This window comes from Pagrus pagrus (assembly GCF_965226575.1).
Source record: "Pagrus pagrus genome assembly, chromosome: 7".
NCBI classification, from domain to species: domain Eukaryota; kingdom Metazoa; phylum Chordata; class Actinopteri; order Spariformes; family Sparidae; genus Pagrus; species Pagrus pagrus.
In genome coordinates, this window is record NC_140191.1 from 25,992,714 (window position 1) to 26,064,802 (window position 72,089).

The 72,089-nt window shown below is 41.8% G+C and overlaps 3 protein-coding genes across 3 annotated transcripts; 1 reads left to right on the plus strand and 2 right to left on the minus strand.

Moving 5' to 3' along the window:
- Positions 1 to 6,511: 6,511 nt before the first annotated feature.
- On the minus strand, positions 6,512 to 11,512 carry tent5aa (terminal nucleotidyltransferase 5Aa). Its single transcript, XM_084358692.1, has 2 exons — positions 10,359 to 11,512; positions 6,512 to 9,898 (listed from the first exon to the last, which is right to left on the minus strand). The coding sequence occupies exons 1-2, from the start codon at positions 10,782 to 10,784 to the stop codon at positions 9,119 to 9,121; spliced, it is 1,206 nt and encodes a 401-aa protein (XP_084214818.1). The 5' UTR covers positions 10,785 to 11,512; the 3' UTR covers positions 6,512 to 9,118.
- A 9,475-nt stretch (positions 11,513 to 20,987) lies between these two features.
- ibtk (inhibitor of Bruton agammaglobulinemia tyrosine kinase) lies at positions 20,988 to 44,946 on the minus strand. The gene is made up of 29 exons (XM_084358230.1): positions 44,798 to 44,946; positions 43,094 to 43,960; positions 42,841 to 42,937; positions 41,405 to 41,529; positions 39,819 to 39,929; positions 37,896 to 38,066; positions 37,480 to 37,597; positions 36,619 to 36,799; positions 35,819 to 35,942; positions 35,326 to 35,503; positions 35,067 to 35,220; positions 33,678 to 34,062; positions 33,314 to 33,570; positions 33,139 to 33,225; positions 32,972 to 33,054; positions 32,815 to 32,852; positions 32,584 to 32,680; positions 32,365 to 32,466; positions 31,494 to 31,611; positions 31,101 to 31,161; positions 29,477 to 29,604; positions 29,174 to 29,286; positions 28,923 to 29,068; positions 28,574 to 28,692; positions 28,175 to 28,273; positions 27,764 to 27,919; positions 26,215 to 26,415; positions 22,662 to 22,797; positions 20,988 to 22,214 (listed from the first exon to the last, which is right to left on the minus strand). Exons 2-29 carry the CDS (start codon positions 43,415 to 43,417, stop codon positions 22,089 to 22,091), a joined length of 4,035 nt encoding a protein of 1,344 aa, XP_084214356.1. The 5' UTR covers positions 43,418 to 43,960; positions 44,798 to 44,946; the 3' UTR covers positions 20,988 to 22,088.
- Positions 44,947 to 47,370: 2,424 nt separating this feature from the next.
- tpbg (trophoblast glycoprotein) lies at positions 47,371 to 49,610 on the plus strand. Its single transcript, XM_084356282.1, has one exon. It carries the CDS (start codon positions 47,893 to 47,895, stop codon positions 49,030 to 49,032), a length of 1,140 nt encoding a protein of 379 aa, XP_084212408.1. The 5' UTR covers positions 47,371 to 47,892; the 3' UTR covers positions 49,033 to 49,610.
- The last annotated feature ends 22,479 nt before the right edge of the window (positions 49,611 to 72,089 follow it).

Here is a 72,089-nt window from a genome sequence, read left to right on the forward strand (position 1 = left end):
TAGAGTTCGACTTGCTGAACTGCTACCTGACCTAACTAGCTAACCTGCAGCCACAGTTAGCTGCAGTTAGCGGCTAATCTGTTGACATACTGCCACCTATTTGTTTGGAGTATGAGTTCAACAGATGGCCACTTCTACCATATTGCACCTTTAAGGTAACAATAAGTCTCTGTGTATTTACAATATTTACATGTTTAGTGTGTTCATGTTTGATACTGTTTGATGCAATAAATGTATGTCATATTGAATGGTTTGGTTGCATGGAGCTGAAACAAGTGGCATTGGGGAGTTTAATTTAATAATTGAAATATTTATCAGGCGAAACCTATCATGAAATTATTTTCTCATATCTGATCCTCAGTTTCCCAGACGTGACGCTGTCAGATCCAATTTGCATACGAACAGCATTTTCTGAGAAAAACAATTGCCGCTGAGGTGTGAGAATCCACAGCCATGAGGTATGAATAAATGTATTTGTCTAATGTATACAAATCATTTTTAGCCCACATGGTTTATTAAGGTGGACTCTATCTCTCTGTGCCACAGTTGCCGAGAGGACGCTCATCCGTCCTGCAGGTTCTTATATAAGATAAACCTGCTCACTTCAATGACACTAATCTGTGAGAGAGGATCACCTTCCCTCCCTGCACTCTCTCACCTTTCTGTCTCTCTTTTCATACATACATACACCTCTTCTATGATCCACCACTCTTTGTGCTTTTACTAAACTCCAGTTCTTTTCCTTTTCTATCACCGGTCCTCCCACCCCACCTACAACCTCATCCAGGATCCATGAATCACTCAGCTCCAGTCAGCCGTTTCAACTCACTATTTCCTCTCTGCTGATACTGTCCGCTGAGGTGTACTTTTATAGGAGTCGATAAATCTTCAAACATCAGCAGCAGTAGCCATCAGCTCCCTGTCAGTCCCACTGACACCTGCTGTTGACCTCTTTTTTTTCCCTCTGTGTCGATTCCAGTGTCTGGTTTCCTTGTTGTTTCCCATACGTAGCTGACTACAGGTCACTAAACCAATGTCACGCTGAGACAACAAGAGTTGTCTCGTGTTACCATTTTTTCAACTCCACATCTTTTGTCACAAAATCGTTCCCAGCTTATTTGCCCTATATCTTTGGGAAAACATGTTGTCAAGACCTGTCACCACAACCAATATGAAAAATTACAGCAGAGCACATGTTTGCAGATAATCTGATCCAAGTTATTGTTCCCTGCTTTTAAGTAACTTAACATTCATCTTGGAGCTGTAGTCAAGCTTCTTTTTATTGCGGCCTTCTTATGACCTTTTGAATATTTTAAAAGGAATGAATATTACCGTTGCTCCGATAAGTTATATTGTCAGTCATATTGATACAAAGCACAACTCTCTAAAAGCGATGGAAACTCTGCGTCCGAAAAGATGTTTGCAGCGAGCCTTCAGTGTGCACTCTGTTTGTAAGTTTCCAATTCAACACAACTTTATTCATCCCTGTAGGGGCAATTGAGTCAAGAATAAAATCATTTTAAAACTCAAGTTTTACACTTAAAATAAATTCTGAATGAACAAAATATCGACATATCACCTTATAAAGATGCTATGACTAACGTGTGGCAAATATCAAATGTGCATATCCAGTCTACACAGAGGAACATTAGCATTCATCTGGATTCATGTTTCTAGCCATCTGACAAATGTGGCAACATCCAATATTCATTCTCCTTTTAGCATTCTTTTTGCCGACGCCTGAGAAAACGATTGGGCTATTTAGCTGCTAAATGCTCTACTGTGTTCACCAGCTAGCTGCTACCTTTGCTATCTTTGGTGCTGGACAGGCAGTGTACCAACCAAAAACAGCAAAGCCATGGTCCAAAGACAAAACAATAAGCTGAAAAATGCTGGTCTGGCTCAGCGAATGCAGACTTTTCGTATAGGTCTGCCATTTGCCCACTATTTCAGTCGGCATTCTTCTTCCAATTTGCAATCAGCATGTCGGCGTTTTCAAAAAAATCCTCATGTCTACCTCATTGGGGCGGCTGTAGCTCAGGAGGTAGAGCGGGTCGTCTAGTAATCGGAAGGTCACTGGTTCGAATCCCGGCTCCCCCTAGTTACATGCTGAAGTATCCCTGAGCAAGATACTGAACCCCAAATTGCTCCTGATGAGCAGCTGGCGCCTTGCATGGCAGCCTCCGGCATCAGCGTATGAATGTGTGTGTGAATGGGTGAATGTGGCATGTGTTGTAAAGCACTTTGAGCTGTCCGAGAGGACTGGAAAAGCGCTATATAAATGCAGACCATTTACCATTTACATGAAACAATAACCAGGAGCTAACAACCTAAACAGTGAAAATGGCAAATTAGCCTCACAGCAACTCGGTCGCTAACTGTAGAACTGTAAACAAGTTAGCAGCTGTTACCGTTTCCTTTGTAAAGATTTCGCTATTTTAACGCCAGGGCTCGCCTCCCAACATAGAGAAATAAAAAGCCACAGCATTTTTTCCCCCAATAGAGTGCTAAAGCAATGGCGTATTTTTGTATTTGCTAACCCGAAAGTTGGCAACGCCCTGGTTCCCTCATCAAAAAGCCAATGGGATTTTTGAATTGGATTTTGGAATATCGCCAATAATAAACTCTGTGGCAAACACAAGTTTATGATACTTACACATTTTGTTCAGCACAGATTGTTTCACCACTTTTGTGATTTTGTGACACTTTTTATGTCAGTAGTTTGCAACTAAAGTCAGCCTGTAAGGACAGACTTGTGAGTAGATGCATGTTTAATGTCCCTGACAACTTGTGTAGTCTCGTTTAGCCACTTGTTGGCAACCACCATTTCTAAGAAACATAGCGCTTTATAATTCAATTGTGGGACATTTAATGATGTATTTTATGTCGTAGAACAAAACGTGTAAATATCTTTAGCCTGCGGTAACCACTGACCGTCCTTCAGGCCTTTAACTGAAAGCAAATTTAAAAATCTCATTCTGTATACTCTGAGACAAGGGAGCCAGATGTCCAAAAGTGCTAACCGATTTCTGGATTTTAGGACTACAAACTACTCCGCTCTATATAATGGGTGCAGCCACAGGTCTGGCTGCTTTAGGCCAGAAAGACGCTAAAAAGCTCTGATTATCTGTGGGTTAGTCATTAATAATGGCACCTTTTACATTACACATGTTAACATAAAAACATTATATATTTAGGTTTATCAGGACATCATAGACATTGGTTGTAGCTGTTTGATTTCCTGGGCGAACCTCACAGTCTACCGATACCCACACATATTCACACAGCCTGGTATAGAGCACGACATATTATTGTTAATACAGGCCAAATATCTCCCAGCCAGTCATTCAGACAAATACATCAGCCTGAAGAGCCTGAGAGGAATGTGATGGATCTGCTGATGAAAGTGAGTTAAGTGTTTGAGCCAGGTTGTTGTTTTGAGGTGTGATGAGAGCGGGGGGCCCAGGCCGGTTCAGAACCATGTTGTTTGACTAAGAACAGTAGTGTGTTGTAGGTCCAGCTGTCTGTGACCTGCAGCTGACTCTTAATCTTCCTCATGGCTGTTAACATGCATGATGAATGTTTCCTTACTGTTTGTACAAACTCACCCCTCTGGAATTTGTTTACAAGCCCAGCTTGATGTTGGAGGGAGGTGGAGGGGGGGCTCTGCTCTCATGCAGCCTGCTCACTGTTATCCCACACTCTTAAAAATCAAATGTTGAAATGTTCTAGTTGCTGCGATTTGGAGACAAAGCCACATTGTAAATCAAAACATGAGTTAGCTTGGCCACGGTCGCCGCTCCTCACCAGCAGGACTGGACTCCAAACCGAGCCGATGCGGCAGTCAGTTCGGCGAAGCCGCTCTCCAAATGGTTCCCGCTTATTCCATAAAAACTTTCATCTGGAAAAAATTCCTCACAGCAATAGAGAGGAAAAAAGGAGAGAGATCCCATGAAGCCGGCCATTCTCCAATCCTTGTGGTGGAAAAGCCATTAGAGCGCAGCTGAGGGACGGGGAACTGGAGGATGACTGACAAGTGTCTTAACCTTTATTCAAAAGGTAAACAGGTTAGTTTAGAGACATCCTCTGGTACATTATTGTATGAATTCACTCTGAAACTGACTTAAGCTATCACCCTCTGCCTGCGAGCGGCTGCGGTGAGAGTCTTTCACAACTCACTCGTTAAACTTTAAATCAAAGCTCCCCTAAATTAAAAGGGTTATTTCATTTGATGCTGCATCTCAAATTAAGGACCTGAGATTTAAGGCCCTTTGGCGCCGTTGTTACATCAATCTGACTTCTTTAGAGCAAACCACAACTGAGAAGGGTTCTTCACAAGGGATTAAGTCAAATCATTCTTGAAATTAAGACAGACTAGAAGCACCAGCAAGTATGAGACAATGATGGTACGCAGATAAGTATTCCCGCTCGCTGCTGGTGAAGGTGATGGGCTGATGTTGCAACATCTTTTATGTTAGTTTTAGGCTATATATCGATGACATCTAGCGCCTGGCTCCCATACACAAATGCCAAGGTCTAGCACTGATGATCGTTCCACTAAATACTGTATGGAGGTTGCACATGGGTACCAGAGAAGCGCTCATTCTGACTTTTAAACTCACCACCACACCACACCAGTGTAAGTTATAATCACAGAAATGACTTGATAAAATTAAAATTACGTATTTTAGCAAACAGTTGCAACTTGGGCATTGTATTTTTAGCCACCTGATGAATGTCAGTCCAATATTCACTCTACTTCTAGCTCTGTTTTTGGTCTCAACCAGCTGTTTTGCCGAGAACAGCCACCTTCTGACGACTGAACCAAAACAGAAAAGTTGAGGGCCTCGAGAGCAACTGCCCAGATGTAGACTGTTTCAGTCGGCATTCTTCTCCCCTTCTGCTGTCTGCATGAAAGCGTTTTCAAGTCGTTTCTACGTAAAACAACAGCTACCTCCGAGCAACCAACCTAAACACTGACAATGACAAGTTAGCCTAACGCTAGCTTGCTGTTGCCTTTTCAGCTGCCAGTTGATGAGACCAGTGAGACTGAGCTACAATAGTAAAGTTGGGCATCCGAAAACCAAACAATGAGCTGTAAGAGGCTAAAAACACCTTGTTCAGCTGAGGAAAACTGTAGAGCCACACAATGACTATTTGTGTGTTCATCATGCCGAGCGACATCCTTCACATTAAACGTGGTAATTTGAGCCACCATGATATCAAAATATTGATTACTGCAGCTTTAAAGTGTAAACCTGAAGAACTGAACAAAAGCAACTTACAGTGATTCAGTCTTTCTTGATTGCTTTCTAGTTTGCTCAGTGATGCAGGCACTAATGGCTGGAAGTTACTGTATAATGTGATAATAATGATGACGCAGAAGGCTTTTTTATTTTTTATGAGAAAATGTACTCATCATGATGTGAGATAATAAAGAAACAAATGTGTCTTTAAATGCCAGAAATGGGTGTCATTCCTGCATCTGGGCGGTGCTGAAGGTAAAAGTTCAGTCATCATGTGATGAGTTGACAGGATAGGTTCACATTTGTCATGACGCAGTGCTCATGACGAAACCCACAGCTCTTATTCTGTGCAAAAACACATTTGAAAGTTCAGCTGAGGATAATATGGGGCTTCAGATCAAGTCAACCAAACGTCCTAACTTTCACTGCACATACAGGCTCGCTCGTATTGTTTCAAAGTAACTGTGAACCTATCCTTTATGTTTAGACACTGAGTTTGAGCCTAACCAATAGAACTGTTTCTGCTTGTATGTGTCTGACTGCTCAGCCTCGACCTGTCAGTCATTCCTCCACTGGCTCAGATTAATGAGCTGCAAATGCGCTTAAGTGAAGGAGATAATATCCTTATCATGTCTGCTATTTATAGTGTAGGTATCGTGAGTCATCTCTTATTCATTGTGTGTTTTCTTCTCCATATCCCTCTGTATCTAGGACAGTCTGTCATGTGACCGGTGTCACAGTCAGCTCTGTTGTGGGGAGTTTTATTTCAGCCTGACAACCATGAGACAGTTGGACTCTGGTCTCTGTGGGCCTTAGCGCTGATCGTCATTGCATTGCTGTCGGTGTATGGGGGGGCTGTTAACAGCGAGAATTTGATGAGCAGGCAAAGATATTCATTCTACAAAAGCGTCGAAGTCTCTTTTTTGGGTGGATGCAAATCCCCTCACATTCAACAACAGCTCTTTCTGGCAGCAGCGGGCCAGTTCTGGACGGGTTTCTGGCTGGGCCTGTTGGGCCCGGCAGGCCATGGCAGGGATTTGCCTCTGTGAGTGAGCGAGCGAGCAGGGAACCCATGTGAAAGCCACTGAATGGCTAACGTCAGTGAAAAGAGACGCTCTAACTCTCCTCTGAAAAAAAAGAAATCTGAAGTTAATCGACGAATGAGCCATTTCTCATGTCTGGCAGTTGGACACCGTCTGGACTCAAACAGGGCTCTAAACTTGATTTAGACTCACATTAAAAAAAAACGAAAGAAATCACAAATCTGGTTTTCAGATATTTTTATTGATGAAAACATCTTCAACCTTTTGACCCATTGGACACATAACATAATATAGCAAAAAAGCTATTGAGAACATATCCTCTGAAGCCCGATCACAGATTCAAAAGCACTGCAGCACTGGCAGTGTGTGATACATTTATAAAAATAACAATCATAAAAAATATACATACAAGACGAGGATCTTTTTCTTTCTTTTCCAAAGTGTGATTTTGTAAAAGACTGCATGGACAGAAACAGATATTTGAGACGACGCGTACGAGACAATGCAGTAACCCACAATCTCTAACCGATAGGCACGATCACTAACTGACAGGCAGACTGGAGCTAGCTAGCTAGTCAGCTGTTAGGACTTCACTGAGTATAAAAGGACAATACATTGCCTGCACAATCCAAAGGATACCATCGACATGGACAGTCACTGAGAAGAAGAAGCAAGAGCGAGATCGAGGTTAAGAAAAAAGCTGATGAAGTAAAAGTTGATGCTGGTCTTCTGGGCCTAACCTACCATTTTATTCTGCTTAAAATCATTTCCTTTGTCTATCTGCCATCAGGAAAGGCTGCGGTGTCGTTAGCGAGGAGTAAGTGAGTTGGCAAAGCTGAAGCATGTTATCATACATATTACACAGTTCTTAAAAAAAAAAAAAAATGGTGCGGAATGAAGCGTAAAAACCTTTAATAAAGCATCAACGAGCAACCTCACGAACGAAACAATAAACTTAAAGTCTCCTGAGGCTGGTGTGAATGCATGCAGGGTTTCTTCAGCTTCCACTCGTTTGAGCAACAATCAGGTGATTAAAACAGAAGCGCGAATGCTGATATCAGAATGTTTTAGTCCCCCTGAAAAAGTGGGGAGAGCCGCAGCACTGTCCTTTAAGTTTTAGTCTGACCTTAACAGAGACAGATTGTACAGTAAAGTATGGCAGCCCTGGAGAGATAAACCCCATCACCAGCTGCACCCATCTCTCCAGGACGACTCACTCTCCCTCATGCCTTCTTTTTTTTTTTTTTTTTTTAAAAGCACTAGATTTTCCTTTCTCTCCCTTTTTTTCCCTCCTCCCCTATCAGCGCAGCACCTTTTTTTTTTCTTTTCTTTTCTTTTCTTTTTCTTTTTTTTACCTACGTCAACACATCGCCTCAATCAAACTTCAGGGCTATCAGAGGAGCCACCAAAATGTTTGGCACAACATCGTCTGAGCCCTGAACAGAGCGTCTGCAGCCCCAACCCCAGCTAAGTTCAAGCTCTTCAGCAGCAGCTGAGGAATTCCCTGCCAGGGTGCTACAGCAAATAGTGTCTCATCATCTGAGGTGTCTCGGTAAATACCCTTCCACTGTAGGAGGAAGCACACACCGGCTCTGTGTCGGGCCTCTCTCTCTCTCTGAATGCACCCTCTCCCCTCTCTGCCTCTTATCTACTTCTTGTTTTATGTTTTTTTTTTCCTCTCAGATGAGAGAAATGAAGCACCACTGTACAAAATATACAGTAAATTTTGTGTGTGTGACCGTTTTTTTTTTCTCTGTTGCTGATGATCTAAAGATGCTTGTCCTCCTTTCTCCTCACAAATAATCAATACCAGTATTCATTTGGAACAAAAGATCAAATGTGTTGGCTCCAAATACCAAAAATGTGAATCTTGCAGCAAATCGTCAATCACACATTCGACCGCTACTTGGCTGCAAAATCCACACAAGGGCTCTTTTTCGTCCAAACAAACACAGACTGTGCATGGTTTTCGTGTATACATTCACAAGCCTCTGGGGTGCTGTTGTCGTGTGTATAAACAGAGTGGGGCTGATTCACAAAAAAACGTACATCCTGCTCGTTCTTGTCTCTGCCCGCTGAGAGGCAATAGGCACTTTAAAACACACATTATGTTCACATATACAAATAGACATAGCTTCATATGTTGTTTATTTTTTTTTTTTTTTAACCCCATCAAAATTGGGTTTTAATGTTAGAAACAATCAAAAAAAACAAATCTTTGGTCTGTAAACAACCATAATTATATCCAAATGCACGGCGGAGATGCCAGTTTGTTATCCAAACTAGTTTCACCTCACCTCAGTTCAGCTGATGTAAGAACAGAGCGTAGGCACACACCTCTGATTTCACCTAGAGTGTGCGTGTGTGTGAGTGTGTGTGTGTGAGTGTGTGTGTGGAGTAGCTGTCAACTTCAACCGATGCAGCTGTTTGGTCTGCAGCTGAAACGTGCTGGCTAATCAGTTCTCTACAGATTCAGTCGGTCTGGATGACAGTTCTGCTGCTTGCATTCAAGGCCGTGACACATTTGCATTTAGCCTTTATTTCCAAGCTACCCAAATTAGTCTTTTTTCCAAACCTGGCTGGCCTGGGCAGGATCAGAAGACGTTGGCATTTTAACAACATGTGAGATATTTCACATCGACACACATACTTGAAGTGAAAGCCAACCGTTCATACTCTCGGCGTATGAACAAAAACACAAGCTTTTAAAAAGAAGCCTCCTTTTTCCGTCAGCTGTCAAACACTGGGCAGGCTTGAGGCGGCCAATGCGCCGCTCACTCCTGTTTAAACAAAGCAGACTCTCTCCCTCCTCCTCTCCTCGGGCCTGACTCAGTTACAGGGCAGCCAGGTGGAGTATGCAGGCTGCTGGCAGGCAAACACCGGCTGTACCTGGGCTATGTAGTAGTTACTGAAGTTACCATCTGCCACATAAGGAGCAGGTTGGTAGTAACATGTAACATTAGCCACGTTGGGGATGACGTTCTGCTCGGCCAGGACTCGCACCGCCAGCATGGCTATGAGCCCTAAGGTCTGCCGCCTCTCGTGTCCCATCAGGCACACCGTACTCTCGTTGACCACTCCGTGCAGGGTCATCAGGTAGTCGTACTTGCGGTCCTCCAGGCCCACAAAGTGGTTTTGAAGGTAGGACTCCAGCTTGCGCTGCTGCTCACCGATGTCAGGGAAGTCAATGAAGAAGCGTGAGCACATGTAGCGCTGCAGGGACTTCATCTCTGACTCGGAGGCGGCCCGGAAACCCCTCACCAGCAGGTGACAGTACTTCAGCAGGCCCCCGCCTCGGATCTCCTCTGGGTTCCGGGTGCAGATGATCTTGTGGCGTAGGTGGTCCAGGGCCTCGCCGAAGTCCCCGTACACGCTCTCGCCCATGATGGTGGGGTGGAAGGTCTCGGCCATCGGGTTCTCTGAGCACTCGTAGAAGAGCAGCAGGGAGTCCAGTTTGATCTGAAAGGAGTCCACGCTGAACTCGAACTGCCTCCGGAGAGAGTCCACGAACTTCAGCTCCACGTTCTTCCCCCTGTTGTTGGAGAGGGAGATGAGGCTCCAGCGGTCTGAGTCATTACACACCTTCACCATCTTCTGCACATAGGCTTCCTGTGTGTGTGTGTGTGTGTGTGTGTGTGTGTGTGAGGAGGAGAAGAGGAGAAAACATTAAGTAGGCAGCCTTAAAAGTACAATCAAGAGATATTTACATGCACATTCAGGCCTGATTTTGCATTGTGCAACAAGGTTAACTGTTAATAAACATATGCACAAAAACAACCACATCTATCTGTGTTATAAATCTTGTGTTATTAATTGCACTGACCCTCATATTAAAGACCATAGATGTACTTGGATGTGGGATCTAGGTGGCTGAGCTCAATATCCTCTCCAAATTGGTTTAACTCAATCCTCTTAGCTACAAAAAACCAACATTTCACTCTCACTAAACTAATCTAATTGTATATTAAGCTTCACATAATGGCCCATAAGCCGAACTGGCACAAATACAATTAAATATTATCTAGAATTAAATAACAGAAGCAGGAGAAAACAAGTAAAAACAAATTACCTTTAACGTTAACGGCGTTATTTTCTCTTTATTCACACAGTCGGGTAAAAAGTCCAGGAGACAGTCCAAAACTATGTCCTTCACAGTCTGGAAATCACTTTCACCTTTCATATCTGCGCAGAATATGAGGTCAAGGTCCTTAAAGCCCAGTCCGCTGTCCTCGTGCAGAATGTGACTGGCTGCGGAGCCGTTTAACCGCACGTCCCGGACGTGGATCTGTTTCTCCTCCATCCGACTCCGCACCACCTTGACGATCTGCCGCGGCTGCATCTCCAGGGTGGGGAAGTTCCCCCGGCCGTGGATCGGGATGGTCTCCGTCAGGATGGCGTCCAGCCGCTGCACTTGCTCCCAGCTGAGGACGCTCACGTTGCTGCCTTCTGTGTCTGACACGCAGCTGGCGCTGGAGCCACTGTCGTCCTCTGACATGGTGAAGCGTGAAAAAAGTCCTCAAAAATGGAAATAAAGCTACAAAATAAATAATAGGAACAGATGAGCTGTCGCGTCTTTACGCGTTCGGTCTAGTTTGGAGACTAAAAGTTCATCCAGAGCGGGATTCTGTGTAAAAAGTGGTCTGTAAACATATAATAAAATTAAAAAAATATATAAAAGACCACAAGGCAGAAAGTGAATTACAGTCACAGTTTGCGCAATAAGCCTGTGGTTGGAGGTCCAGTGGCGCAGCAGTTGAGCTGGTGGTTGTGTGGAGGAAGAAGTGCAGCCCGTCAACAGAAGCGTGTAGAAAATGAGTCCTAACTTTCTCCTCTCTTTCTCTTTCTCTGTCCTTTTAAAACATTTGCCCCGGTGCGGCCGTCAGTGCGTCCGAGCGCTGCGCATCAGTCTTTGAAGGTCGCTGATGATCCAAGAGGGGGTTTGCTTTTCCGGCTGTGACTCCATCGCCCAAAGGCACGCCTATGATTTTATGAAATTTGCATGAATAAGCTGCTCCTCAAGTCGCACTTCTTTGGCACCATCGACGGTCAACCCCTCAGAGGAATCTTGTGGATTTTTACGCACAGCTCTTACATATCTTTTAATTTTCTCCTCGGCTCTGCCAACAAATAATCCCGTTAATACAGTTTGAATGTGCTCAGGAAATCCAGCTCGCTCTCCCTGACTTTGTTTAGTTCAACATATTTTCCCCACTTGTGCAGAAGTTAACCGTTACCTGCCCACTTGACACGCCGCGTCCTTGTGCACCAGTCAGGTCCGGAGTCTGAAGATGTCAGCTGTGCTTCACCCCGCCCCCCTCTGACAGTCCGCTGCTCGGTGAAAAAAGCCTGCTCAACATGCTCAACGCTGTAAGACTCCGCAGACTGCGTTCATGATATATTCATAATGCTTTTAATTTGAAGACCTTGATGTGCTCGTTTAAAAAAATATATTCTGTATAAAACTGCTCAAAATGATAATCAATGCGCATGAATTCATTTATGAATTACAACCTGCTGAAGGTCAGGTCCTCCTATAACCAAATGTTACATTTTGAAAGGAGAGGAAAAAGACACAAATCACATGGAATATAAAAGTTTTGTTCCAGTCTGTCTGATTCAACTGGTGCTGATCTGCATACGAAGCTCGCTTGATGTTGCCATGTCGCCCTCTGTGGGCCAGTTCAGGGACTATTTTCTTTAAAAAAATGTCACAAGAAAACACTGTGATAAACATTAAACGTGCGCCAAAATAGCCATCCAGGATGTTGTACTTTTGCTGTTTAAATCAGACAGGAAATATTGTCTCTGAAATCCGGTAAGCCTGTTACCCCCAGACCACTAACACCTTCGGGTCAATCTCTGCCGGCTCTCGCTCATAGGCTACCCTCAGCTTCTGACGCTGTATGTCCACTCTGAGCTTGGGAAAAAAAACCCACCTGTTGTGGTGTTTTCATCTACCGTATGAGACGGTTGTGTCCTTACAATTCAGCTTTTCTATCAAGAAATCAGAAGTCCTCCCCGAGCGTCAGGCAGTCCCCGGTTCAGGCAGCATGTGTTGGGGTCAGTCAGGCGGCAGGATGGAGGCGGAGGGGTCAGGGCGTGGCAGCTGTCACGGATGCTCCATTAGGCAGCGTAAAGCCCTGCGTCACTGCAGCCACCCAGATCTGTACCTAAACCCTGATTATCCCTTTTACTCCATTGCATTGCATTAACTCTGAGGCCCACACAGGAGCTCTGCCTCTGCACAGTGTCACCGGACACACACGGCCTCTAATGTTCAAGTTAAATCACACGCTGCAGCTCTTTCAGACAGAACAAATTAAGAGCTCAGACAGAAAGGAGTAGTTTCGGTGCATAGTGTTGTAAATTCTGAAAGAATTTACCTTCGGTGCATTTCTTAAAATTAACTTTTGTTTTCATACTTTGCTTTGGCGCGTGTCAGACAGGTTGATCGCAGCTCCCTGAAACTGAATCCCACATCTGGAAATATACATGGAACTATTAGTCAGTTACAATGGACCGAGAGCAGCCCCCGTCAATGTGTTTCCCAGGTGTGGAGAGACGGTTGCCGTGGACTGGACCCGGTCCCTCCAGCGGTCCACGGTGCAGAGTTAAATCAAAGCAGCTGTCACAGGCCAACAGCAGGTAGATGCATATGGTATACATCCAAAATAAAGCTCTGCTGATGAGTTGTTTTGTGTAAATACCACTTGTCACCTCATTACTCACCGTGAAATGGGTGATTCATTGGTTGGCGGATTGTGAAAGACGTGACATTACAGTAGGTTGTCAGAGAATTAAATGGTAGTGAGAATTTGAAAACAATACACACCTTCTGCTCCTGGTGAAGGTGATGTCTTCCCCCTGCCACCTGACAGGTCTGTATTCATCCAGTCAAAACGGCAGCAACTTTGAATATAGAAAGGGAAAACAATAATAAACCAACACGGAGCAGTATTTCCTCACTTGAGACTCTAATGTATGTGGGAGAGACTTCTTCTTCTGCTCCTCATAAAGCAAATCTTCACAGCACTCGTCACGGCGCTGGTCTCTGGGGTCTATGAAACATTTTCAGGACAGTTCAGCCCAATAAAAAGAGAAAAAGGTGGACCTGTTTTGTGTTCCAGTGCCATTTATCTGTCTGCATAAGTGAGATTTATCTGCCATGAAGTGCAACATCTCCGCCGCCTTTGAGGCTTTCTCCTTTGGGTCAGGACCGTCTGTTGGGATGGAACAACAGACCTCGTCTTGTAGCTTTGATTACACAACATGATCTGGTGTCTCATATCAACCGCAGTGATGTTTTACTTTGGGTTTTTCTCCACACAATGGCTGCTTTCTCTCAATTCAACTCTGAACTTAGGGGATTTTTAGGGGTCAGTGTTGGTGGTTATTACAATGTTTGACACTGATCAGTCTCTCAAGATCATTTTTATATGTTTGCATACAACTCGTAGCTGTACAATCACTTTTCAGAGGTCTGATGTCGTCAGTGTGGAGTCCCAAAGTGTTCAGACACATGGAGATAACAATATGAATAAATAGACTAATATGAAGGCCTTTGTAATTACTATTCATTTTATGGCAGTTTTGAAGTTGAAGTAATTCTTCATGAACCAGCTCAAGACAGTAAACACAATTATACATAAATATACAATACAATAAGTAACCTTCATTTTATTCAGCTTAATAAGGCTACACACGCTACCTACAGACCCAGCTAATTAGCTGAACAGCTAGGCTGGATTGAAATGACTGTTTAGTATATCAGAATTTTGGAAGTACCCAGTCAGCAATCTAAACTGGAATACTCCTTGTAGTCGGATTTCCATCTCAGAAAGTCGGATGCTTCTCCCCAACAAGGATGTTTAATTATATCGGCTCCCAGACCCCAACCTCAAAATCTAAAATGGCCGCTCCGCACATAATCAACTAAAAGCTGCAGAATAATGTTATCAGCATTTCAGTCTTACAAACTGTCCTGTCTAAACTCTATCCCTGGACATGCTGCTTCAGTGTCTGAATGCTTAAACTACTGTGTAATGCGTTATGAGCTGTATGCTAGCAGACAGTTGGTTGGCCTGCTTGGCTGAGGGCTGAGCAGCAAGTGACAAATCCACTGTCATGAAGAGCGACTTTTGAAAAGTGGCGCATTGAAATAAAATGTAATAACTGATTAAATTTAACAATAATTAATTGAGTTTGAATTATTCATTCAATGATTGTAATGTTTTATTTGTTCTTTTATATGTTTTGATATTTGTGATTAATGATTTTTTATATAATGATCTGATTCTTTACTTTCTGTTGAACACTTCGGTCTCCACGATCCAAAATGTTCTTGTTCTTGTTGACAAAGTTCTCTAGTGTTGCTTCACAACATCATTGTGGAGGAAACACTGAATTTCTGCAACATTGTTACAAATGTAGTACAGCTGTCATTTACCCCAGCCTGATACTATAGAGTCCCGCAGGAATGAGTCCTGAAACTGTGAGTGAGTTAGCACTTTAACACTCCTGGTTCTGTCATCTCGAGGCCCAACTTACGCCCACCGAAAAGTGCTGGTCACTGCTAGTTGCCCCCTGGTGTGTTGGTCATGACGTGGGGTGCGGTCAGGAGCATTTCTGAGGATTTTCTTGCTGAACAAAACATGTAAGCACAATAAACGTGTGTTTTCTGTGTTTAGCCTAGAAATAAACATCATCCCTGCCACTCTCCATTGATGTCAGCCATCGAAACGGGCCTATTTCTGGAACCATAACTCATGCGGTCCATTCATATTTATGTGTGTCTGTAATAGTTGGAAAAAATACCACTGGTGATTTACCTTTTAGTGAACCGTGACAATTTTTGAGGAGTGAGTTGTGTGGACCAGTTTCAACCAGAATTTCTGTCTCGGCAGGAGCAGCAGCAAACGAGGAGGGAACACAGCCACTTGTTATGTCGTGCCAGAATGAGAAAACGGGCCAATAAGCAGTGATGAGTGATAACACAATGCACGCTGGGTGGTAAAAGCCTTCGTTGTCGCGTGTGCAGAGTCTGTTGCGATGACAGTAAAGGATTTCAATGCAGTGATACAGTACATTCACTTTTTAAATGGAGATTTCCAACAGAGGTGGAAATCCTTTTCCTGTTGCCGGTGTGACAGAGAGAAGCAAAAGCGATGGAACAACCTGAGAGTCAGATTCGATCTGAAACACTTGACCTCAGAAAGCCATGCGGCGTGACGATGGTCTCACATATGGGCGAGCGATGTCTGAGCGAATAACGCTCGAGAAAGCGTGAGCGATGACACAACTCGAAAAAACAAAGATCCAGTCTTTGTCATCCCCTCTGTGTCTCCTCACTCCTCCTTTCACAGAGATAACTGGATTTCCAGGAGGGCCATATTAGTTTGTGCCGGCTGTCGGAGAGATATTCCCACTGCTGACGGCAGAGTTAGTTTTGGTTGAAGATCAGAGGCACGAGGACAGAAATGGGATTTCCATTCCTTTTCAGTCAAACTGCTTCTGACCCCCAGTGACAATAAGCCTGGAGAAGCGCTCGGCCGTTTAGGAAAAGCAGCGTGGGGTTATGCAGGGTTGTGGAGAGAGGAGGCAGCAGCAATCCCTTCAGTAAACAGAATCCCTTTATTTCAGCTCCTTTTGATCCCAAAGGGATGGTGTATGTGGCGAGTCTGGTTTCAAATGATCCTGGCAGATAAATGCTGATGGTTACAGAGGGGGTCTTGTTTCACAGGGAGATTGAGAGGCCCATCTCACCTATTCTGCCTTATTATGGGGTCTTTGTGATCACATAGCCTGCAGGTCTGGGGTTAGTAAAGAAGCCGAACGCTGCTGCTGAAGCACTTGAGACACTAATAGATGCTACAGACGCGCTGTGATCTTGGTACTGTACAGTACGTGCTGTCTTTGGCCAACTTTCATTCAGTGCATTCACCATAATGATACCACAGCCTCTCCCCCACCTGGACGCCCAAACCATCATGAAGGCATGCTGGAAAGCATCCACATCAAACAGCCACACCTTTAACTGGAGGGCTTTTAAGCGTGGTTTTCTAATCTGTGTCATTGTAACCGCGCGCTTAATTGCAGTCTGCATCCTCGACGGGTGTGTCCATTTACGCTAACAACGTGTCTTAGCAGTCATTCGAGACGGGGGGGATAAAGCTAAAGACAGGAGGATTTCTTCCAAGAGTCTTTGAAAAACATATCACCTGTCTTTATTTGCTGGAGGAAAAAAAAAGTCGACAGCAAATATGAAGCTGCAGCCTGCAGCTGCTTAGCTTAACTTAGCGATAAAAGCAGAGAACAGGGAAGCAGCTGGCCTGAGTCCGTCCAAAGGTGACAAAAATGATAATTTGTGGTAATGGGGGCTGATGGGCGGGACTACTTCTTGGCCGGCTGCTTAGTCGTCACTGTGAGGTTACGAGCGAACAAAGACTCCCAAAAGCACAAATCCATTTAAATCCAAAAACAAGATATGTGATTGTGTGAGCTTTGAATGTTGTTGAATGTTTGAATGCTTTGAATTTGTTGATTTTTTTATTACCTCAGGACAGAGCCAGGCTAGTTTTTCCCCCTGTTTACAGCCTTTATACTAAGCTAGCTGGCTGAATTGCTCTCATCTAGTGAGAAAGCAAATAATCATATTTCCCCAAATGTTTAACTATTACTTCAGAGGAAAGAGATGGACAAGGATGAAACAAAACAACCCTGTGTGCAAGTGTGTCTGGCATAAAACAACAGTAAAAACAACACATGCAAGAGAAAAGTTATGAGTTATGATAATGATGATGAAAGCACCAGAAAACTTAGCAAAAATCAACTGGCAATCACTCACAGTCTCAAACCACTGTCATCACATTCACTGGTCTGGCACATGCTTTGTGACAAAAGCCCTGAAGACGTCACAAGACCGTCCTCTTTGCCAGGAGACACGTGGCCCTGAGGCTGTCCGACTGACAGCGAGAGGAGGCCAGCAGGACGTGAGCTGAATGACAGCAAAGACAGCAGGAAGCCCGGCACGTTCTGGCCACACTCTCGGAGTGAAACACTTCCTGAGATCCCGATGATCTTTGTAAAGCTGTCAGCAGAGTGACGGCCGTGGAGAGGTCAGATAATCCGGGGCTAACTGGCTCCATGTCCGCTAAATAGGATTTAAAGAGCTAGTCAGACCTTTGCCCCGTCCGACTGGTCGACATTCCAGCAAAGAAGAGTATGAATAACTCTTAAGTAACTCTTAAGGGTATTATAGAGGACCGGCTCTGCATCCGACAGGCTCCTAAATGACCTAATGTGCAGAGTCTTCACTGCCTTTAGCTAAAAATAAAATGCATCTGAAATAAAGTAATATTTTAGAAGCTAATGCAAATTCATCTTCCAATATACTTGCCACATATTTCCTGCGCTTCATATGGTTTCTCAGCTCAGTTTGGTATCAACAATCTATACAACTGTTCAGGCTGATATTAAACTTAAATGACAATGTAGGTAACACTAATCCACTAATGTCCAGTGATATTTGGACACTGTAGGTGTTATTTCTCTCCATATGAAAACTTTTAATTGATGCTAGAACAACTTTTCAAAAAGTAACAGGGAAGACCCAATGTGTTATAATGCCGGGAAAAAAAACCATGTTGACAGCCTGAAAACATGTTCGCCCTGGGTGCCAGTTGTTGCTCGCTATCTTGTCTATATGCGTGAACACAGATAGCTCGTTAGCCTTGGCTAGCTCGGTCGCCTCCAGTTATGTGTGCCGGTTCACTAACTAGGCTCGCTCCAGCTCCACCCACACTGCACCTCAATGCCCAATTTTTATTAGCTGGGAGTTAGGTGGACTCAGGTCCTGCCAAGATGGCAGCAGGAGCCGGTACCACCCACTTTGAGCCTCTTCAGAAACCTATTGGTGACGTCACGGTAGCTCTGTCCGCAGTCAGTTGGTGCTCCGATATCTACAGGCTGATGACAGCTGGCCATTTATCTTGACACTCTGTGCTCTACCTATCAGATAGGACTGCATCCATTTAATAGCATTAGGGAAGATGACCATCGGAAGTCCTGCAACTAGAACACCCTGATCCACAGAGCAAAAGGCCTTTTAAGATATAAGAATGTACAACTCTCCTCTTATCGACTTTAGACTTCATATTCTCTAGGATTAACCAATCCACTCAGTGAACACTTTCAGGTCCAGTCCATACAAACGCTCCGCTTTGGAAAATGCTTTAGGGAGTTCATGATCATTCTTGTGTATTTCAGGTATTTACCCAACACAGCTTGATACTGATGTACAGGACTCATATTTATAGGGTTGATGCAGGGGCTCTGTATCAGTGTCTGTACCGATTCCACGAAATATGAATTATTTCTGCTATAAAAGCTAAATTCTGTTTAATGCTACCGCTCACACAGACTTCCTTCACCCTTATAGTGTATATTTCCATGCTTCTGATCCCACTCATACTGGACTGGTATACTTAGCATGAAGGAAGTTGAGAACTACTTAAGAGCCATTTACAATCATTATACCTTAACCAATGACATTGACAAGCAGCCGGATGAGTAATGAGATCAGACTGGTTAAATGGGGGTTTGACCTGCGCTCATATGCCTTGGCGCTCTCCAGTCAGAGGAGGATGGGAATGTAGGAGGTATTCCATGGAGTGTCTAGAACGTCCCTTTCTCTCCATAAACAAATGAATCCTGAAGTTATCCTCACCGTCTGGAGGATGGCTCTATGACTTTTCCATCTGCCTGGCAGGAAGGCTCGATGGCCACGGCCTATCCTCCACCATCTCTCCACAGGAAGAGAGCACCTTCTTCAAAGAATGCTCCACTGCTCTGTCACGCCCTTCTCTGCAAAACTATGTGCTCTAGACAGGGGTGCTTGAACCCCGGAGGTAGTTCTGCAGGTGCCAGGGACTAAATGGAAAGAATGTGGAGTAGTTTAACCAATGGAAAAAATATGTATTGTGATTTGATCAAAGAAATCGCCCCGATGAGGCCTTTCTGTATGAAAAAGTGAGCAGATAACTTAAAACAGTTAAAATACCTAATAGAATACAGTAGTTTAAGTACAAGATAATGGGACTTGGCATCATTGTCACATCTTGAAGATCCACACTATGTCCAGCTACGAAAGCTCCATACACTATTCCAACCTAAAGCTTTTTAAATGCCTGCATGCTGATGCTCCCTGTTTAATGAATTTGTCATAAGACACCTGTTCTCCAGCTGAGTCAGCACACAGGTGTTAATAAACAGTAACTATTGCACTGTAATGCACAAAACCTCATTTGGACAGTCAGTCACCAGTCTTCTCTGTTAAAGGAGCTTAACTTTGGAACTAATAGTTCAGTACCACTAGTTCAGTGCATCTGGTGCTTGAACATGGTTGTATGTTGCAGCACCAATGGTAATGTTAAGGTTTACGGCCATGTCAAATAAATAAAATAGAAAACCTTAAAAAAAACAACTTACAAAATCAATCATAAATAGTTGACGGAGATGCCTGAGAGTACTAAATAAATGGTTGAAACAGTTAGCTTCAAGTAATGAATGGCATCACATAATTCAAACCTCTAGGTCCAAGTGGTAATTCCAATGTAAACCTGACCAAACAAACTCACACATTGCACTTTAATTCTATACATTCTGAATATTACAAAAATCCACTTTTGTGTCATTATTGGTCAAATTATTTCCATTTTTAAAATGCTTGTAAACACACTTGGAATGCTGATGAAGGGGTATACGAGTTCATCTGACAGAGTTGTGAGGACAGACTGCTCTACAGCCACCACATAGGTTAATATAACACACAGCGGTGTGTTTATATGTGCACTAGTAGACTATTAATCACGTTTCTGGAGCGTCTCTTGTGTATGTAAACATCACATGCTGGTTTCAGAAGCTGGAAAAGCCCTTGTCCTTGTTTGGAGAAACACGTATACCATTCCCGGCATGCTCTAATAGAAACTGTTCACAGGCGTGTGTTGAACAAGGTTTCTCTCCATCCATGTAAATAAGATTAAGACCAGTATAAGGCTCAAAACACACTCTTCAAGAAGAGTGCACATGCTCAGCTGTATTATGTAGGCTGCTTTTTCATGCCTCAAGGTCTAATTTTAAAACATGTACTGCGGCACCCCACCTGCAAAAACACTACATTTTTATTCAGAGCACGAGCTCGGGCTGAGCAGTCCTTTTGAAAATTCCACATGGGTCTGCAGGCCCATGTTGTCAGCCCCGGTACATTGTGGAGTGATGTAAAAAGCGGCAGGCTTTGATTCACGTGTCAGCTCTGCACCCACTAATAGATCCTAATCTGTAATTAATATTTCCCCAAACGAGCTGTCTCTCCCTGACTTCTGATGTGATGCTCTACCTGTAATTACAGCCAATAAAATCCCTAAATCGCCACACTCGCTGTTCAGATCAGGGTCATCACAGTTAATATCAGGCTGAGACTTGATAATGGTCGTTTGCTCATGCAGGGCAGCTTAAGTGTCAGGAGACGGGGAGATTAAATGTTATCTTTATTAAGATGCAGTGAGAGCCACATTTCTCAGTAGAGCACCAAGTCTCTGCTATTAAAAAAAAAAAGGCGAGGGATTAATTGAGAAAATTTAATTTGTCTCTCCTTTCATGCGTTCCACTGCAATATAAACTGAAATAGAGACAGGAGGCAGGGTCATTGCACAGCTGAGATCATTTATTACATGCCACTTTCTCTTCATATCCTTACGTCTCACAAACACAAATGGCATCTGAAGATGAGAGAACATGGTCCAGATCTGGCATACCTACATAACTTACATTGGCTCCAGCAAAAAAGCTGGAAAATAAAAACAACTTAGCATTGAAGAATGAAAATGCTGAAGACAAAAAAAAAAAAAAAAGATATTTTAGCTGCTGTATCAAGTCTGTAAGTCGCAATTATTGATAAAGGCACACCAACTCCTCTGGAACACACTAGCGATAACTTCCAAGTGCCGGAGAGCCAGTTGAACACAATCAGCCCTACTGAGTATTCACCATTCGCTATAACTGCATCAAAAAACCCATTTTAAATAGGAAACACATTTTATTCATATTCAGAATACACATTTTCTGATTCCAGCAAGGTTACCAAGTCACTGCAAATCAGCTGAAGCAATCAGCCAAAGCTGTAAGTATCTTACAGAGCAATAAAAGAACAGCACAAAAAGAAACTAAACATACTGCCTTGGTAAAGCACTTACTTTACTTTGCTGATGCTCTGCCACAGTTGATAATTGGCACTCTTACTTTCTTAATCACATTGAGAGCTTCCACTGATTTAACACATGCACAAGCCCTCGAGGTGATGTACTTTGGACCCATTTTGTGGCTTGAACTTTTTCATTTCTTTACATGTCTTTGGCAACTTTAACTTCACATAAGTAACAATTATTTGGGAACGTTGCTAACTTTTTTAATTATTGGTTTGCCGAGTAGACATAAATCCTACCAGGATGTAAAGAGAGATCAAAGTAATCCAGGACCACATTCAGTTATGAAAAGCACTCGCTCTCTTTCACACATACAACAGAAATGTTGAGCAGCAATAAAAATAAAACTTAAAGTAACACTGCAGAGACAAGTTTAGATCTGCATCAGACCCATCCCACACAGGGCAGGGTGAGTCAGAGGTGCATCTCATCACGGGCTGATGGATCTGATGATGTTTCGGGGACGCTGCCAACAATGCGGAGTGACGACTGCGGAGGGATGTTCTCACTTTGATGGTATGTACTAGCTGTGCTGTTTAACATCAGTGTTTGTTCCATGTCGGGGCTGCCATAGGACCTCTGGAAGACCTCTCTACCGCTATCAGCTCATCGGGGTTGTCACGTGCCTCATAATGGATGAGGAGGTCTTGGATTGCCCGCTCTTCAATCTACAAAGACAGTAAGAGACAAGAAAAGGAGATTGAGGAAGGGTTATGTGGGCGACTAAACCATGCTTCATTTGAGGGTAAAAGAGAAAACGCTGACACTGAGAGCTTAAAGATGATATAAGTGTTTTACATAATGGTAACCAGAAAGCCGCAAGAGGAAAAAAAAGTGTTTTGTGAAGGCGCTGACAGAAGCCTGGCAACAGCAGGAGGAAGAGCACAGAGGGCTGTCAGAGGACAAAACTGAGGCATTTCATTTCTAACCGGAATGTGATATTCATTAGAAAAACGTCTTCCAGATAGTGAGAGAGTTATGCATGCTGTGGCCATACCATCCCTGATATTTTCCACATGTATGCTGCAAACACAAGCTATACATTCAGTCCTGGCTGTAGCTTGTATGTGTTGGTGAGTGTGTGAGCACTAACGCGCACAGACAAGATGTGTTACCTGGATGAGCGCCAGCGGCTTCTCTCGGCTGCGGATCAGTGCAGCTTCCTGCTGCTTCTCCTCTTCAACGATGGAGGCAAAGGTCACCAAGGAGGAGGAGAGGGGAGGGCTGCCCACTGCACCCAGCACCCAGGGCCTGAGGGGGAGAGATGGGTGATGCACAGAGAGAAAGAAAGAGGAGAGGTATCAGCGCCTGTGCTGGGAAGGCAACAAGAGTCGAAGTGCGTGGACAAAGGTTGAGTCAACTACTACTGACAAGCTCCTGTGTGACCCGCCGCCTGTCCACCTGGCTTTCACAAACCTCTTATACGATTACAAAACAGCCCTGAAGTTAAAGTCTTTATTATACAGTACTGAGAATACTTACATTAACTTTACATTAACACAGATGCAGACAAGATTTTTATCGTTGTTCTTCTCGACCCTAGTGATGCATTTGACACAGTCAGGACAGTCAATCAGAAGATTGTGTGATATGAAGAGGACCAGTCATAAAATGGCTCAAGTCTGGAGAACAGCAACTCCTTGGTCCCTATTGAAGAGTTCAGGTCTAAAGAATACAAGACCTCGGACGGGGCTCCACAGGGTCTGAACCTTGGTCCCATTTTATTCAATTTCTATATGCATTGTTTCCCCACAGAATGAATGCGCCAAAGAAACCCCACACCTGACATTTTGGATTTTCACCCACAACGCTGTTTTCACAGCAGCTGATGAGCCATGTATGGAGGAAGCTTGTCGTTAACCATGTAGCATAGCCTACTGAAACCAGTGTGGTACCGAATGACATTGCAACAACTGGGTGCACATACAACTTACAAGCTTGTACAAAATGGCGTACAGACCTACATTAAGTAGGAGAGGTTGCATCACAATCAGTGAGAGAAGGGGTTTAATACAAGAGAACCTCGCTCTTGGTTTCTCTGCAGAGCAGGTGTATGTCGGTAGATGAGTCCAAAATAGGCCACCCACGTAAAGTGTGGGAAACACTGATATGCTTCCAGTCATTCATAAGTCATAATATTTACAAAAACAATATTTCCTGTTATAATTATGCTTACACTTCCATCCTGGTTAAAAAACTGATTCAGAGCACTGACCAGATTAATCACTGAATGTCCCACAACAACTCCAACTCAACTGGGACAAAACTGAAGTAACTTTTATCACAGGTGCTGTTTTTATCTCTGTCAATTAAAACCTTAAAAACAACCAGGGCATCATCCATTTCAGTAGAAGAATGCTACAATGACTGATGTTATTCAGCCATTTGGACAAACAGGACAAGCTGTGAACACAACAGTGACCTACAACAAGTTGATATGGCAAATATGTCAGCCAGCAGTTGCCTATTTACACATCAAGCTGCCTGCTGTTTGCAGAGAAATGAAACAGCACTATGAGTCGTTAGAGTGAACCAAAACAGTTCAAGACAGTTGCAGGCTGGAAAATGAGATCTGCAGGAAGTTTAAAAGATTTGTAGAGCTGAGGGGAGCTGCAGCACTGGTGATAAATCTGTGTGGACTCAATAAGATAGTCTGTTTTCACATTTTACATCATTACAGCCATTCTTATTTTAAAAATATCGATTACAGGCATTTAAAATCACAACTAGAACACTATTATAAGCCTTAATTATCAGTAAGTTGGGTTACTGTAATAGTCTAGGACCTGGTTTATCCCCCAAAGACTTTGTACATAAAAAATGGCTTGCCCCAAAATATGATGTTGAGCTGCTTGTACACTATATGTAATATGAAACAGACAGACCTGTTAGATCCTCTGCAAAATATCTCAGAGAGCTGATGAACAAAAGAAAGAAGCTTCTGCAATATTTGTTCCATGTGCAACATGTGTGAAACAAATCAAGAGGATCTGGCATTTTCTGGAGCCTTCCAACATTTTTCTTTTAAATCTATATTTTCATTTTTATATCCGAATAAAAAAAAAGAAAAGATTTCCTTTTCAAGCTTAAATGTTTGTACAGCAATCTGAAGCTGCCTTGAATATGACTTGAGCTATATAAATAAATGTCCCTTTAAGCATAATAAAAGTACATCCCGACAAAAACAGACTACCGATTGACAGTCGAAGAATATAAATATTCAGAGAGGAAATATGTCAAAGTACACAACTTGTCTTGCTTCTCCCTTTTCCAATGGGATCCTGAACATCTATTCAACATGACATGTGAAATATGACATGTCACACGGATGACATGAACTCCCTGCAGTCTGATTTGTGTGCGTGTGAAGTTATTTCTCACTTCATAGTTGCTACATGAGGTCTGGAGACACACTAGTCATATTTTTGTTATAAATACTGCCAAAAGCATTACCAATCACTCACTATGATGAATTTGAGTCATATGGAAAATTGAATCTGTTTTAATCCAGCCAAGAGACACCTCTGACTGTTTTTTTTCCCTCCTTATGTCTTCTATGAACATTTCCACATTTCCAGACATTTAATAAAAGCATGAATGCTTCTGTATTAATTCAGACTAGGGATATGGAAACAGTGTCCCAGAAAGCACACATGAGAATATGCGAGACTGCTGCCGCTTCCTGAGGCTTGAACTCGTCCGTCTCTCTGCTCATCCAAATACCAAGAGGAACCTGAAACCTGCTCCCTGTTCTGTATGATCCGTTGTGACATGAGGCCTGCCCTTATCAATACTGATTAACATCACCGGTTTCACTAGAGTGACTCACACAGCTGTTTAATATCTACAAGTCTGCTCTGAAGATTGCAGCATGAAGCGCAGGGAGACCTACAGCAGAGGAACTATGATATCAGATAAAAAAGATGCACTTCCAAAAAAGATTAAGTCCACTTCTCAAAAGGGCCTCTATCCGATATAAATACAAAAATAATATGCTTCATGGACAGTTGTTGAACGCAACTCAAATAGAAATGCGGATTTACGGGCTGGAGCTCATGCTGCCCTGTGTGTGTTCTGTGTTTGTCCAGCTGTCTGCGGATGTTGTAAAGGTCAGGCTGACTCAGTGTCTGCGGCAGGTCAACCCAGCTGTACTGGGTCATTTCGAGCTGTTCACCTCACTCAGACCAGAGCATCACGACAATCTCTATCAGTCTCACTTGAGGAGATCTGGTCAGTCAGCACTTACATTCGACAGGCTGACCGATCAGACACAAAACTCCATATTTCATAATGTTTTGCTCCTTGTAACTTCCCTTTTCAGGTTTCCCTTTTTATTCAGAGCCAGTGTATGTTTGCGTCAGATCAAGCTGTCCCACACAATTAAAAAAAGTAAAATGTATTTTTGTATTTTCTCAATCTGATGAGAAAAGAGAAAGTATAAGGGTGGATATAATTTCGTTTTTTTTTTAATTAAGGCTTAGATAAGATAATGAAATGAGGTTAGTTAGAACTGAGAAGTTAATATGGTATCTTTTCTTTCGTCTATAGCGTGTGTGGGCTGCTGATATCAACCTGACAGGAGTTGTATGAAGACACCTCAACAGTGCCACCTAGTGGAAGACAGCAGTACAGAACAGAAGTAAGTCAAACAAGTGACTGGATACTCACCCAGTGGGTCTCTCCGGCTCGCTGCTTTCAGCACACTTGAACGTGACCCTCCTGATCGCAGGAGTAGCGGTGACGGGGGACCCCTGGGTGCTTTGGCCCCTCTGGACTCCTGTTTGTGCCACTCCGCTCAAGCGGTTCTCCTCCTCCTCCAGCAGCGCCCGAAAAGAGCACAAGGAGGGCGGGGACTGGACTGCTGTTGCCCTGCAGATGAAACAAATAACACAGTAATATGTATAACATATTAATTAAAGATGATTGCACTTTTGTTGCTACTCCTCCTAGCTGTTTTTTTCACTGTATGCCTTTCAAGAAGTTTTTGTTTCCTGCAGAAGGGATCGTGTTTTATAACTCGATTAGATGTCCTGATTTATCTCACAACGCAATGACTACTTGGTACATACAGAAGTTTGTCACTTATATAAACATTATGTACAGACTGAGCAATCCTGGCTGAGATCTGATCACTTTTGGAGATGCTGATCAGATTACACTGTGCACAATGTCAATTCAGAAGGATGTTTTTTATGCCAGTTGTAACCAATTACATGTACAAAAAAAACCTCACATCACATCCAGTTTGATTATCATGATAATAAAGTAATGTAACTTGATTGTGTTACTTTTGGACTACTTCAATAAGAGTAAAAAAAACAACAACCTTGCACTGTGGTGTGAAAATAATTCCCACCCAGTGAAAGCGGGGTCATGAAAGCATGATAATGAATTTGCAGCTGTAAGATGAGCTGTAGTTTCACTTGAGACCAGAGTGGTGATGTGAGACTGTTACTCATTGTGCATGGTAATATATTGTTCTGTATGTTAAAATGTATTATAATCAGGACCTCCAACTTTTCAATTTACTTTAGAGTGAGATTTGACAGCAGTGATCTTGGTGCATTTTATCAGCAGGTGTTCTGTGGCATTACTCACTGCAGGGGTTAGGGTCATTATAATCATTAAATCAATAATCCTTGTCAATGATGAGCATGTTTCGTTGATCAGCATACCTGCCAAGCTCCAGATTTCATAATCTAAATCAGGGGAATCGTGAGAGAGATTCAGGGCAGCAGAGAGCATCCCCGTCACCATAGTAACTGACTGTCACTCCTGCCTGCACTGTGGTCCAGAGGACAGGGAGAGACTGCTGCCAGAAAAGCCGCCGACTCTCGTCAGTGTCCTCTTTTTGAGTCGTTTTCAGTTATGAATTAGTTTTTTGGCATGTGAAAAGTGTTAATTGGGTGAGTCTCATGGTCAATGCTGAGAGTTGGCAGCCCTGTTTAAAATTGCAATCCTGATAATAATCCCAATTTTTTTACAAAATGTATAAGTAATTTTATTAAGTCTTTTTTCCCCCAAAACTTTTAAGGAATACAGTTAGTTTTTTTGTATCCTCATAATGCAACGCTGTTCCATGTATTGTTTCTTCTGCTCCAAATATAAAAACACTGATTTTAGCTACTTTAACCTTAACTGTCATGCCCATTGAGAGTTACCAAAAAGTTTTTCTCAACAGCTGTGAGTAGTGGTCTTCATATTTGGGCTCACTCACCAGGCCTTCCCACTGCTTTTGGATGGGGTGCCTGTGGGGGTTGGTTTGGATGCACTGGACTCCACACTGGACTCCTTGTTGGCCATGGCCAACATCTTCCTCTGCTTCTGGGACAGTTTAGCAGGAACAGGGGAGTGCTTAATGCTGGTGTTGACACTGCAGGCAGCAGGAAAAATATGTGCTGTTAGCTGAAGTGAACAACAGTGAAGACTAAAAGTTGTCTTGTGTGGCTAAACGGCTTTCCTTCAGACTTGGACAAAATAAAGCATCACAGTTTATGAATAAGGCAATAGTAGAAATGTCATTTTACAACAGTCAGTCATTCATTGATCACCATCGCAAAGTAGTCAGTGTAAATAATCTGTTAGTAAAAGATCTTCTCATATAGAAGAAATACAGGACATCACATACCTTCCAGGGCTTTTAGGAGTCGCTCTGGGGGTCTGCACAGAGTTGGCCTCCATGTCCATGATGGTTCTCAGATCCAAGACTGGGGGAGGACGGGCAGGACTGCAGATTGTAATAACACAGTCACACATACAGATCTATTTCCAATTCTAATTTATTAAATAGAGATGAAAACATTTCCTCTTTTCTCTCAACCCCCACATCAAAATGAAGTGGGAGGACATAAGGTCTGTTGTTAAAGTCAGGCTAACCTGTATTAAATGTCAGACCAGCTTTTCAAAAGATCTAAAACCTCTTATTTCCTCCTGCTGAGTGTTCCACCTACACTATTTTCAAAAGACGGAGAAACAACCAGCAAGAATGAAGATGTTTTAAAATAAAGAATCATTAAGTCTTTATTACCAGGGAAGAACCTTGGGGATGGTTTGTGGAGCAGAGTTGGGGGGAGTTGGGAGGCAGTCCCTCAGGGAGGTCGGGGTGCTGGGTGGGGTCTTTAGCCTCTGACTCAAAGCCTTTTCATCCTGCAAATAATAAACAACATTCTTTCTTGAGATGTGTAATATTATAGCCACCAAGCCATGTAAATCCCAAAGAATCACACAATGGTGACTAAGAAAGTAAACACAAGTGAAATAATAGTTTGCAGAAGTTTTTTATGATGCACCGACAGCTGCCAGTATGTAAAATATCTGTTTTATCAAATTTGCAACAAAATAACTGCATGCGATTGTTGTAATGATCAGACATTCACCTCAGCTCTGTCATGAAAGATGGGTGACTGTATGTCTCTGGGACTGCCCACCCCCATGTAGCTGCCCTCTGAATCAGATGTGAGCAGCTCCTGCAGGGACTCTGTAGAGTTCGCCTTGCCTGACTTCACCAGGGGCAGTGAGACCACTGAGAGGAAAGACAGTGTGATCATTGCATATTACTCAACAACAACAACCTGACGCTGGTGTTTTTCAAAACCATATAACCTGTGTGTGTGTGTTTGAAGTCTACCTGCAGCAGGGGGGCTTTGAATGATATCAGAGAGAGTGTAGCCCCCTGAGCTGTCAGAGCGTCGCCTTGGTTTCTTTTTAGCCTTCATCTTGGCCTTCTTTAACAGGATTTCCCTGGAGGGATAATGCAGTTACATCATTAGCACGCATCTATCTGGGGCACTAGATTTGAGAAGTTTAAAGTACTTGCAGATAGCAAGCTTTTCTACAGATAAAATGAAAATACAAAACTCTGCACTGCAGTGAAACCAAAACACAATCACAAGATACAATGTGGAGATACAGGACATTTCTGTTTGTGTACCTGCAGGAGTGATCCAGTTCTGCTTCTGGTTTGGGGCTGAACGCCGAGTCCAAATCCTCATCCTCATACACACTAAGGTCTGGGGCGCTAAGATACGGAGTGATCACCCTCTTTTGCATGGCTGGGATCTGAAATTAAAAACAAAGTAATTGAAAAAACAGTCACTGCAAGAACCTCATTTGTTGACTGAAGCATCTCTAGCCTCCATCTGTCACCAGAACTTGAAAACATTTACATCAGCATATGAGAACCAAGACTTAAAAAGAAATTATGAAATCAGTGCAAACTGTGCAAAAAGAAAAAGAAAATAATCCACTGAAATATTTGAGCATTTATAGAGCGACACATCCAGGTTCCTTTCTGTTCTCAAGCAGGAAGTTGCACCTGAACATGGGGCGGGGCTTAAGTTAACAAGGTAAAAAAAAAAAAAAAAATAACTTTTATTAAATCTTTTTCTGTGTACATTTACTTATGCGAGTGAAATCTAACCAGCAGAATTTCACTCTATGAGGTGAGGTAATGATGTTGGTCCCCAATTAATTCCCTGTGGTGGAGTATGAACAACCACTGAATAACAAAATAATCCTGCTTATCTTAAAATTCATAAAAAGGAAATTCAGAGATTTGTTTGAAAACACATTATAAATGTTGGAAACTGATTGTTGGAAACATGTAAAAGACTTTTTACTATAAAGTACTGAAAAACGTTGTAACGTTGTTTTTGTGTGTTTTTGGGCGGGCCTAACATCATGGCTCGATGATGCACTGGAGCCACACTCAGCATAACCCTTTGACTGTAGCCTTATAAAAACGAGAGGCATCATTAGCATAGTCGGTTCTCGAGTTACATAATTATTACCTTTATATTTCAGATATTTGCTTATGTAATTTGCCTTCAGGCATTCTGTGAGCTCACGCTGCACTGACCGCACTGTGGACTTCTTGGCCCTGAATTTCACATCTCAGCCTGAGATGAGCCCGCTGTGATCTACAAAAACAGACCATGCACTCATTCTGAGCAGGATTTGAGTCTGTGTGCTGTTCATATTGGAAAATAAACTGCTTTCAGTATATATTTTTGTGTTAGTGTGTATGTGTCTAAAATTGCTCAAATTTTGACTGTGGTGTTGATGCACAGCATTCTCAAAATCTAAAATTAAAAGAAGCCCTGTTGGATAATCTTGACAGACATAAAAAAAGTTGTTTTCATTCAGCATTTCTCAACAAAATGTATCGTTTGTATCCTTGAGGTCTTAAAAAAAATGAAATGTTTGAGGAACAAGGTTCAACTTTTATAGTAAGGGATATAACAACCTTGTGTGGCCTGACTGAAGACCCCTCTACTCACACCTTAAGGGCAGATGATCTGTGATGATGGATGTGAGGCCAAGCCTGCACTTTTACACAGTACATCCATCATCAAAGTCATCTCTTAGTTCGACAGCTGTCTCTCACCGAGCCCAGCTACCCCTCCTTCGGGGAACACAATGTATTGTCTGAAGAGTAAGAGTCCCGAGAGCCTTCACTCTGTAAACTGGAGGACTGAAATTAAAACATTTAAGTAATGGAAAGGAGGATGCATATTAGGATGTTTCTAAGGGCCGGGTGAGGTGGGGTGACTCACCATCCTCCTGTAGGCTGCAGAGAGCTCCACTAGCACTTCATCGCTAAGAATATCCAGCGCTCTGAGGGCAACACAGAAAAGAAAGGGGCAGGCAGACAAACGCATACAGATGAGAAACATATTTTAGTTCTCTCCTGCCGGAGAAAGCATTTCTCCTGCTGTATATAACAGTCCACAACTTTACTGACTACATACTCAAGATACTCGGACAGGCTGATGTATTTAGTTATAGTGAACATTTTAAATTTATTACGGCACTGTGTTCACAGTGTTCTATAGGTCTGCGGACCTTTGTAGCTATAAATAAAGACAAAAAATGATGCTGAAATACTCTGAATCAGTTTGTTAAAGATCCATCAAAGTGCACATTGGATTCGTTATTCTGATTCTTACTTTGACTCCAGCAGGGCAGCCATGTTGAGCACAATAAACTGGAGACAGGAGAGTTTCAGCTGCTCTGCGTTGTACATGGCGGCAAACTCCAGCAGCTCTGCAGCAATCTTCAGAGTCACTGTGAAGACCAAAGCAAGCAGATTTAATGACAGTTCTCTGAAACAAAAAGAATAAATTGCATCTAATAATAGTTTCCATAATTTGTATTTGTAAAACTGTAAAAAGTAAAATAAGATATTTATGAGAACACTGGATGAAAAATCTCAAGAAACTGACAAACATGAAAAACAGCAGCCTGTGAGCAACCTCTCCCAGGCAATCATTATGTGTCTGTTCAATATGTTGTGCTTTCATACATCATTATTTTTTTTCCAATTTTGATTCATTTAAGTCAACTCACAGACATATTTAGAAGAAAATGACAGCCCTCAAGTGTCTGGAGCTTCACAGCACAACAGAGTTGTGTTTTTGTATTCTCCTGAACAACTGAAATAGCTGAGGGCTCCTTTTAAAAAGTAAAAATCACTGCAGTTGAGCTTTGGCCAAAAAAGGGAGAGAATAACAAAAGACAAAATAACATCTTTTCAAATAAATGTGGGATCTCAGGGCCTCCTGAGACTTGGATTATAATGGTTAAGCTGCATGGAGCTCTTTCATGTTTTCTCCCCAGTTGTTTTTACCAAGCTCCAGAAATGTTTTGTGAACTACGAAACTTCTATCACCTATAGAGGCGAGTAGATAATGAAAACATTTTCGGTTTTGAGTGAACTTTTACTTGAAATAATTCTGCATTCTCGTCATATGAAATTAGAATTGAATGAGTTTGAAAGGAAAAGAAACAGGAAAGGATAAAGGTAAAAACACAACATACAGTTCTCAGTGATGACGACCTCGCACATCTCCTTCAGGCGTGTGATCAGCAGTTGGTCGGCCACAACCAATACATTGCAGACAAACTCCACGTTCAGAGACTCTGTCGAACATAAACAGAAATTGATAAGTGCTAGTAATATGTGCCTTTTTACGGTTTACTGCAAAATCAGCAAAAAATAAATGTGTTGTGAGGTCAACATAAAACTTGAGAAGTTACCTTTAATAGTGGGAGACTCATCTGTGTAAATATACTCGAGGATGACCTGCAGGATCTCAGAACTAGTGGGCATCTCCAGTGCAGTGCAGGATGTGGCCTGCGGGGGGCACAAGATAATATTATTATCAGTACCAGCATGGTGATGTCCAAAAAGTGCAATTATAGCGAGCATCTAGACAGGTTACGCATCAGATAATGAATAAGGTGGTGTAAGATAAAAAGCTGGTATACCTCAATCCAGGGGTTTCCAAGCATACTATTAAAGTATTCTGCAGAAAAGATGGACACAAAATTCAGAACATTTCATCAACATATTTTCTGTATTTTCAAAAACAGCCATTAAATTTAAAAAGGGCATATCAATGCAAAATAACTTTGTTGAACTTACCGAGTCGTGCACAGAGGACACATTTGTGACATGGAAACTCTTTCCCGTCTTCAGATTTCAGAGTAACATCACAAAGATAGGAGCTGCACAGACACAAAATATCACAGATATCAGAAAACCTAACATTTAAAAATGTGTCATTTGCAATCTCATCACACTATACGCACCATTTTTTCTGGTTGAATTTGGGTTTGTTGCCAGTTTTCTTGTTTACAACATTGATCTTTCCATTTTCATATTTGACTCCGTCCAGTCTGTGATGAAACACAGAAAGGATGATTAATAAGACGTGACAACAAAACTGATCTCGCCTCAGGGTTTGGAGCTCACTCTGTGTCTCACCGTGCAGACAGGCTTCCCAGGCCCAGCTTTTTCGCAATACCCTGTAAGGTTTTCACGGGGTTGGCCCCTCCATCGTTGGCCCCAGCCTTGTCACCTTTGCCTCCTTTCCCCTTCTTGCCAGGCTTGGCGCACTTGCTCTTGGCCTTGTCACCATCTCCTTTGGCTGCAGGGGGAAGGGAGCGGTACACCTCCAGGGCTGAACGACCTCTCAGGCCCAAGTCCTGCAGGCTGCTGATAAGCCTCTCCTGCTCCGAGTCCTGGCCAGGACAGGACGAGACAATAGAACACAATCTTCAATAAATAACTGCAACACTTCAAGTCTAATGCAATTTTTTGTATAGACTTAAACAATAGTTTTACTCACCTGGTTTTGTCCCGTCAGTGCCCCCGACACTCTCGGCCGGGCGCCGTGCTCCAGCAGCTCACAGGAGTCTGTGTAGATGAAGTGCAGGGCGTATTCCAACATGTCTGCTGGGATCTTCTCCAAAATGATTAAATCACAGCCCACGGCATCTTCGCTCTTCCTCACTTCTGCATCAAGCTCCTCATCATCCCCGCAATGCTCAGACATGAACTGCTTCCGGAAGAACTCGGACCTCATGGACAGTATGTACTTGTGGGCCGGGAAGGTGCGATCACCGGCCTGCAGGGTCACATCGTGGATGCTGTCCATTTCGTCTGCCTCGTCCAGGAGGCGTCGGAAGTGTTGGGTGAAGGAGGATGGAGAAATGATGGGAATCTCATACAAGCTGGGTTAAAGACAAAATGGACATCATTTTACAATAATCACAAATTACCATTTAGAACACATGCATCAAGAACACAAAGATCATCATCATCATCTGTGACACCTGAGGTATAATTGGCAATACATCTTTAAAAGGCCAAATAAGACAGCAAATGCAGAAAAGTTGCCATATGTCGTTAAAAGATGAGTAGTATAATAAAAAAAAGAGGGGCTCATGCTGTGAGAATGACTGCAATAAAGCAGTGTGTTTTATCAGAAGGGAAGAGATCTGAAAATAAACACAAATAGACACAGCCAGATAAAATAAATAGCCCTCAATTTGCGTTATTCCATCCAGCTAAAAGTGCCAACATAACATTACTGAAGCCCTGGGGAGATGATGCTTTCTAAGTCAATCAGTTTTTTGCTTCTCATGTCTTGAGAGGCAGGTTTCGACCTCTAGATGGCAGCGTTACAAGCGTGAAACGTTAGATAGCACTGTTTTATCTACTAAATAAACTGCATATTGGTCAAACATCAGAGAATAGATAGTCACAAGGAAACCAAAGCTAGCATTCCTAGCCAACCTAATAAAAGGCCTGCTTTAATGGCATTATGACTTTGCACAAAATATCTCCATGGGTAACGAAACATTATTATTAATAACGACTTAATAATAGAGTCGAACAAGGAGGACGATTAAGACGAAACAAACATCACAGAGGATCCTCCATTTGTGATTAGTTAGCCTCCTCTATCCACTGATGGGATTTCATACCCGACGCCTGTTCCTATCACTATCACTTATCACTCAAATGTCACTTGTTGTAGCTTTACCATTGTTTACACAGGATGTATTTTTTTTACTTAAAGTTTTATGAATGCAGGTGTCAACACTGGATTCAAAACAGCTTGCACGTCACACGTGGAACTGGTCCCAAAGCATATTTTTAGGCTTTTTAGACTTCCGAACACAAGTGCACAATTGTGTGCAGCATTTTCTACAGTTCAAGGGAGATTTCCCACCTTGTTTTGGGGTCGGACTGAAGCACTCCAAAGTTTCGTCCTTTAGAGTCCATGGTGACGCTGACAGCTCTGTGGACATACGGGAGTTTCTCCAGGCGGATTCGCTCGTACACTGTCCCCGCATCTGAAGGGCCACAAACCTCCACACTGACCTCTGTAAGATTACAAGAAGCAGATTTTTAGAAACTAGAAACTATTAACAATTGCATAACATTAGCCGACTTTATGATTCAATATGAAGTGTACCTAAATTGCTCACCTTTCTTTTCCCCGTACTTCTTATATTCTCCAGCCCACACGCCACTGAAGCCCTCCCCCTCCTGAGTCACAAACATCATGTCGTTCTTGCTGAGAGCTATGTCCGACATGAAAACCTGACGCCCATACGCCCACCGGCACTGTCTCACCGAGCTGCCGCAGGAACGCCAGCAAAACACCTGACGGATAGAGGGAAACAGAGGAGTGAGAAAATTGACGGAAAGTTTCAACACCATAAGTCTTAGTCACCATTTTCATCTATAGGACCCCATACAGGCTGGCCAGATTTGGGATTGTATAACTGTCTACTTGCACCATAGGTTAGATAACAGGAGAGGAAGTACAGCTATGTTAAAAATAACAATGTTGTACATTCTCTCACTGACGCAGGAGTGAGAGAAGTTTTACGGTCACATAACTGACTATCGAGTAATGCTTTTCCTCAGCAGGTGCCTTATTAAGAGAATAAAAAGCATTTTTTAAATTGCACTTACCCTCCCAGCTTCATCTAATGCCAGGATAGCCACCTTTTCTCCTCCTCCCTCATTCAGGATCTGTGGAACCACACGGTGGTCCAGACTACCACCGCTGACCAGAACCTTCTTGATGTTCAGCTGCCTGAAAGAGGCCAATCAAAACCAAAGAATATGAAGTGTCACATTTAAAACACAAGTGTAACATACAAATTTATTCATTTTCCATCAGTGGATCAAGATCTACATTGCTTGGTGTAGGATGCTCATTCAATTATCACCGCTGATTTCTTCAGCATTCAGGTAAATCCATTGTTGTGTTATTGCTATTTAACAGACACTTGGCCCCACTACCCTTTCCAACAAAAACATATTCACAGCACTACATTATGCTAATAAAGAACAAGATAACACAACTGTTTCTCTTTCACTATCTACTGCCATTCAAAGTAGGACTGATTAGAATACCAAAGGTGATGCAGAGCGGACAGTTGTGCTTTAAAAGGCTGCACATGGCAGTCGAATTTATAAGCATGGAAGAAAATAATAGTACAACCTTTAATTCCTAACAGAGATTATATCTTCATTTATCTGACATCACCAGATGCAGTCTTTTGTTGGTTAGGAATCAGTATTGGACATTAACAAGAAATGTCCCTGCTGCTTGTGCCAAGGGACGCTTTACCATCACAGACAGTGTAATAGTTAACTGTTAAAAGTCTTTTACTGGCACTGAATCGCCATCCTCTTTATTCTCTGAAGAAAAGGAAGTAGAGTCTTTACAGTTTTTGCAGTGTATTGAGTTTTACCATCACATTCACCTTGAAGCTATTTTCTTGCACTGGTAGTCAGCCAACAAGTAGACGTCCCCCTTCTCCGTCACGACTACTGTTGCTCCATCACTAGCTGCTACCATAGCTATGGTAACATCCTTGTGGTGCAGGGCGGATACCTGCCGAGGGGCTGTCACACACTTCTCTCCATTTGGATCCAGCAAATAACCTGGAGAGAAACACACAGTATACTGTACATCAGCGTATCAAGAAGTACCAGCCATTTGCTTAAAATAAAAAATTATAGTATCAATCTTCACTTTGATCAATAGAGGAAAAAAAACTCATTCAGCTAAGCTTGGACTTGTTTGAAAATGTAAGTTTATTATAACACAAGTCTGACGTCAGATAGGAAATTATACATATACATGGACACTGTCAGAGCAAAAACTTAAGTTGCATTAAATTTAGTGTGTCCTACAACAGACAGAATCAAGTGTCAACAAGTCTATTCCATTATCAGGGGAGTCGGGAACATCAGCAAGGTCGACATCGTACAGTATCATTCCCTCCAGACCTTCAAACTCTGCTCATGTAAGTATGGCGAGTGTGAAGGACAGTGATGAGATCAGCTGCTCATGTCAATACACAAATTACATTTCTTCATATCCACAAATTTCGACCAAAATCGTGTCTTTTGTGTCATCTCGTGTGTCCCCCAACCACCATACCCCTCTCCTACAGGAGTAAATAAACATTTGAACCGCTCTACCATTGCTCCAAAATCAGTATTCAAACCTGCCGACTATATTGGCAAAATGTTTTACCTCTTTACATACAAATCTACCACAAATGTTCATTTACATTAAGGCTCTCTTGTGACACTGGCTTTGCAATGATAAGACTTACCCAGCTGGCCTCCATTGAGTCCCATTGTGTAGACAGCCTCCCTGGTCCAAAGCACTGTGTGGAACCTTCCAGCGGCAACTCCGATCACCATCCTGCCTCTCAGCGTCTTGGAGAACACCTACATACACAGCATGTAAGACAGAGACTGAAACTAAAGTAAACAGGATTTAAGAGAGTTTAAACTTAACATTAAAGATAATTCTCAGTGTACAGGTTGTAGAAAATACTAATCAATCACAAATAAAGACTATTTATACGATTTGATATTTATAAAAACGGGAAGCTGATTGAAGAAGTCTGTACAGTGTCATTTCACTCTGAACGAGCAAATTTCCTTTCGCACACAAACAACACTCGTTACATGCACTGTAAAATGTCATCAGTCCCTTTCCATTAACCTCCCTGCTACCTCCTACCTGTTTAGGGACATGTGCTGCGGCGGGAGGAGGAGCCAGACCGAGCTGGTGAAAGGTGTTGAGGCCGAAAGTGTAAACGTAGCCTTCTTCTGTCAGCACCACCGTGTGGTCTTTAGCTGCCGCCACCTGGGAGCAGTGGTGGGACATGAGACCCTCCACCATCCGAGGCACCTGTAAAGAGAAGATGAACACATTAGAAAAAAAAAACAAACTGAGGTCACGGTTCAGCCTTCAATGGATTCATAAAAAGGTTTTGAAGACTGACATCATGCCGTGTTTGAATTTTTATGGGTAGGGTAATATCCTGTGCATTATACTGCCTTATTTATAACCATTTTCAGGCAGTCACTCAGTCTTGAGCGACTCAAATGGCACCGTCACAGCAGGAGTCCTGTTGTTTTCTGCTATGTGCACTTCTTTTGCTGCAGCTAATGTAAAAGGACAGGTCTGGTCACAGTTTTTTTTTTTTTTCCTTTCTTTACAGAAATTGTAAACAAATCCCATGATATACTAAAACAGACAATGGAATGATCCTACTAACAAGTTCTCACTGTGTATCCATATTTTATCTTTACAAAGCTTAAAATTGTCAATATAATTAGAATGGTGCTAAGTCAACTAAATGTTCATTACTCAGGCAATAGTTTGTTATGGTGTTACACTAGACTACTTTTTCCTCGAGTGTGTTTCTAATATTTTTACAGATGATGTTTGTAAATGGGATGGTCAAAACAGTGAAAACGCCTCTCAAGATAATGTAGTCTATTTCAACACCACTGTGAACAACAACCTCATTTTCTTTGTAATGGACTGCATGAGATGTTACAGGTGTCCCTTATAAAGTTTTAATAGTGAAGACACTTGAGAAATGGCATTGAATCACTGAATCTAAAGAAGTAAGTCTCCCGGGTCAGGGAGGAACCTCCATTTTTATCAGTAGTGTACAACATGACTGCCTGCAATTGATTAATATTACTATCAGGCCTTTAAACATGATGGGTGAGTAAACACAACTAATAATAATTAATCTCACTTAACAGTAACAGTTAATTTTAGGCAGCACAGTATACTGTTTCAGCATCAACACAGCAATGTGCACATGCGTAATAGTCACATCGCATTTATCAACCAAAGCAGGGCCCGTTTTGGTTGTTTTATAAAATGCTGAAATTGCCCTCATTATTCTAGAGTGATAGTTTTCTTTCCAGATAAAGCTATTCAAGTTATCTGGTGAAAGTTCCTGTATTTTTTCATATCGCAATGTCAGTTCTTTTCCAATATTGCGCAGGTCTAGTTCCTTTATTCAGACAGAATCATTATCTCCGGTGTATCCTCCTACACAGTGAACTTTAAAACTGAAGAAGAGACCTCAGCTCACAAAATACTATTTCTCTTTCATCGTCTTCTCATCTAAAAACATTCAAGACAAATACAAAAACAAACTTAATGTGTGGTTAATATGCTACTTTATGACAAGCTGGTTATTAAATCAGCTTACAAGTAGAGCAGCAAAGATTAATCAGTTAGTAGTCAAGTAATAAATTAAATGCCAACTATTTTGCTTATTGATTCATGGTTTTTAGCAATTTATTATGAAATAAAAAGTCAAAATTCTCTGATTCTAGCTTCTTAAATGGATTTTTTTTTCTGATTTCTTTACTGCTCTGTGAAAGTAAACTGAAAATCTACTCGCTGCGGACAAAACAAGAAATGTGACAACATCACCTTAGGGCTTTTGGAAACACTAAAAGACATTATTTTATGAGCCTACAACTAATTGATTGATCAGGATCGTAAGTTGAACCCCTCTTAAAACACTGATCGTGAATGGTTGTTTTGTTAAGAGTTGTTGCTCACAACGATTCTAAGAAAATATTTTGCTCATCCTGATTCACCAAAATATTGGCCTATAACAAGTCTCACCAGATAAGTTTGTTCATCTCCATGGCCGAGTCGTCCTCCTTGTCCATGTCCACAGGTGAACACCTGGCCTTTCTGAGACAGGAACACAGAGTGGAACTTACACAGGACCACCTGCAGGGAGAAAAGGCCATTAAACATTAACATGATGGTGATTTTTCTGCTTTTGCTTTTAGTTAGTTATAATACTATTATATACTATTCTAAAGGGAAAAAAGTGTGTCTGAAGTTTGTGCTGATTAAAGCTCTTGTCATTATAATTTTGACCTCATAGCAGAGGCTGCGATGCATCTCTTTCCATGTCTCCCAGCCAAGCCCTCTTGTAGTGATAGTAAAACACTATGCCAATAAAAGGCCAAGGCACAAGTGGAAAAGCAAACATCATTACTAATACATCGCTCCCCCTCAAGCTTTCAATAGAGCGCAGAGATGTTTCCCAAAGTATCACATTGATGTGGACATTCACACACATGCATACACACCAGTGTAGTTCATTTAATTAAAAACATGTCATTGTGGAATTAATATTTAACCTCTGGCACCTGCTGGATTGGGCCAGCAAGACAAAGACTATAGGCAATGCCTAGTGGGTCATTGTGTGGTCATGAAATCAGATCCATCTGTCCCCCACGAGGCTTTATGAAATTACTCTGCATGACAAGCCTGCTGGGCACAAAAACACCTCAAACAGAGGGTTTCTTCTGTAAACACCAATAATATGCTGACACAAAGCCCCGATTGAGAATTTCTTAAACATGCAAACCACATACAAACAGTAGTCTGAAGAAGAGATGAAAATGACAGCATGATTAACACGGCCGTTCTGCATTACTTAATCTACTATAACTAGCACCTGGTGTGTACACACTTCACTGGGGGTGGTTGCACTGGTGCCAGGAGCTATATTAATCACACTAAGAGCACCCACTTGATAAATACATGAAACTGTAGCCAGGCGGGTAGCATGGTTTAACCATGCACAGACAAGTACTACAAAGTCACAAATTAAGATTATACAGGAGAAGACAAAGCTAATCAGTCCTCGCCTCGCACACAAACTATGCCCTCTGTTTGACTCCAAGTTACTGATGCTTTCTTTTTTCCCCTGATACCATCACCCCCCAAATCCAGTTAACAATGAATAATGCGAATGGTCCCAAAATATGCCTAATAGAATCGTTTAATATAAAGAGGGTATACAAGCATCAAACTCATTCATTTATCAAAACTCTGAAGCATAACCAATATTTCTCCATCAGTGCTTTCACCTTCAGAAAGTATGAGTCAGTATGAACCATGCTTTAAGGAAAAAACTGTTTTTACGAATGCTGATTTACCCTGAAGAGAAGGTTGTGTAATACAAGACGTTAGGGAGGGAGTGTTTTGCTGGTTTACCCAGGTGGTGTGTCTTATCTTGGGTACCCATGTGCATTGGCTTTTTTTCTTTATGTAACACATGTTGGCACAGAGACCATTACTGGTGTGACACATGCAAGCAGGGTTTTCAGAGTAGGGATGCCCTGTATTGCATGTAGAAACACACTTACTCCCTGAAGAGCTGAGACAACAGCAGAGTGTTGTTAGCCTACCTGCTTGATGTAAACTCCAGTCCTGGCAAACACATCCACCAGCTCGGGGTGTTGTCGGCTCTCCTGATTACCATGCCCAAGACTGAAATTAGTGTTGTTTCCCCAAGTGTACACTTCTGTTGGGTCTGTAATGAGGAAGAAAACACAATTATAAGCACAGCAACACGATGCATTCACCTGAAGCTTGATTTAACCACTGATCTTCCACCAAAAGAAGACCCTTTATAACAAATTTCAACCATGAGGCAATTCAAGGTGTTTCACCTAAAAAATAAAGTCATAGAGAGGCGAAGTCCGAAACCTTCTGTTGTACCCCGTGGGACCTTATTTCAGAAAGAGTCAAAGGTGAAAGACAAATACATTTTTTATCTCTATCTGAACTGTGCCATGAATTACACATATGGCGTTTGTCATGCTAAAAGATAATTTTGTACATCAAGTTTGTAGTAAAGATAGCAAAATACCGGTTAGTTTTGTGTAAATCAGCGCGGTGAACTACATGGTCTCGAACAATATACACCTATCACCAACCTCGGCACAGAAAATGTATTAAAAAGTAGGTAAAATTCTGGCCATACTGACAGCTGCAGTTATGCAAAAGGAGAGTTAGTCAGCTGTGAGAGCCAACTAATATACAGGACCAGCTCGACAAGGGTTAGCTTATTGGTTTCGGTGAGTATTTAAAGAGACAACGTCAAATACACAGCTGTTGGGTCTACAGCTGTGTAGTCTTGATAATTACGAATTTTGCACAGTCCAATACGTGACTAGTTTTATGATTTTCTAGTTGTAAAAAAAGTCTTCTAAATTAAGAAATATCATGTGCAATTCATGGAGCAATTCAAATAAGATTAAAAAAGTATTTGTCTCTCGCCATTAACTGCTGTACATATTTTTTTCTGCAATAATGTCCCATGGTGGTCCACTGGCAGTGGCGTGACTTTGCATCTCTATTAAGAAAAGAAAAACACAAGATAACATAAAAATACTGCATAAAAAGAGACTAGAGGCCAAGTTATGAGCTACAAACAGAATAAACCAGACAAAACAGAGGGCTGTGATGTTCAACCACAGTGGGTGCAACAGAAGTCTTCCAGAAATTCATTTTTTACGTAATGTGAAAAGCACAAATCATGATCGCAAGAAAGACATGCGATATAGGACGTGGACATTTAAATCCCCTGCATGTACAAGTGTGAAAAGCACCATCAAACAGACAGTGTATGATGCTAATAATAAGCCTTGTGACAAAAGCATTATTGATGTGCAACAATTAACACAAAATAATGTTTGTATTGATGAAGGACACAAGCCGAAACATGCTGGTCTCAAAATAAAGTTGTTCTTTATATTACAAGCTCAATGCAGCTTGGTAGTTGAAGTTGAGCTAGAAATCCCTGCTCACGTAAAGCACAGAAGTCATCAGCCTTTCTTACCTGTGTGTTTGAACACAACATGTGATGGTCGGTCCTTCATTGTAATGTCCAGGACAGAGAGACCCTCCCTGTCCTGGGTGGAAAGGAGTCCGGCATGCTGAAACAATGTCAAGAAAAAATAAATATACAAGATAAGGTCAAATTCTTCAAAATTACCAAGGAATTATCTTCATTTTCTTCTTTTATGGCACTACTTTTTTACACCTTGAATAATTCGACGACATATTTTTGGTGATCTGCGTTAAATTCATACCTTGACCAGCGATATGAGACAGTGGATCTGTCCGTAAAAAGCGCTACGATGCAGAGCGGTCCAGCCCGATTCCTTATCCTTCACCATCAGGTCAGCACTCTTACTCCCCAGCAGCCACTCCAGGATGGCCTTCTTTCCAAGGGAGGCTGCCATGTGCAGGGCGTTGCGACCAAACTCATCCCGCAAGGTAGCCGCATTGTAGCAGTGTGAATTCAAAAACGCCCGCAGCTGCCCCTCAGAGCCACGTGTCAGCGCTGCTACCACCTGGTCTGCATGCTCAGGTGAGCGGCATTTGGGGGTGCAGCCCGGCGATGCCAGACTCATCCTGACCTTCACCAAAATTTTAAAGTGAACCCTTCTCCCTGTAGTATTACAAAGTCCTTTAACAGGCCACCACCCACAATTGCAAACTAAATAAAAAAAACAAAAACTCAGTCCCTAAACTTGTCCTGTAACAGAGCTGCTCTCTAGGAAGAAAAAAAGGGTTGAAATGGTTTGGAGTGCTAGAATTGTGCTTGTGTTGAGGTTCCACTGCACCCTAGCGACTCCAGAGGCTCTCTGACTTGTTTCAGTCCACCATTTCAACCCAGAATTGAACACAAACTAAGGTGCTGGTAGCATACAATGACATCAAGAATTCAATAAATACAAAACCTCATGTGCGTTTCATACAAAAATGTACATAGTAATGTTAGCAAAAATAGTTTCTCCTCTATATACTCTTGAATAATTTACAAAAGGCAGCAGTTCCAACAACCCTCCGACCTTCTCGTCCAGCAGTCCAACCATCAAACTTGAGGGGAAAGGCCCCCTTTCCCCCCAAAATGCTCACTTTGCTTTTCAAAACTCCATAATTGTAGAGTGCACCTGAGGGAGAAAAGTGAGAGTTATCACTTAAAAACAATAGCCAACATTCACACTTTGTTTAGTTGCTAAACGCAAAATACAAGTACAGCTTTGTGTGCAGGATGCAATAGTAAGATAAGACCCCAAAACTGCAAGCGCAGAGGTCAGAGCAAGTTTGGCCCAATTACAGACCTAAGAGTCAGAGAGGTCAGCTGAGTTGGCAGGTTTGCTAGACAGCTATTTGACAGTGCTGTGCAAACAAAACTGGAGGCTTTAAACTTGGCATATAATGGTTGTTTGCATAAGGGTAATGTTTTTGTGAGGAAGTGCACTAACGTTAATAAGAAAGACTTTAAATGTTGACTAATGTTAAATAGCAGGGTTATGTAACAGGCTAACTTAGCCGAATGACATGAACTTATTAGTTGTCTGTGTTTGGTGCACACCATTCAACCCATTGTGTTTTGAGTAAGAAAACCGGGCTGTTGAAAACATTATAAACTTAATTCTTTAATAGAAGAAGATTAACAGACCATATTTCCCCAAATATGTGACTTACTTGCTAGCAAGCTGTGCATTAGCACGAGCTAACTGCTATATCAAGTAGGTATTAGCTCATAGTGGCTAAGCAGGATAACATTAACGTTACGCGTCAAGCAACATCATCATGTGCTATAATTTCCAAATCCTGCAGCCAACACTGAGCGTGCAGGAAAGCAACTATAATAGCTAGATTTGAACAGTACTTGTTAGCTGGCGTTAGCTAATTCTAACTTGGCAGCTAGCTCGACTGACACATCATCGACAGCTAACATTGGCGCTTTGCTGCAGAGAAATTAACGTCGTATCGTTTCTTACCTTCCGCTAGATAAAGAGAAAAGAGGACATGGAGAAAGTTGCATCAACGACGTACATCCAATGTGTCATAACTACAAATAACAGAAGCTAGCGGTTTATTTTCCCTGGTGCAATGTTTGACAGGACTGGACGCCTGAAACCCTGCAGGTTATAAGTAAAAAAGCGTCGCCAGTGTCGAGACTTCTGATTGGTCGAGGCGTCAGCATCACTATCTTCTATTGGTTCATTTTTGTGGGTGTTAGCTGTGCTCAGAGTATGCTGTTGCTGTATCTATGATGTCATTGGAAATTTGATTTATTTATTTTATTTTACACACATATTAAATAAAATAATAAAATCAAACAACGTGATAAATTAACTTGTACGTTTAAAATGTATACATAGTTATATAAAAATGCCAAATACTCTGTGAATTAATCTGAAATGATACAACAAGGTGTTACATTTTGCACCTCATGTGGGACTTGACAGTATCACGTTATTCTTCAAAATAGCAGGACAGTTTAAAAAAGTGTTCATGCTATTCACTCTTTAATGGACAAACATTTATTATATGAGACAATTGGCCTATATTTGCGTGTATCCGATTAAGAGCATGAGAAGCAGAGAAAATGTTCAAGGGTAAAATGTTTTTTTGCACGTATAAGGTTTAGTAATTTAATAGAGAATGCAAATAATCTGATGCACCACCTGAACTTTATCATTTGAGCATGCCACACCTACAGTAGTGTGGACATGACAGATGGATGTAAAAAGTTTGTAGACCCTCCAGTTGCAATATAGTCTCATAGTTTTACCTTTGGTGGAGTAGGATATCACTTTCAGCCTCAATCCACGTTTCATAGAATTACTCAGATGATTGTCACTCTGACCCAAGCTAAGAATAGGAAGGGGTCAAAGGAGGGTAAAGCTAAGGTTACATGGGGATCTACACCGGGGCTTCCAAATATGACAAATTGATGAGCGCGCCCCTGCTAACCCATTCATGCATGAACACATCCACAGTTTTGCCTCTCTGCAGTTTAATCCTGCATAATCCAGCACACAATGTTTTCACGACAAGGTTACCACCAAAATCATTCTCAAAAGGAGATCTTGTAAAGAGATCAAATGAATCTGACCAATTCATTGTTTTCTGAAATAATGCCATGTTATTGAGCAAACTGTCAAATGTTACACGTCTTGTTTTATTATATTTGTTAGATGACGGATTAGTTTACAGCTGCCAAAAAAGTGTTAAGTGCAGAGACGACAGTGGAAGATTGTGTCCAGAGTATTTATTTTTATATCTTTATATTAGTGTTATTACTTGTAGATAAGTTGGCTAAATGCTTCCTGTTTACTGTGGACCCCTTTAACCTGCTCCAAGAAACTTCTGAAGTCACTGGACCCATGTTTGTGGGTAACGTGACATTTAAACACACCTTTTCAACCATGGATGGATTACTGAATTAGCACTCTGGGCACAGGCAGAGAGGCCACAGGGGTCAGGCAGCAAGCGCAGAAAACGACCGCAAAAAAAAAATACACACAAAATCACTTCAAAGAGACACAAATTACTACAGAGAGACACTTAACAACAACAAAGAGAAACAAAACTACCACAAACCAAAACAAAACAATGACAAAGACATGCAAGAGACAACAAAGAACTGAAAGACGACGACAAAAAGAATCAAATGACTTCAAAGAGACACTAAATAACAACAAAGAGAAACAAAACAACCACAAAAACACACCAAAGATTATAATGATCTGCAAAACAACCACAAAGAAGCACAAAATGACGACAAAAAGTTGCAAAACAACTACAAACAAAGTCTCAAAGTGGCTTTCATGTCTCTAAACTTCTGAGAGCGCTGGTTCGGCTGCAAAATTAGGTTCAACTGTATCATGTTTGAATTTTTAAGTAACATGTTCAAACCTTTACCTCTAATCTGTACAAGGGACCTTCATTCAAATGGTTACAAGTCACCTCTCTTTTGCTCTTGTTTTGAGTTTATAGTCTATATGGTTCTGTATTATGTCATCATACACAGTTTTTCTTTCCTGCCTTCATTGATTTGGTATCAAGACTCTTATAATGGATTCAATAACGTGACATTATCAGTGGATCAAATGATGAATGTGTTTCCTCTACCAGCTTTGTTTTGGCTTGTATCAATTCCTTTAGGAATGTAAGACTGCAGCTTGTCAAACAAACTTGGCAATGATTTATGGTATTGCTAAATTATCATCACTGTTGTGTAAATGTCAGCTCAGAAGGCATATAAAGGCTCTTTTTGGCCACATTGTATTACATAGACTGCCACCTCTTTGAGCTTGAAGCTGGGTTGCTCCTCACATTGTTTGGGACGCCTCTGGAGCTCCCTCGGGGACCCCTACAGGTCCCTGGACCCCAAGGCACCGGGCCAGGTGATTTTTTTATGGAACTAGTTGCGATTTTCAGTATCAAATATTTGACATCCAAGTTAAAAGCCCGTTTAGCATCACCATACGTGGAAAAATGTGAATTAAAATCTAAAATGAACTTTTATGAGTTTTCCGCTCACCCCCCTTTCGCTGAACAATGGTATGCTCCCTCCTTCCAGTGGTCTCCATCGTGCTGCTGCTGTGTTTAGTCTCTCCCTCCAGACTGGCAGCGTTTGGGCTGGAAGTACGCATGTAATTCATGGCACGCCTGGGAGACAGGGAGCGTTGTCTGCCTCGGAACCAGTTGCTCCAGTAAGTCATTTGCCGATTTTAAAACATTCTGTAACGGACTTGTGTTGCCGGAGCTGTACAAAAAATACCGTGTAGCTTTGTGAAAACAAACGAAGAAGAGAGCGTAGAAGTTTGCGGGCGTCGTTCACATCACCATTATCCTCGAGGAAATGTAGACGTACTTCCTAAATGAGGATGAGGATTTTGGGGAAGTTATATGGAGCCTGAGTTGGATGTGGGAGCAGTTTTCGAAAGGATAAAGGCGGGAAACATAGTTGAAAAACTTTCCCTTGTTCTCGGTGGAAGAACGAGGCGGTGACGGACAGACGTGTGGATTGTTGTAAAGTCATCTTTACGCACGGTCTGCGCCGACTGATTTGCACAACCCCAAGATGCGCCTGTTGAGCACGTCGTGCGGATGTAACCGCGGAGAGATCCGAGGGAGAAGAGACACGTCTCGGATGATGCATTTGCTTTTCCTCCTCGCGGTTGTACTGGCCTGTCACGGCTGTCCGGACAAATGCTCGTGCGAACCACCTATTGTGAAATGCCAAAACCAGGGTTTGGGCGAGATTCCGCATTCCTTACCGGCCAATACCAAAGTCTTGTTTGTCACAGGAAACGACATTTCCCGTATTAGTGTGGATTCTTTCCCAACCCGCCTGGAACAGTTAACAGATCTCTATCTCAGCGGGAATGAGCTGGAGTCTGTGGATGCAAAGGTATTTGACAACTTGCCAAACCTTGTGCGGTTGGACTTGAGCAGCAACAAAATCCAGACTTTCAGTAAGGAAGCTTTCCCCCATAATAACTCACTACAGTTCCTGAACCTCAGCTGGGCTTTTCACAGTCCTTCCTCCATGGATAAGGTCTTGAGCTTCCTACAGAAAGGAAACCTGCTCCAGCTCACAGACCTCGACCTGTCCAACAATGACCTTGTGATTCTTCCAGACGACATACTCACCGGCCTCCCCAGCCTGCTCAACCTCAGCCTGCAGAACAGCTCCATCATCTCCTTTGAGAACGGGACGCTGAAGGTGCCACCGCTGCGTGACCTTGACCTGAGGGACAACAGCCTGAAGTATCTGCCCCCCACCACCCTGGCAGAGTTCAGCCTCAAGCCTGCCCTCCGGATCTGGCTGGCGGGGAACCCCTGGCGCTGCACCTGCTTCATCGAGGACATGCTGCCGTGGCTGAAAAACAACACTCAGGTCGTTGACGTGCAGAACCTGACCTGCGCGGAGCCCGAGGGCCTGAGACGCCAGCCGCTCATACAGGTCGAGCAGTCACAGCTGAAGTGTTCAGGCGGCATGGAGGGCGTGCTGGAGACTTCTTATGTGTTCCTGGGGCTGGTTCTGGCACTGATCGGCGTCATTTTCCTTCTGGTGCTCTATCTGAACAGAAAAGGCATCAAGCGGTGGATGTACAACATCCGGGATGCTTGTAGGGACCACATGGAGGGGTACCACTACAGGTACGAGATAAACTCTGACCCCCGTTTGGCCAACCTGAGCATCAATTCAGATGTGTGAGAGAGGACGGGACACTGTCTGAGACCCCGCAGTGAGATATTAAATGACTTATACTGTTAAGATTTGCATGAAAGTCTTCCTCCCCTTGCCACCTTCCCCCCCATGATACTATTCAGATTGGACATCTGTCATGGCTCCTAATTAACCCCTCTCACAACCTCCATTCAACCACTGCTGCATGTCCTATACCTGGCAGCTGTGATGTCGATTTCTTCCGTGTAACATTGCATGGACAATGAATCATGGTGAGGGTTTTTCTGGAGAGTTGCAAAGAGTGATATGTTCTATTTTTTCTTTCTCTAAAGGATAAACGGATGGAGTACATTGACTTTTAGGTGAAAGAATACATACTGCTGGTCATTGCATCCGTCTCATTATGCCTCTGCTGCAGAGAAATGCTGTACTGCTTGTTTATGAGTTTGTTCTTTTTAATATGTGAATTTGTGATATACGGTATGCCTTTTTTTGAATGATTATAGTGCACATTGCATAGTTTTTGGATTTAGTAGGTGGATGTGATTGCTCTTTTCTTTCTCTGTGAAGATATTCAGCTAAATAAAATGCCTCTGGATTGCTGGTACGTGTCTCGACTGAGGACCTTTTTGATCTTAAGACAGGAATGTGATCCAAAGGCTTAGACAAGGCGGAGACGCTCTTTTACTGAGGCAGCGCCACAGCCGGCACAAAACATATGACACTACACTAACTTTTACTCCAGTTGTCAACAAGTTCAACAACGTGTGAAACTCTGCAGTAACAGTGGAAGTGCTATTTTTTCACTTACAAGTGAGCTGGTAGGAAATGGAGCCATATTGAGGAATTGAATAGATGAAACAGATGAATTTAAATGAGCTTCTCCTATCTGCGGGTCTATAGGTGATGAGAATAGCCAACTGTTATCTCCCGTCCAATTTACTTCCTGCTGCGAATCTGATAAAAATCCTTGGCTCCGCAGTGAATTCCCTAAAATAATGTGTGTGAGCTGCAGCCAGTGGGCAGGTTTCACATCCAACAGCCCCCCCCAAACACACACACACACACCCCAATAGACTCCAGCACACACTGAAAGCCTTTCAATATACCCCAGCTGCAAAAGACAAAAAAAAAAAAAAAAGTGGTTTTCTCTGTTTTGTGGCACATGCTAATGAAGGCAAAGTGAACCCGAGATTCTCGTGGGGCACAGAGGTATTATGGAAATGAGCTCAAGCGGCTTTGCCTCTCATGTAACCCTGTTTTAGGGGAAGTGGCATCTTTGGAAAAAGTGTTTTCCATTAGTGTTTCTACCCCGTCGATTGCTATTTTTCACGCCATCCAGTATCGTATGGATTAATAATTAATATGTGGCATTCCTTTGAAGAGTGTACTATGCATGTATGGTAGTCTAAATTAATGAAGATGTTTGTTATGTCGGCACACAGGAACGACTGTGAACCTCCTTGGCCTCTTGAAGAGCATCTAGATAGATAATGATTTCCCTCTCCCTCCCGCTCCTCACTCTTGCGCACAAACACACACAACAATCTCTAACAACTTAGCCTTGCATAGCCTGCAGCTACATGTCATTTGTAGTAGAACAGCACGACTGGTGCACAGATTTCCCCTCGCTGTATCTCGCAGGAACACAGCGTGTTGTCATGGCATGTCTTTTCAGAACCAGAAGCATTTCTTTGCCGTGATTCTGATCGTCTCTGGATGTGTGTGATTACATTTTTTTTTGGTTTGACATGAGGAAGAGAAGCGCCGTGTAACGCTATCTGTCTGGTCTGGTGCTCTGGCTGGTGTTAATGCTCTGTGTGTCTCCTGACAAACACAGCAGCCGCCCCACTGTCTCAGAGGGCTGGAGACGTGTCGTCACACCTTTGAGTTTCACACTTCCCGCCTGGAAATCTCTTTGTCAAGGAGACGTCTGTTCAAAAACAGCAATAGCAGTATTGGAGAAAAGGAGTGTGTAGTTGGCGGTAGATATGATGTACGTTTTAAATACAGGTCTATTATTCTCATAGGCTTCTAGGTGTGTTTTTCAGGCTTCTATTCTGATGATGACGCCTTTTATTTCTGGCGCTCGGTGATTTTCAAGTTTGATTTCAACTGGTTAAACACTCCCAAGCCCAACGGCTGTTAGTTACAAGCACTTGTTTCCTCACTTTGGATTTGTAATTGTTGCAGGTTCATTTTGAAAATGGATGGTCTCACTTAACACACACCTCAATTCCCCAAAGTGAGGCTTCCTTACCCCTTCGTCCCAGGAGGGACATACAGGTGCAGGCTGCTTACAACCTAATGTTTCCACAGAGACTGTCGGTGAGTAGTCCTCCTCCTCACGCTCTCTGCAGATTCATATTAACAAGTGATTTTGCCCAGCCACGCCTCGAGCTACGCTTGGCAGAGCAGGTGTAATTACAGCGAGGAGGGAAAAAAAGAACGATAGCAAGCGAGGGAGTGAATGGTTGAAAAGGAAGAAGAATAAAAGAGATGAGAGTGGGCAGCACTCTTTGTTCTATTAGCACGGCAACACCTTTTCTGGCTCGCTCAGTGGCCCCTTTGTGCTTGTTAACACCAGTCTCCAAACAGCTTCGACGTCTAAATAGCCGGTCATTGACTCGCGGTGTCAGCTGAGATCAGAGCGGCAGCAGCGTGTCGCGGGCAGTTCCCTCGACTCTCTGTTGTCTGTGAAGGATGTCGTCTAAAGCTCATTTCCAGACAGGAGGCCCGACTATTGTGTGATTACAGACAGAGATAGTTTTTATTCTACTGCTCCGCTTTTGTCTGAAGAGTCAGAAAATCCAGTCTTCTTTCAATGCATAATTGCAATCTCAATTTCCACTGCAGGTAATATGAGGCTAGAGTTAGAAAAACAGGTGGGTATCTTGGTAAATTCCAGTCTTTTAGTAAAAAAAAAAAAGTCCTTGTGTTACTGGTCCCTCACCTGCAGCTCAGCAAGGAAACGCTAAAAAATACAAAATCACCCAGTAACTCTGCAAGATCCCCACCTGATTTCAAAAACTTGCATTTCTGAAGCCTCATTTTAGCTCCAGCCCAAAACAAATCACTGTCCAGCTCGCAGAGCAAGACAGCTGCAGCCACTTATGTTGCAATCTTTCATGTAATCTGTGGCTTTAACTGCGCATGGGAGACTTTTGTTCCCTTTCTTTAGCCTTGCAGACAATGGGTGTAGCCCACCTAGGGAGAAGCGTGTCTTCAAGATAAAGTCAAAGAACAAAAAGTCTCATCTATCCCTGCCAGTCCATAACCCACGAGCCCTGTGAAGGGGTATGAAAGAGACGGCAAAGTCCCAGGATGAAAAGTTGGCAATTAATGTTTCTGCAAAGCGCCGATACGAGCATTTTTGTACGTGTCATAGGCAAGGGATCATATTGATGTGTCTACAAAACGTGTCATAATCAGGTGCACTACATGTCCGAGCTGAATGTCATATATGTAGCTGGAGATGATGGGGGAGGCTGCCAAACCAGGGACCACAGTTTGAGTCTGCGTTTGAACAGTAAGTGTGAAACTACTGTATACTTTTAAGGAGACCTCGGCTGGAGATGTCATCTCCAGCCGTGTTGTTGATGACCAGAATAAGGTATTTAAAGCCAAAACATGATCTGTTGTGCCTAAACCTAACCACAGTATAAGCGCAACGTTGTCATGACAGAAAATTTTAAATTCAACCTAAAGACACATAAAGTTTCATCATATCCATGGCTTGCAGAAAAGTTCATTGCCAGCATTTATTCTTAATCTGTCACTGAGCTCTGGAAATTTGCAAATTACAGCTTGAAACAGATTTTTTTCAGCCAAAATGATAAGTGGCTCTACACAGGTGCAGCAGTTTGGCGTTATGAGCGCTGTGTTTGTTGTTGTTCATCTCTGTGTTTATTGGCTGCTCACAAAACACCTGTTAAGGTGCACACCACCACCTGTGTGTACATGCTGCACTTGTTAAGCCAACAAAAGCAATTTGGCTTTGTGTTATTGGCTAGATCTATCGGCTATAATTTCTTTGTCTGCTGATAACCGATAATGTAACTTTTCTATTACTGGACCAATCATTTATCTGTCCGATATATATCGTGCATTTCTTTCGATATATATATCGTGCATCCCTAGTTTGGCTGCATATAGGTGATGTCATCCTGTTCTGTGTCTGGGCAAAATATGAATCTTAATTCTTTAGCTCAATACACACATATTTCCCAATTCAATTCAAACTCTCAACAAATTCCTGACATAATCAAGCTGCATTGAAACAATACAGCGAGTCTGGGATTATCCCATCTGAAACAGGTTTGATGGATTACTGCAAAATGGTTTGCAAAATAAGCAGGTATCTGAAAAGTGCAATCATAATGTATTTCCCTCATCAAGAAGTTTGATGTGATAGAGAGATCATGGAGCCCTGCTCACTTGGAAAATCCTAGAGGAAGAAGCCAATTGTCACAGGACCGCCTATGGAGGGGTTGATTTTGTCTGAGTTTGGCTGAGTTGATGATAATGATAGAAATTAATCAGGGAGTTTAAAATTGTGAAATATGTGTGTATATTGAGCAAAGGAACTAAATTTAATGTTTTGTCCAGACACACAGAACAGGATGACATCACCTACTATATGCAACAAACCAAACCATTTCAAGCTGTGCCTTGCAAATGTCTAGAACCCAATGAAAAACGTGTTTGACAGATAGAAACCCTTGAAGTCAACACAGTATAAATATCTGCCAATGAAATAAAACCACTGTGGATCTGTGGCACACAGTTTTTTAGGCAGGAACAAATAACATGTAGTTATGATAGAACTACATTAATACTACACAGAACCACCATTTGGTTGCAAGAAAGTGAAAACTAGTGGAGATATGAATTTTCGAAAATGACATATTCCTCATTCTGGTAAAAAATGACTTCCTGTTATTAATTTGATTACTGTAACCATCAGCAACAACCATTTATATGAATGAATGTCGCCAAGTTTCCTGAGGGTCTCTTGGATGTTCAAGATAAATCTCAACCTCATCCAGTGAAAAATGAGCAGTTGTTGAGGTTTAGAATAAACATACAAGAATCAAAAAAGGCTGAAATTTAGCTCAGAGCGCCAAACTTCAAAAATTATAATTGGGAATGCAGCTATAGGTGGATTTTGGGTGAGTTGGCATGGAATGGCCCATATATTTAAGACACAAGCACAGCTACATGTATGACACAAAAGCACCTTATATCAACAGACATCAAAAACAATTGGAAGAAGCTGTAGTCTCCTAGTTTGGAGTCACATTGCAAAAGACACCACTCGAAGCGATTTAATAATTCTTTAACTGTAGATATTGTCGAGTGAGTGTCATATTTAGGTAGAGCTGAAAAATCTGATCTTTAAATGGTGAGATTTAATCGTCTAACCCGTCAAAGCAGAATAGAATATTTGTAATGCCTCAGATTAAATTTGTCACACCTTCAGTTGAAAAGCAGCACTGCCTTCAAAACCGTCAAACCCTGTCTCAACCGCTCACCCCACCCCATAATACTCCCCACTCAGACACTGTTTCCCGCTCACAACCTTGTTTGTTGAGTCACATTTAATATGCCAGTGCACTTTCCTAGTGTTGAGAGACAGACTGGCAGGTTATCAGATTGCCAGAGAGCCGTAATTACATTCACCGCGCCGCACTGGTCTGCTGCTTCACAAACACCTGGCAAGTTGCCCCAGCCACTGACCTTTCCTGTGGAAAAAAAAAAAAGATCCAGCCATGTAAATGGCAGTCACATGTGACCCGCTTTGTAAAATGAAATTATGATGAAGATTTGTTTTCAACAAAGCAACGGATATCCCCTCAGTCTCTTTGATATGCCACTGTTGCTCCTGTTTAGCTTGTTGTATGCTGGGCATGGACTACTTGTCATCAACCCCCCTCAACCAAACATCCCCGCAACCTCCCTCCACATGAGATGCCTCAGCTTCTCTAATGTGGATTTATGATGCCGTACATGAGTGTGTTTGCCTCCTGTTGAGCCATGTTGGGCTTAATGAACAAGCGGCCTCCTAAACGAAGACGAATCTGAGCTGACAGCGCTGCGGCCTCTCCCAGAGAGATGTGGCCGCGCCGGCATCTGCCAACATGTGCTTGAGGGACAGATGCAGAGATGGGTAGAGATCAGGAGGCGGATGTAGGCTTAGATATCTGGTGGCTTCACTCGCTCAATTTGTACAAAGACCGAACATGATGCACGTAAAATGTCAAAATACGTGCTGAGAATGACCTTTATGTGTAGAATAGCCTGCACTGAGGGCCAGGTAAGGTTACTAGTTTGTTTTTACTGGATGTTAAGTCACTGCATGATGGTTAAGGATGTAAAATGTTAATAATATACTGACCTTTCCTGGGCGACCTTTACTCTTGGAAGACTAAAGAGAATAGATTTAATAATTTGAAATGTTTCTTTTTTTTTGTTACCAGATTTTACAAGAAGGTTTCCTTCTGACGGAAAATATATGTCCTGATGATCATTAACACACCTTCCTGTGTTGCTGTGTTAGATCACGTGCTCAGGTGCATGCTCTATGTTGTGAGTAGGCAGCTGGCATCTTTTAGAGTGAGAAAATGAGAACATATTGCAGCTAAATCACAAAGTCAGCCAATATCTGTGTATTACTCACCACGCACCAGAAATAAACCTGGCTATGAATCTAGAGGTCAGACTGTTTGATAAATAAACCTTTCATGTCTTAAAGCAACATTATGTTGTTTTTTAAACCTTACAGGAGACATATTCTGCTCATTTTTAGGGTTCATAATTTAATTTAATTTTACTACTTAAATAGGTTTATATGCTGTAGTGCTCAGAAAACACACCAGTTGCCTGATACTGTCCAGTGCTCTGTTTTAGCTCCTGTCTCTTTAAGGCCCCCCTCCTGAATACCCAGTCTGCTCTGATTGGTCAGCTCACACACGCCTGAGCCAGCACCACTCAAAAAATACACAAATGTGTGACGTAGTGACTTAGTGTGATGTTGCAATGTCACAGAAATAAAGGCAAGACTACTGATGGGAATTTCAGGAGTAGTGTTTTCTGTAGGAGAGGGGAGCTTCTGTTGGTGCAGACTTTGACCTTTGACCAAAAAAGCATCATAGGTCTACTTTAAAATAACAGCTTTAAAATCATTTTGAGAGACAGTGTCTTGTAATAGGGTGAATGTCTCAGCCACTCCGCCCCCTCTCACTTGTTTCTGCACAATGTAACTTCAGTGAGAGTTTAGGATCACAGCGTTACATACATGTGTACTTTTCAACACGTAACATTGTTATGATGTAATGAGTTTTGATTGTAGTTAGCACCTACATTACGTCTGACTAATTGTTACAGACCTGGGATTTGTATTTGCGACAGTGGTGTTGTGCTAGGAAACGGAATCGCACAAAATGCTATTTTCTACATAACGTTGCTTTAAGTAAGCCTTGACTCAGCTTAGTAAGTGTTACATCTGAGCAGTGCAGCTAACAATCTATCAGGCTCACGTGGATGATTTCTGTGTTGATTTCTCACACTCGATAGCACAGCTGATTAATGGGCCAGTCTCAGAAGGAGTTGGTGTTTTCCCTTTAATGCATTTTTCTTTGGACACAAACTTGAAACACAGCACGTGTCTTGTAATCTAGTCTGTGACATAGAGGGACAAGAGTAACCTTTCCGTTGCATTTGAAAACCACTAGAGACTGATTAATGTGTGGACATGTACATCTGATGCCGGGCTCCACCGTCGAGTGCTCTCTTGTGTCTGCTCTTAAACAGAGAGCAAGACGTTCAAGTGTTTTTACACTAATTTGTTTCTTAAATGAGCTGATAGCCTGACAGGCGTGCTGAGGAGATTGCTGGCACTGAGCTGTTAAAGCCACTCTTCTTGGGTTACAAATAGCAACGTGAAAAAGCTCCCAGCATCGTCTTTAGCCTCAGTTGTTTGTGTCCACATATACAGTAACACTAAAATAAAAGAGCAGCACTCTCTCAGAATGGCTGTCTGGTGTTGATCATCCTTATATAGTGATGCCTAAGGAAGAGTGTTAATGAACTACTTCTTGGACCTTGAAATTAGACCAGTTAATGACAACAATGCACTTTATGTGCAGAGACAGCAATGAGATAAAAGAGAAAGGAAGTTACATTAAAATGATTAGATTAAGTGTTGCTATCTGGATGCGTTAGTCCGGAAACCTGATCTGTACCAGATAACCCCGAGCTCATGGCGACATGTTACTCTAACTGCCCAGTCACGCCATCTTTGTGTCTTTACTGGCTTATAATCAAATCCACTCAGCTCTGAGTGAACAGCTATTTACTGTATCTGAACACAGATTACTTTCCCTTTAATCACTTTTATATTCGATGTGTGAAGCCAGGATGCCTACAGCCTTTAAATGAGCTGCATAAGCACTATGTAAGCAAGTAACAGGTGTATTATAATCCATACAGTAGCTATGTAAAGGAATGTAAATATGTGACTATGTGGGAATATGGGTAGTGTTTAGCCTATGTATGTTATCTCATTTGCTACAATTGCTGGGTTTTTTTTTAGCTTCTTTTTGACTGTTTGAGATAATGTATTTACAAATGTAATTAAACATAGTGGAAGCTATTTTGATCAGTCTTTCTCTGATGTCTTAAATGAAAAATGTAACATCCAGTTTATTTCATGTGCACTTGTGTAAAGATTAAAATAGATTTGACATTGAATATAAGTTTGATATTTAATTATTTATCTTTTAATGCTTTTAACAAACTGTCCCTTACTTTTTAAAGTCTTATTATCATTTGGCTTAAGGGTTCAAAGGTCAGTTTTGACATTGGAAATAGCAGTCAAGAAAACAGTCTCACCACAAGTTCCATTTAGTCATTGCTTGTGGCTTTAAATCTTTAGACTTGTTCTGCTATGAAGCTAACATGGCTAAGAAAGGCCACCTACGTACATCTACTGTATAATCCCATGACAGCTTGGATAACTTAATTTGCTGCTGAGGATCACGTCACATGATGCAAACCTTCAGAATGGTTCCTAAATGGATTTGGAGGGACTGTTTTCTTGATTATCTCACGTCATGTTTGTGACTTTGTGACTCTTTTTTTTCCACAGTACGATGACCATCTGACAGAATATCACAGTATATGGTTTTACGCAGTTGCTATTACCCGTATCTGTTACAATGACCCTTAGAGAAATGAAAGACATGGAACAGAAACAGCTTTTTTGGTTGAACAAATGCTTTATTATCATTTGACAAAATATAATGTCCTGACAGACATGAAACGTGAAAATGTAAATATTTCAAGTAGAATGGCGCTGAGAGGAATACATACCTCCTCCAAGGTCCAACAGTCCCCTTTAATTCAATCAGGCCTAATCCGATATCCTATTTGTTACTGTATAGCAGCCTAAAAAGGCTACCCTCTTTGAAAACATTTAAATTCACTAGATCTAGTTTTTCTGAACTGCATCAAATTGAACTCACTCATAGATCCCAGCCATCTAAATACACCAGATTTTTTAAAAACAATGTTTTATCAAGATCCATGCATTATTCCCAGAGAAACTAACGAAAATCTTGCAATGTTATAGACATTGAGAAAAAATTCCTGGATCTGTCCCTTTTTTTCAGATCTGCACCAGAGGGTAATGGGCTCCATTCTGAGCTGAGACCCATCCTCCATCTAAGTTTAGTAGAAATCCGTTCAGTAGTTTTTGTGTTATTCTGCTCACAAACCAACCAACACCTGGACATGGGTGAAAACACAACCTCCCTGGCGGGAGTAATAATGCTAATAATGGCAGATTTCAATAATGTAGATTATAAGCAAATTTACACAGTACAATAACTGTCAGTTTTCATACTGCAGTATACCTTGAAACCTTGTCCTCTTTGTGAAACAAACACCATTGTGGATAAAAATCTGACAGACAAGATAATGTACAGTATTAAAGGTGCAATATGTAAGAACTGCCCACCTGTTGAATTCATACTCAAAACAATGAGGGAGCCAGAGTAACTGCTAGCTGCTTCCAACTGTAGTAGCTGTTAGCTAGTTAGCTCACTTAGTATTGCAGTTAGCAGTCAGCGCGATGGGCTTGGAGCACGGGAGATTTGGACCGAGACAGGCTGGGGCTAGCTAGTTAGCATGCTAACTTCCATCGCTATCTCCTTAACATGATAAATATACGTTATAAGGTCAGAATTACTAAAATTCTAACACATTGCTGCTTTAAGTTTTATATGTTTAGTTACGTTTAGTCAAGCCATCCTCCTTCCTCACTCTCTAACATATCATCTCATGTTTCCCTGTAAGTTATAGCGACAGGTGACCAAATGAGACGCAGGAGAGTGGTATTAATCATCTAACCTAACTGTCAAGATGGCAAATAAGCATGTCCCCCAAACTGCTCCTGTCATGGTTTGTATTCATGCTGCTCTCTTCTTCATGTCTCCCTTTAAGGTAGACTCCAGGGGCTAATGTGCTAAAAATAAAAGTGAAGTTAAGTACAAAAGAAAGGCATGTAATGACTGGGACACCGTAGTAGTTTTTCTTTTGGTAAATCCTCTCAGCAACAGGCACTTCCACTCAACATGTTAAGCTTTCAATGTGGACACGCTCCAACCTAAACACAGCTTGAGGTGTGTATGTGTGTCTGTGTCTGTGTCTGTGTGTGTGTGTGTGTGTGTGTGTGTGCGTGTGTGTGTGTGCGTGTGTGTGCGTGTGTGTTTCTGTACGTTTCTTCTCCACTTTCCAAGAAGCCACCACTGAGAGCAAGTGTTAAATCTTTCCTCCTCATGTCCAAATAAAGCGTGACAGCTTAGTGACAGATTTTTGCCATCTGGTAAAGCTAGAGTGGTTCTTATATAATCTGAAGTGTGTAGTACTGTACCTCAGAGAGCAAAATGAAACAGACTTAGAGAGGAGAAAATACCGTAGCTTCAGGTGTGTAAGGAAAATCATCTAGGTTTGCCGTCTCTTCTTTGTTTGAACTTTCAAACAGAGTGGGTGTACTGTAACTCGGTACTGTTCGCTGCTTTACATCTCAGGAGGTAAAATATAAAAAGATTTTGCATAGTTTGCATTCTCAAAGTACTTCAGAGATGATCAATAACTAATCAGGCAGAATGTCAAACAAAGTTAGAAAGCCAAAATGTAAAAGTTGTAAAGCGCCGTGAGGGATCTGCTGAGGGAAGCACTTTAACAACCGTGATGATGCATTTAGTACAGTCTGGCTCTCCTCTCGGTGGTTGTATTGCGAGGCCGTGCGGTCAGCAGGGAACAACATTAAACGCTTCGTAATATGATGTAAAACCGCGGAGGGTGTCACAGTGAGTAATGACCTCGGCAGCGCAGCAGCAAGGCAGCGCGAGCGGAGACGGCCGGGAGGAGCTCGATCACAGCATCCTGCAATGCATTTACAAGGTCATGTGGTGCAAAACCCCGCTTTATAAACATGTAGTTTTTACCCGCCACATTAGAATGCTCAGCAGGCCTTGAGGAAATGGTGTAACAAGGACCACACAGAATATGAAAGCCGTGTTCCCGCCATTAACCTGTTAGTGCGAGAGGTTTTACAGTGGACACTGGATCAACGCCTCCAGCTGTAGCACTCACAGAAGGAAAAAAGGAATTTGTTACGTTGCCGAAAATGATTTTTCACAACTCTTTACCCGAGGTAGTCAGGTCGGAAAACGTGCAGCTCCCTGGTTTTTATGTTGAGTCTAGAAATATTTGTCTTCTTCTCTTCATTACTATGTTACAGCTGATTTTATATGATGTTTATTTTGGATTACAGTATGCTAACCCCACCTTGTCATGGGACCTGATAAAATGTAGTAGGAAACTTACACTCTAGTTAAATAGCCAAATCCTCATGCTTCACCCTTTAACCTCTTATCAGTCTGTTAGAAGAGAAAAAAAGCTTGTTTTCACCTTCCATTTAGTCTGTAAAATAGGCTCATTTAGCTACTTTTATTTTCCAGCTCCCTGGTTTTATCTATTCTTTGAACTTTCCGAACATTTAACCTTTTATGCATTTACCTTTTTTACCCCAAGCAACATTCCCAGTGTTCTTACCCAGTGCTCTAACACATATTTTAACCTGCAAGCTAACATGTTAGCTAGCAGGTTAAAATATGTTAGCTACAGTAATAAGAGTTTATACAGCAACGCTTCAGCAGTATGCCGTGCAGTGTATGGATGATAAACCACATTGGTATGCAGGGATGGAAGTAACTAATTACAGCTGCTCAAAATACTGTAATTAATTGTCATTTTTTTGGGTACTTGTACTTTTATGGGTATTTTTATTTCTTATTATTTAGGTTTGATGATCCATTACACATCAAAGGTTAAAAGTAACTAATACTCAGTTGACTTATAATTAATTAATATCTCAGTAACTGTACTCGTACTTAAGTACAGATTTTCAGTCCTCTTTCCACCACTGTTGCTATATGTACTTTTATAAAGAGTTAGCCTTAGCAGGTTGCTTACTGAAAAGGTCAACTTAAAGGTTAACAAGTCATTGCCCTGGTCATGGGCACACCCATCTCATTATCATATAAACTAAATGAGAAATGTGATCAGGGAAATGTTCGATATAAGAAATAGATCAATGAATAAATGTCTTGTATTGTCTTGTTGTATTTGTTATTATATTTTGGTGTGTTCAGTTACATTTTTGGATTGGCTGATAACCTTTTTCGGTGTTGTCTCTATACCTTCTTAACTTTCCATATGTGTGTACAATATCCAATATCTCAAGGAGTCTCCTGGGAGCCTCATTGAATGTGAAAATACTTACATTCACATTTCTCCAGTTACAATCTCGGCCCCCAGTTGTCAAGTACGTCGTTCCGCCCCTTTGCGCTCCATCTTGTCATTTTCTATTCTCTGTATGAAATGAGACGAGTCCATGCCAGCAAAGCAGTCTGGCAGCAGCGCTGGAGAATAATGAAATAGGCTGCAGATACAGTACGGGCTCAGACAGCCTCCCCGACAGATGAAATGCAATATTCTTGAAGTGCTGTGTAACATGAGCTTCATATGTAGATATCAGACAGTACTTGACGTTACCTCTATTACCGTCCACAAGCCAACGCTTTGGGCAATTAGGATCTCTCAGGTTACCCCTCTGTACACGAGCCAATCCAAGATGAGGAGGATAAAAACTCAATTAGCTTTTGTAAGGTGCCCACGCTACATACAGGCTCACATATTCCATATTTTACACCAGGCTAAGACCTCTTCTCTGTTGGTCCTTTGTCACTATTTGGCATTTTGGGTTGAAAATCCACTTACTCCTGATAAAACCAAATTCTTGCGATGCACCGGAGTATAAAGAAGTTGCAGCTCAAGAGGGATTAATCTATCACGCTCTTTCACAAATCCCTTTAACAATGTGGGGATAAACATGGACAGAAAATTTGATCCGACAACTGGCCCTGTGGTTTAGGAGTCCATGAGTGGACTGCCAAAATAGGTGTCGATTCAGTAACCACAAAGGTATGCGGTGAAGTCACTGTTTTTCTACTTTCCAGATTGGATGCATTAATTAAGATAAAATGTGCCATTTCTCCTGATACTTTCTCCCTGCCTTTGTCTTTTTTCCATGTCTATTTTTTGTCTCCCCTCAGAGACTCAGTTTGTCAAGGATTCATTTATTTCTAATGAATGCTTGTAAATGAAAAATACCTGGATTACAGCCAAGGTAGAGAGAGTTATGAAATGACTGTCTGTGGGGCATTGTTACTCAACAAATCGTCTCTGGTTTAATTGAGAATATGTAGATGAAAGAAATGAGGTGAGCTCTGAGTGAAAGTTAATTTCTACTCTACTCCAGACAGGTCTATTCCAGGTGTCTTGCAGTTTGTCCCCACAGTGTGACCTGCTAGACCTGCAGTCATCTGATAAAGATCTCTTGGCTACGTGTCTCAAGACCCGTTTTTTTCTGGCCTTTGTATTTGCATGCAGTGATAGAAATGAATGTCTAACCCCAGTTATTTTGATTTCACAGTGCATTTTACAAAAACTTTGTCCTCTCATAATCATCTTTCATTGCATTTTTCATTTTCACATAATTGATTTAGTCTTTTAGAGCTCAAGATGTAATGAGATATCTAATTATTGTTGACACTTCTGCCCATGTTGTATGTATGTTGTATTTAGTAACAATAAAATGAAATAAAAATAAGTTTCACAGATAGTCTGTTTATACATTTTACACTTTAGTTGCACTTTGGCTTTAACTAAGATTGCTGCTCAAAAAGGCTTTCTTTGAAAACAACATTTATTTGTTATTTTGATATAACAAGATAGTAAAGACAACACTTGAGAAGGATGTTTTTAGGAACTTGTAATTCATTTGAGAATTTCTATTTTGTGCAGATTTATAGTTTAACTCCAGTTAACTCCTGCTTTGTACCCAGTACTGTACAAAGCAGGTAAAATCAGCTCCTCCTTGACTAACTACAACATCAATGCTGCTTTAATGTTAATGCATCAGTATCAAGAATAATAATAGTATATGTAATTATTTAACACTCTTTTTGCTACATATTTAATACTTCTGTTTGCACTTTCCCTTTATTGAATTAATGGCTGTAGAGAAAAAGCACACAGGAAACATGGGAATAGAGAGAGGACATACATTATTGTGTCCTAAATGCTGGGCCACAGGGTTGCCCCACTTTTGGTACACAAGTACATTTTTGAATATATTATTTTTGAGGGCAGGACTTATATTTGTAATATAGTATTTATGGATTTGCTCCTTTTTTTAAGGTGCCAATGTAAGAATTATCTACCTGTCAAAAGTAACTCCAAAAAATATGTTTGTGGTTCCTTTAAGACCCTTTCTGGGGGGTTCCTCAAGGACCAAAAGGTTCCTCAAGGCTCTTCTACTTGTAAAAGTGTAGGGGGCAGCATCATGTCCCCACAGTTACTACTAACTGCAGCCAACTCTAGCTGCTGTAGCTCAGGTAGTCGCCCCTGAATTGAGACACAGGTGACATATAAGTGTCTTTGACATAAGATCAAAACTGTTATTTCTTCACATTGTGTTGGTGTTAATTTTTGAATGTTTTGAATAAAAATAGTTACATATTGTAACTTTAGGTAAAGCATATGAATACTTCTTCCATCACTGTTAATTAGTGACATCATCACAGCAATTTGTGACCTATTACATAAATCATTAAGTCATTTATTGTGATCTTGAGACAACTTTTTTTACAGTTCTTTTATGTTATGATTTTATAATCTGAAGTTCAGATCATGACAAAACATTTTCTTAATTATCTTAAATATTAAGATAATTAAAAGATACCATTCACTCAAAAATTAGTTATTCACTGCGGAAGCCCTAAAGGGCCATGCATTCATACATTTTATTCCCTCCGTTTTTCCGCGATAACGAGTTAATTTCATTTGTTTTCTTGAGATCTCGAGTTATTATCTCGAAATAACAACTGCCATTTGCCCGAGATAACGGGATAATTTTGTCAAGATCTCGAGATAACAAAACTTTTTTTCCCGAGATATAACGATATACGATATAATTAATTTGAGATCTTGAGAAAACAAAACGATAGTGTAGTATATTAAATCATTGCAGGAAACATCATTCAGTGTAGCAATGTCAGAGGAGCAGGAGCATATCGATCACCGCGTCACATATCTTTTCAATCAAAGCCTGACACAGGCTGAAATAGCATTATGCCTTGCTATTACAGATAATATACACATTAGTGTGCGTAATCTAAAAAGACGGTTAGCAAGGCTTCAGCTATATCAGCGGCGCAATCTAAGTGAGCCTGATGTCGTCTTTAACCACATAGCTGACCAGCTACGAGGTCCCGGGCGTCTCCATAATCTCAGGCCTATCATATCACAGTCATTATCTCTAATTAATTAATTATCTCAGGAAAACAAAGTTTCGTTATCTCGAGATCTCGAGAAAATTATCTCGTTATCTTGGGAAATAAACTATGAATGCATGGCCCTTTAGGGCTTCCGTAATTATCCCCTCATCACCATGCCAATGGAAAGTCGGGTGAAGCTTCGTAGTCCACAAAACATTTCTGAGCTTCACAGCAAAACAGCGTTGCAGCATTCTTCTAAACAACTGGGACTTGTTTTAAAATGTCAAAAATATAAAATGACCCTTGACAGCTTGTCCAGTGTAATCCAAATCTCCAGAAGCCCGAGATCCCAAATTGACTAGAATAGACATTATTTACAAACTTTTTAATGCTTAAATTTCGCTAGAAGAATTAGTGTGCACCCAGTGTGAAATGGATACACAAGTTGTTAAGGGGGATGCTGCAACACTGTTTTGCTGTGAAGCTCCAGAAATGTCACCTGACCTGACTTCGGCATGGGGGTGAGTAGATGATGACTACATTTTCATTTTTGAGTGAACATCTTTATGTGACAACAGCAAAACCACTCTTAAGTCTCAGTGTACTGTAAAACCTGAGTGAATATATATTTATAGCTGTGTTGTATGTGTGTGTGTGTGTGTGTGTGTCTGAATAATAATTAATGATGGTGCTTCCACACTGCAACCGTGTAGTTGGTTTGCTTTGAAAATGCTCTATAAACATTTTTTTTTTAACCGAGTCCTGCAGATTGAGAGCTAATTTATTTTCATAGACATCAGGTAAACTCCAACTTTAATTAGCGTGGCAAAGACTCCGGTGTGTGGGTGTGTTTGTGTGTATGTGCGCAAAGTCAAGCAGACAGCTGCTGTGGAAAAATGAAACGCTTCCTCCTCGTTGTGCCCATTAACAGAGTTTTCAAACATCCCACCCCCCCATCAGCAGTGAGCCTGAATAAGGCTGGCAGGGTTGCAGGCAGGCCAAGGCCAAAGGCAATAACGCTGCGCTACACTGATGTTACAACGAGGAGTGTAAAATGTTAATGACAACAGATCGGCTTGTGCATGCACACACACTGTAATCACATCACCATCCCTACTGGCCAGTTAGTCACCCTCCCTTAGAAGGAGCTGCATTTTCATCACCAGCGTTGATGAGGTGTACATACTGCGCCCTATAAGCACCGCAACCTCGTGACACGTTAAGCGAAGTCTGCGTGGCCCGCTGCTCTCTTCTGCACGACTCTGTGCTGCGATGATGGAGCTGTTGGAGGGATAAAGGAGCTATTGGATAACAAGCAGAGACAGAGGAAGATCAGAGGGAAAGGGCTACTGTAAAAACACCCCCTGCTTGAGATGCTGACAGCCCTGAGAGGCATCATTTAGTGGTATGAAAACAACAGAGAGATGTATGGCTCGCAGACAAAAGCTACACATTACGCCTGATTTCAGCCTGATTTCAGCCCTGCTCTTTTGAAGTGCTCCGTGGAATTAAACTCAAAATTAGCTGAATGCTGAAGACATGAATCGTGTAAAACTTACTTTTCTTCTTTGAAATGTGTGCAGATCAGTTATAAAGGGCCCCGGTGAGGTTTTGCTGAACAGCCGCTGCTGTGGCCCAAAGTAGCAATTATGGGATGGCTGTTCATTTTTAGCACAAGCGGAGAAAAAAACGCATAAATTGGCTAACTAACTCAATTCTGTCTGTTACACGACAACATCTGAGGTTTGCTCAGCCACCATAAACTTCTGGTCATCAGACCGAGCAGGGGTGCAGCAGCAGAACATTTGAATGTACTGACTTGAACAAAATGCTTCAATAAACTTCACACTTTCTATGATTAGTTTTACCTGTCTTTGTTCAGCTTTGCTGTCCTTGTGTTGACCTGTACGTTGAAAGTACATTGTGAGCAACTTGAGTCAAATTGCTTGCTTGCTTCCTTGCACGTGCACACATACTTGGCCAATAAAGCTGATTCTGATATTGCGTGTTCGTAACTTGAGGGAAACATAACTTTTAATACACTCATTAAATATAAAAGTCTTTCTGGGCGGGCAAACACGTTTCTCCCACGTTCTGAGGACGATACTTTCTGTCACCGTGTGATAAAATGATCATTGTACAAAAATGTGCAGAAGCCACAGTATGGTACCGCTAAGAGTGACAGTTAAAATTAGCGTATGGTAATTACAAAGACATCACTGGTGAAAACGTCCCCGCTAACTCCTGCAGATAATAACATGCGCTGCAATTAGAGCAGGAAAAAATACTGGTCGTCTCTCCCTCCCTCTCTCCCCTGCAAAAATTACATTAAAGGCTGGATATCGTGACCATGATTCATTCTCCACATACAGTGCAGCACAGTACAACACATGTAGCCTTCAGCAAATTGAAGTGAATCATTTCTTAACTTTGTTATAGGAGCTATTAAAGTCGACACAATGCGTTGCCAGATCCGCAGCCGGGGGCATCGTGAGGATCGACACTGTCATAGATGAGAGGCTGCAGAGGAGCAGGTCCAACTTTTAGGTTTTAACACCTAAAAATCACAGCTTCGTCTCCATAAATCAATCGAAGACAACGCAAAAACGTTCACCTTGCACAAAGTGATGCATTACTTGAAGGAAAATTGATCTAGAAGTGCTGATCTATAAATAGCGCAATAAAAAATTCTGTGATGGCTGAAAGTTTCTGTATTCAACCATTAATAAAGCCCTCCCGAAAGGGTTAGCTCATCCAGATCACGAAGCACCCAAAAAAAAACAAGTTTCCCCACTTACTCAATAGTTTCTAGCTGCCTAATTAGTTTTGGCTTGATTTGCTAAACTTCTGAAATATCCATCACCGAGACGGCTCCCACCACCCCAGAACAATTAAGGTGAGTAATATCGAAAGAAGACAAGAAAATGCATGTAAAGATAAAAGATTACAGTCATTTTTTTTCTCTGTGAGCTGTAGGAGGATATTAAAAAAGGTAAGAGAAAGTTCACTTTGACAAGAAAGTAGATGAGATGACGCTCCCAACTTGTCAAAACGTCCTCCCCTCCACCTGTCGCCTCTGTGGGATACCGAGGGTCTTTGTTCTGACTCAGCGACAAACCCTCCTCTGAATAAAGGCCTCAGTCTAATAGAACAAGCTGCCAGCGAGACTTGCGGAGGGAGCAGTAATTTGGAAGCGGCTCCAGGAAATGGGACTCTCGCACCTCAAAACATTAATGCCTCCAGAGACTCACAATGTGCACAGTCCTGGAACCATTCAGAAAAACTGGACTCATCACCATGAATCCCATCTAAAGATAGATTCATGAAAATATATTGGAACAGACAAAAGGCCTCTCTTTGGCAAGAGGCAATGGGGAACACACAAACTGGCGTGCATGCACACAGAAACCGTGGAAACCTTCCTGGTTGGCCAGTGGGAATATGTCTCTGCCTGTTATTCGCTTTTGTTCCCAGTTTCCACTTTTCTTGGGTTTTTCATGTGAAGGATGTGTTCCAGGGGTCAGGTCGGCTACACAAACAGAGGGCCTCTTTATCCTCGAGCTACAATCAGCTAAACTCCTGGAGAAGGAGAAGGAGGAGCAGGAGGGGAGAGAAATGTGCTCAGCAATTTTGTGCCCTCGCAGCTTTTCTCTCCCTTGCTGCAGTGTTTCTTGTGTTCTAGAAATGCAGGAAAGATGGACGCTCCAATTTTGTCCACAGTTTCTTACATTTAGGGTTAGAAAATTGTGTATTGTGAGTGTTTTAAGCGACGCTAGCAGCATGGCTCAAAGGTTGCAGTACAGGTCTGTTGAGTAGATTGCCATTAAACTTCGTGCAGACGTTCATGTTCCCCTAAAAACTTTGGTGTTCTTGATTTTTACAGCTAGAACCATCATCAGACGAAAATAGTAATTTGTACAACCAATAACCGAAAATCTGCTAATGCATAGCCTTTGATGCACACTGTGTTCAGCAAATGTTAGCTTACATGCTAAACTAGGATGAAGAACGTGAAAACATACTAAACATTAGTTTTAGCCTTAACCTACCAAAGTAGTTTTACTACCTTAACCTAACCATGTTATTGTATTGCCTACACTTAACTAAGTACTGTAAATATACTGTAAAATGTACTGTAAATATCTGTTTTAGTTTAGTCTATTTTATTCTATCTGACTTGTTTTGTGTCTGTGTACTTAACGTGCTGACAACTACGCCACGTGCCTTTAATTGCCCCCCGGGGACAAATAAAGTTTTTTGAATTGAACTGAAAAAAAAAAGTAGCTTAACTGTGACTGAAAACTGAACATGACTGAATGATTAAATTCCCTGTAATAAATTCTAAAAGTCTAAAAGTAAAAATCTATTAACACAAAACTCACAGGGGACACGAAGTCTGGCCACCCGCATTAAAGTAATGTGCAAGATCCATTGATTGAGCACAGCTTGCTTTGAAAGAATTAATTAAACAGCTTTATATTAATTCATGTACCTTTAATCTGACTTTCCAAAAGGTTTTCTGGTAGAAAATTTCTCATAAAAACACGGTCTTACAAAGCAGGACTGTCACTTTCCATGCACATGGCTGTCAGGTTAAATCCGCAAATTATTGTAAAATAATGTATTCTGTTTTTCTCGAAGGTCCAGAAAAGCAATACCCACACATCTATGGTGGATACACCCATGAGGCATGAAGAAGGAGACATGAGTCTGAGTAGATTGGACCATTTGTCTTCGCTGTGAGTGCTGACAGATTGCCCTGTCGTTAACATCCCCCTCTCCGTCTCTTCCTGTTCCCAATTCTATTCATCCCTCATTTAGATCCTCCCTGAAGCAGCAGTCCATATAGCTGTCATCTCATTCATGGGACACAGCTGAATGATCTATCTTGCCTAAATAGTTAGAAGATCTCATTTTTGGAACAAAAGTCTGAACTCTACCAGGTGTGGTTTATTGCATTACCATATCAGCCACTGGCTACCTCTAAGAAAGTCATATCATTTCTTTTTTATCTTTCTTTGTTTTTATGCCAAGATCTACCTGTAAAAAGCATTACGTTCATTTTGAATCAACTTTTTCTATAATGCAAGCCCACACACTATGTATCTCCCCCAGGAGCGTATAAGCAGGAAACTTAACTGCTTATTTTTCCATAATACATGCAGAATATAACCGCTGATAAGCATTTTGCCCCCCGACAGTGAGGCAAAAGCTCCTCCGTCTCCAGACTCAGAAGCAGCAGCCGATTCATCTTCCCTCGGGCTGGAGGAGATATAAAGCTGCAGCAGCGGCAGGAACAGCATCCTATCACCCCACTTACAGCAGGGCTTCCATCTCCTCTGTCAGCTGTCAGCTCAAAACGTCTCCGGCTTGTCAGACTGGAGCTTTCAACGCTCTCCGTGTCTGTCTGCCCAGCGACCACCACACTTCCCTTCAAAGCTGGAAATGAGATTTTACATCACATTTGGAAAATCAAAAGCTGATGCGCATTCTGCAACCTAAACAACAGAAATAATGCTGATGCATTTGACAACTTTCATTCTCACACACTGTATTCTCACATTGGACCCGCCACTCATGACAGTAAGCAGTTTTCTGTCTGTCATTGCGCTGTCACAAGCATTATAAGTTCCAAAAAGTGCTTTCTGGATGTCTGTGTTGCCTTTTTTTTTGGTTTGTTTTTTTTCTCCTCGTGCTCGCTGAGGCAGCTGTGTCATTCTTCCCCAGGAGCTGGTTGACTCTGTGGTCTGCGCCTGCTCCAAGGCTTGCTGTGGATTCGCTCTAAGGTTGCCACTGAGGCTTGTTTAAAACCAATGGATGAGCTAATGAGCCCCTGAAGGCCCCACTGATATGCCCCATGGCCTTGTTAGAAAGCCAAGATGGGGGAGTTGCAGAGGGAGAGAGAGGCTGAGGTATGGGTGCAGGGGGTGTGGTGGTTGTTCAAGTTGCGGGGTAATTAGGTGAAGCTGGAGGGGAAGACAGAGTCTACAGCCATGCTAGTAGTTCTTTGAGGCTGCACTTACCGGGGCACAGTAGTGTTGGAGCTAAATGCTAACTTTAGCACTACTACTAACCTGCTCACAGTGAGAATGCTAACATTGTTGCAACTTGTGTGTAAGCATGCAGAAAAATGCTAATTTGGACTTGACACAAAAGCTGATGGTAACGTCATTACAAGCCCAGTTCCAAAATAGTTGTGACACTGAGACGGAATGTGTTAATATACCAAAACTTCGATGGAAACGATGCAAAGACAATATATTTAATGTTTCACTTCATAAACTTAATTTTTGTAAATATAGGTATGGTCATTTTCAGAGTACGGAAGTTACAGAGTAAGAAGTTACAGAGTAAGAATACTTCATTACTGTACTTATATTTTTCAGGTATCTGTACTTCAGTATTTATAACGTTTTTCTTTTCTCCTTACATTTTCAAAACAGGCTCGCTACTTTAGTTTCAGTGTATTTGAGGGGAATTATCGATTATTTTTATTTTGTCATTGCACGCCACCTTCCCACACAGATTTCAACCTGTCAGTGAATATCATGCACGTCAGACATAACAACATGGAAACAGACGGCGAGTGTAGTGACAAAGGCTCAGGTTCAGTTAGCTTTGCTGATGTCCTTCAGAGGGATTCTTTCACTTTCCTACCTTGAGTACGTTTTAGAGCCTGTACTTTCTTACCCTTTTTGTTCTTCTTACTTAAGTAGAAGAACAACACGTTAAGCAACACGTTTCAAAAAAGTTGAGACAGGGGCAAAAAAAGGACGATGATAGCATCATGACTGGGTATAAAAGGGGCATCCTCGAAAGGCTCCATCCTTCACGAGCAAGAATGGGGCGAAGTTCACCACTTTATGAAGCACATTATTGTATAAAGGATATTACTACATGGGCTCAGAGTTTGGCAGGTGTTGCATCAGAAACTGAAGTACTTGACAAATTAAAATTTTGACCTGATGATAGCGCTAGAAAATAATCTGAGGAATTGCCAAGGGTATTACAATTCATACTCATTTATAGGACAAGAATGCTCACCAAATTTCAATCCCTCTTATAGTTAAAGTAATAGAGTAAATATGAATCAGAAACATAGATATCAAGCCAACCAATTTTGTGCCAATCCATCTTGTTGATGTGTGATATCTCACAGGTCACTCACATGAGAGT

Bases quoted from the DNA above. Each gene is read 5' to 3' on its own strand.
- tent5aa (XM_084358692.1), bottom strand. From the start codon at position 10,784: ATGTCAGAGGACGACAGTGGCTCCAGCGCCAGCTGCGTGTCAGACACA. The intron at 9,899-10,358 runs GTAATTTGTTTT...ACACACACACAG, and splicing joins TAACGCCGTTAACGTTAAAG to GAAGCCTATGTGCAGAAGAT.
- ibtk (XM_084358230.1), bottom strand. From the start codon at position 43,417: ATGAGTCTGGCATCGCCGGGCTGCACCCCCAAATGCCGCTCACCTGAG. The intron at 37,598-37,895 runs GTAGGAGGTAGC...CTGTGTATGTAG, and splicing joins CAGCACATGTCCCTAAACAG to GTGTTCTCCAAGACGCTGAG. The intron at 29,287-29,476 runs GTACACAAACAG...TTATCCCTCCAG, and splicing joins GAACTGGATCACTCCTGCAG to GGAAATCCTGTTAAAGAAGG.
- tpbg (XM_084356282.1), top strand. From the start codon at position 47,893: ATGCGCCTGTTGAGCACGTCGTGCGGATGTAACCGCGGAGAGATCCGA.